We start from the raw sequence: 72,089 nt of genomic DNA, 5'->3' as shown, positions 1-72,089 counted from the left end.
AAACACTATAAAGTTTGAGATACAAATAATAATTGGCTTATGAGTTTGTTAAACTGTTCGGGATAATGGTTGAAACCAAGTGTAGAAAAAAAATAATCTTACAATATCTAATGCAGCATACAGTAGTTCAAATCTGCATAGTTTCCAGTATAGGGACAATTTTTAAATAATCTTAAGTATGATTTATCACAAGCACATATTAATTCGGTATAGTACTCAAACTTTCAAAGCCAACTGTTAGGCAGTCGTGCTGTCCTCCAAACAGAGTGATTACTGGCCCACTTTACAAACAGAAACTACGTCAGCAAGGGTGACGAACAGCAAACCCAGGGACATCGATTGTGTCAATTCTTAAATGTTACAGTTTATTGTGGGGATTCAGTATGAGGGAAACTGAAATGGGATAGATAGGAAAGAAGCCATGAAACAAGTAAAGGACAGAAGGTAAGACAGGAAAAATGTCTACAGGATAAAGATAGCGAAGAGATTTCAATTGATATATAGTAAAGGATTAGTTAAACGGTAGAAAAGTACTGGAAATATAAGAGGATAAAAAAGAAAGAATTAAGTGTTGAGCTGAAGAAAAGTAACAAAGTTAAGGTGAAATGAACTGAGATGCAAAGTAACAGAATAAATTAGCAATGTCCAAGTGTTGTGAAAATGATCCTGGAGAAACAAATCAATGTCAACAGAATGGAGTGAGCTCACCCAGCAGAAGTCCAGGGAAAACAGCAATGAAGGTTGACTGGAAAAAATTGAGAGCATTGCAATGGTCTTTGGGAATAATCCAGGAATGAGGAGTGAAGGTGAATGCAATAGTTGTGAGGGAAGTCCAAAACAAACCAACACACAAACTGTAACAACACTCAACAGGAACCCAAACACAATACAATAAACACCTACATAAACAACATGGCTACTAGAAAACAAAAGACAAAGAAGTATATAGATGTCTGAATGGACTGTTGGTAGGTTGATCAAAGTAAATAGGAAAAAGGAAATAGGAAAAAGGAAATAGGAAGATAGAATAGAAAGGTTTGAAAACAACAATAATGCAGTCACCCCACCTATGGGTGCCCTATATATACACTGAACAGGGGTTGCCTAGGCTGTGATTGGATAATGCATGATTTGAATGAGCCAATGGGGGAAGAGATAGAACCAGAGGACTGTGGGAAATTAAGTTTTTACCTGGCCAGGCTACTGTCTCTAGTTAAAGGACAGGTGTTTAGTCACCCACTTGTGTAACATTGTGAGTGTTACATTGTGCTCATCTCTGTCCTCTTTATAAATATCTGAGACCATGTTAATGTTATAGTAGTTATTATAGCAGCTCCTTAGACAATATCATTAGTAGTTATTAGGTTAATTATGGCAGTTATTAATCACTTTTTTTAACTCACATAGCATACATTTGTAATTATTTTCATAGTATAATTAGGAACAATTCCCAATATATTTTTGAATAGTTTTTTTGTAATTTTTGTCTGGTATTTTCCTTATTTGTCTGTATCAACGTCAGTGTTCTCATCATTAGTAATGCAACCATTGCTCTCTCTCTCACACAGTCATCTCGGCCTCTGTGAGGCTGCTGTGAGGCAGGCGCACACAATGTCACTGCCCCCGCCCCCTCCCTTTCCTGGGGGGTGCTCCTTTCTTCTATCTGCTGGATGCTGTCTCACTGTGTGAGACTGATATTCCCTTTCAATTACCTTCAGAAATCTTAACATCTCAAGTTATCTTAATCAATATGTATCATTACTATTCATACATATGTCACACCTTTAATTTAGTTAATTAATTAATATATTTACATATCTTGGGAAAATAAGCCTTTTCATTGATCTCAATAATGATTTCCAGGTACTTCCAGGACAGGACATTTTCACAAAATGTGCCCAGTCAATTATTTCCTCAATGAAGAGCCTGCATGAGAACTAAGACAGCTGTCCGCCTGCACGACTCATAGGTCTTTATTGGTTCAACTTCCTCCTATTGAAGTCCAATCTACACCAGTACGGGTTCAGAAGAACCCTCCCCAAATCCAGACTGAACTGATCAATAGTTTATTTCTTACCTACTCACTGTACATTGATGTTATTACTGGGGACATCAAACTCTCCATCATGTAAATGACTAGCAAAAGTTAAATTACAGCTTCTCAATGACCACATGTTAATTTCCTGAAGCACCTGGTTCTCTACTTTTCCCATGTCTAGGAAACCATCACCGAATAATTGCTGTTCCTCAGATTCCAATTTCTATATGTTTACTCTAATTCAATTTCAAACATTTCACTTTAATTTCCTTATTTGTAAGACCTATTGGAATAGCATTCATTTTTTCTGTTGCTCTTCTCCTTTACATGATCATTAACAATGTAGCCAGGTCGTAAATTTGGCTATAGGGTTATTTTCATTGCAGTGTATTTATTTTCCTTGTGTTGTATTTAGGTTTAATTAATTTCTGTATAGACATGTTATCAAGCTATATACATATACAGTTCCCAGCTGAATGGGAAGAGAGATGCGTGATTGAAAAACTTGTAAATCTTTTATTTCAGTATGACATCTTGTTGAAATATGAATGTATGCAGGTTTACATGTTGTTATATTACTAGATATGTGAACATATTACATATTGTAGGTATTTTATCGTGACGAATGCCTTGAGTTTAAAGAAGCAACCTGCTGATGTCTCCTGTGGTTAGCGAAGGTAATTAATCCAAAAGATTTGAACTTCACATCGGTGTTTTACATTTGTATTTATTTTTAAAATACTGATGTTCTTTTATTTCAAGGCTGTTTCTGTGTTAGTGCCTTTTCGTTTTGCAGCTAATCCGGGAGCAGTTGTAAAAGTGAACTGTAGTGTAAGTCACTGATTTATGTGAGAAAGTAAACGCATGCACACATGTAATACAGTGGGTTTAAGAGATGCATTTTGTCTTTGTACAGCTTTAAGCCCACTGCCATGTTATCCTGTGTTATCTATTAGTGTGTATTGTATTTTGTATTTTGTATTCTGTATCATTTATGTTCTATAGTGAATCCATTTCAAGCCATTTGAATAATGAAGTGCCTTTCATAGCAACATATACAAAAATAAAAGAACCTCAAAGAAGTTAGTGTCCTGTGCAGTGCATCATGTCCACCGCTACAATAAAAACCCTTGTCCTTCTGAGTCTTGTACATATGTACATATGCCTTGCACAACCTTCAAACTTGCATATACTGTACACACAAACATACAAAGAAACACTCATTTATATCCAAAATTAATTCAAATAAGTTTTGTTTGGCATGTTTTGTTGACCTGCAGTGTCTCAAACTACCCTTATTTCTTACTTATCTATGAATTTCCCTTTCCAGGGGACTGAATGGCTTTACTTATACTTTACTTACTTTATTCAACTTTACTTAGGAGTCCTTTAGACTGCATACCTGGGATTCTTCCTATTTTTTTTTTTAGAAGTTTCACTGACTTTGATGTGCATGTACCTTTTTTCATCTATTCTAGGGTGCCACATACTAATCTTATTTTACACGATTTATATGGTCTAATGACTTTCTTTCATTATTGATCATGGCTAGTCCATGTTTCTACGAGCACAGCATGTTTCTCATATATTTTCAACGGTATATTACTCATATTTAAACAATATTTAGCACTTTTTGATGATCTTAGATTCATTCAATCTAGCATTCTTGCATTACTTTTTTTAATTTATAATGAAACGATTAATAGAACTCTGTATTGAAGCTCATGCCTTGATAAAAAATGTACTGTTATATCTTACTGACGTTTTATTAATTCATTAATTTATTAATTAATTATTAGACACTGGTGATAAAATTTGAGTAAATCGTAAAAAACAGAATTTAGAAAAATTACAATGAAAAAAACACAACTTAAAAAAAAAAAATTGGAAAGAAATAAAACATATTTCATACGGCCCTATAAAAGGGCCAAACAATGTCTGATCAACACTGTGTGTCTTAAACGGTTTGGAGCAGTGAGGCAGGGCAGGTATTCAAATCTTCCCATATGCAAAACTGTCACAGACAGTTAAATGAAAAAGGAGGTATCATTAAGAACTGCATCAATCTTAACATATCCTATGGGAGAAATAGCTATTGCTGTTAAACAAGTTCCTTGAGTATCTCTGGGAATCACATCTACCTTGTTGAAGACCGTGATGAAGTCAAAGCTCGGTGTAATGATTCTGAGGGATCTCAACTTGTTCCAATTCAACCTTGGAGTCTAAGACAGCATGGCACTTTAATGTTTTAGCTACTCGATTAGTTCTGTCTGTTGTGTGAAAACCCTATGTGCTGAAATGTGTTAAGAAACACGAATCCTTGATTGAAGTACTTGCTCTCCAAGTGAATATCTTACACAGAGGGCATGTATTGTGTGGAGAGTATTCGTTTTTTATTTCTATGACATGGTGTGATATTGTGATTCCCAGTGAACCTGTATCACAACATTACCACCAGACCAAGACTGTGCCAGCATCACTGTGAGCCCCTTTACAGTGCCAATAGTGATGCATTCAAACAGATTGTTACCCTTTCTGTTTTTCACTAATATGTCGATGCTGGAATTTAAATACTTGAAATTATAATATTACACTAACAGAAAAAGTTTTCTTTATATCTCTAAAAAAAATAATAATGTCAAAATGAGAATCCCATTTTCTGATGTTTTCAGTCAATCTGATGGGCAGTGAGACTGGAGAAGACAAAGCTCTACAGCAGTGCTCACTCTGACTCTGTTAGGGCCCTTATGAGACTGTGGGAGAAGGGGAGAGGTATGGAGGGGTTATACTGATAGAGGTGGAGAGCAGAGAAATAGTAGGCCGAAGGGCATTTAAAATATTCACATTCCTGATGGACTGGAGTATTTGAACATCTGCAATCGGTGTAATGGTGCAGGAAGTGAGTTTAGTTTTATGTGTTTGTTCTTAACTGACACATTTGCTTTATGTCATTAAATTCAAACATATATGATAATTAAAGATCGCTCTATTTGCTGCTTGCTGCTCTGTGTTATTGAAGCTGTGTGTGTTCAGTGTTATTGAAGCTCAGTGTGTGTGCAGTGCTGCTCCTCACAGGCTGTTTCCCATTTCACTGCCTTCACCCTCAGCTGAGGGAGGTTTTTGTATGACTGTGTAGCACTGTGTGAACACCCAGCTACTACTGAGGTAGTGTTCACTCTGACAGTAGTAATCTCCTGTATCTTCAGGCTGGACTCCACTGATGGTCAGAGTGAAGTCAGTCCCAGATCCACTGCCACTGAATCGCGCTGGGATCCCAGACTGACGGGTAGAGGTATAATAGATCAGGAGTTTAGGAGCTTCTCCAGGTTTCTGTTGGTACCAGGCTAGGTGGTTGTTACCATTTACTGCACTGCTGACTTTACAGTTCACAGTGACGGTCTCTCCAGTGTGCACAGATTTCACTGATGGAGTCTGAGTCACTGTAACTTGTCCACTGGATTCTAAAATAAATAAATACATAAATAAATGAACAAATAAAATAGTTTTTAAATATTAAACAATAATGATTAAATACAATTTGAACTTGTAAAGCCATTTTTGTGTCCCCTATACTTTATACATAACTTTTAAAGTGTATCCCGATGTCAAGAAAATAACAATTAAAAACCACATTACTTATCCTACTACCTTTTATTAATAATAGTCGTAATACCTAGTGATAGAATTTAAAGTTTTACCCTGAGTGCAGATGGCGAGAGCCCAGATGAAGATGGTGATGAAAGTCATTGTTGTTGTGGATTGTGTTGCCATGAAGGGCAGCTCTCAGTCATGAAGTGTTAAACTCACAGGGCTATAAACACTCCCAGAGCACTGAAGCATGTGCTGCCCATGCAAAGTGGCTGTTCTATGCAAATTGTCTTCCTGGGTACAGTAGCTACTGGTAGTAAAGCAGTGCTTTAAACACAGACTTGGTGCTGTGTGTCTGACAGAGCAAGATGAGCAGTTTAGGATTAACACTCCCCCTAGACAAAGATCAGTTTATTAGGAGCATATGATAAATCTGTTGTGTGTTTATTGAACTCATCATAACTGCAGTGGAGAAATTATGCAGTTATTTAGGGACTATGTGTTCTAGTAGTGAAATAATTAAGGAAAGCAATGCCCTAAGCTTTGCTGAAATATAACACATAACTAAAGTTAAATGTAGAAAAAAGTTTACAGTATAGAAAATAAGGTATGTAAATAAACTACTGCCCATTGTCCGGTCCAGGGACTCCGGGGGTGCCAACTGAGGTGAGGATCCAGTTGTGGTATCTGAAGGACAGCACAGGTAGGAAGAGGTGAAAAGCGTGAGTCGGGGTTGGAAGAGAATTTGATATGCTTGGTTTTTCAGTCAATCTAAATAAATAGTTGAACTGAAAACTCATAGGTCAGTTCGTTTCTCTTTTAGGATTCTTTTAAGAGGGAAGACGTTGTCAAGTCACAGATGTGCAATAATAATTTATTCGTGACAAAAATAGAAAACTAATATAATTTAATTATATTACTGAACATAAAAAATATTAAGCTTCTGCTGGATTACAGAAAGGATAGGCTATTACCCCTAGTCTCCTCTTCTCCTGACCGGGCAGCTCAGGTCAGTCTGGTCAGGCAGGCAGCGTGTGTCTCTCTCTCTCTCTCTTCCTCTTTTAATTGTTGTTGTTTTTTCTTCTTCCATTCCAACTATATCACACCTTCTCTCTCTGTCCCCCCTTTTATAAGGTTTTCCTTTAACCAATCACATCTTTCCACTGCCATGAGTTGGGTGTGTGATACAAATATATCAATATGGCAATAGGAAACCTAACTTCTGGGCCTCTTTGGGGTATTTGGCTAGGAGCCAGTAAGAGGACAGGTATCTTTTTGGACTCTGGACACATAGTTAAGCTAGGGTCTAGCAGGGCCCCTAGGAATGTGGGGCGCTAGGTCAAAAGGGGATAACTCTGTTTCCTGTACTATACCAGCGGCAGAGATATTCCTCTAGAGAAATACATTCTAATGAAGAATATCTTACAGGGTCACAAACAGAGGGTTAATCGATCAGTTGAACAAGACAGACAAGGCAATCCAGGAAACAATAAATGAAGGTCAGGATTAGGTCAAAAAACGCAGGTAATCAGTCAGAGGATAGATCAGAATGCTCAGAATTATTGCTTGGGAGGCAAAACAAGACTTTGTTCAGATGAGAGGAACAGAGGAGTTTAAATACCAAGGCTCATGAGCAGGGCAGCAGGAGACAGGTGAAATAATGAATCAATTAGACTGGGATGATTATTCAATGATAGGAAGGAAGAGTCAGGACAGTCTGAGCACTGGATACTGAACAACAGAAACATGCAATAATGAGTCTAGCATTGCCTGAGTGGAATTGAATAATTAAGTTAAATATTTAGAAAATATGTTTATATACTACTACTACTACTACTACTACTACTACTACTACTACTACTAATAATAATAATAATAATAATAATAATAATAATAATAATAATAATAATAATAATGTAATAGCATAGACTGAGGAAGGAGCCCCAGTGACGCCATGTTCTCTGTGTGTCTCAGTGAGTGTGAGAGGGCTGAACTGTCAGCTTTAAAACCCTGAGCAATGGAGCAGCGCAGTTATTATAGCTGCTGATCAGAGCAGTGAGGCAGGACAGGGATGCACAGCAGCTTCCTTTATACAAATCCTGTCACAGACAGTTAGATGAGCTGTGAGCTGTGAACACAGGTGGACTTGATAGGGGTGGAACACTTTCATGGTTTTCTTCTATTTTTACCCGAGTCAGAGATCTCAGATTAATACTAATGTCTAATCAGATGAATCTGTGTCTCAGTCTCCCTGTTTCATATAGTATGTAAGTATAACTGATTTTACAAATATTTCTGGAAGGGGGTTAGGTGACACATTAGCTGACTAAAGTAGGTAGAAACTATTTGTTGATGTATGTATGCGTTTATTATTTATCAATAGTGAACAGTCATGCTGGATTCCAAGACACGTCTAAGGCCTCCCTCTGACAGGAATGGGAGTATTAGAGCTCATGTGCTGTGTGCAGGGTGTTGTGATTATTGTATTGCTATGACCAGCAGTACATATTGTGATATTGTGGAGCACAGTGTAGCACAGTCACTCAGAGATGGCTCACACTCTGGGCCCTCGTTCACCACATCCCAACACTATAATGGCACAGAGCTGAGAGCGAAATCCAGTGTTTAAGGGAGAGGAATAGTGATGGAAATAATTATTGACTGATCTCTGTTTAATGGCACAAGTGTAAAATTCATCCTCATCACAGTTTGAGTTTTGGGGTGAAATTCCCACTGTGGTGCCTTTCAGGAATGTGTTTTATAGATGCTGTGCCCCTGTGCTGTCCTGTCAGCTCCTCTCTCCCCCTCCATCCATTACATTTATTTTTGTTGTGTTTTATCAATAAAATATTATAAAAAATCTGTGAACAATACTACTGTCACTTTTGATAATATGGGTAAAGATACTGAGTAAAAATAAAAATCTGTATCAATACATACAACATTATAGGTTTATCCTCATAACCAGGTCAGTAGGTCTCAGCTGCAGCAGTGCAGTCTCTGTGCAGTTCAGCTGAGGGAGGTTTTTGTATGACTGTGTAGCACTGTGTGAACACCTAGCTACTACTGGGGTAGTGTGCACTCTGACAGTAGTAATCTCCTGCATCTTCAGCCTTGACTCCACTGATGGTCAGAGTGAAGTCAGTCCCAGATCCACTGCCACTGAATCGCTCTGGGATCCCAGACTGACGGGTAGAGGCAGCATAGATCAGGAGTTTAGGAGCTTCTCCAAGTTTCTGTTGGTACCAGTGTAGATAGATGCTACCATAAACCGCACTACTGACTTTACAGTTCACAGAGGCTGTCTCTCCTGGGTGAATAGATTTCACTGATGGAGTCTGAGTCACAGTATACTGTCCACTGGATTCTGGAAATGAAAAATACAAATAAATTAATGTATACACACACACACACACACACACACACACACACACACACACATATATATATATATATCACATACTATAAAACAATCTGATTTTGTCTATGAATTTGATGTGTCTGTTTAGATATTACAAATAAATACATACAAAGCTGAAATAATTAAATATAAATAATTTTCACCCTGAGTGCAGATGGCGAGAGCCCAGATGAAGATGGTGATGAAAGTCATTGTTGTTGTGGATTGTGTTACCATGAAGGGCAGCTCTCAGTCAAGAAGTGTTAAACTCACAGGGCTATAAACACTCCCAGAGCACTGAAGCATGTGCTGCCCATGCAAAGTGGCTCTTCTATGTAAATTGTCTTCCTGGGTACAGCAGCACTTGTTTTCAAGCAGTGCTGTGAACTCAGTCTTGGTGCTGTGTCTGACAGAGCAAGATTACCAGTTTAGGATTAACACTCTCCCTAGACAAAGAACAGTTTATAAGGAGCCTATGATGACAACATCTGTTGTGTGTTTATTGCACTCATCATAACTGCAGTGGAGAAATGACGTGTGGAGCTCCTGTGTGTTGAACAATTGGGACTGTGTGTTCTAGTAGTAAAATATAGAATAAAGGAACACAATGCCTTAGCTTTGCTGAAATATACCACTGCACAACTAGAGTTAGGTGTAGAGCGAACAAAAGGTTACAGTATAGGAAATAAGGTATATAAATAAACTACTGCCCATTGTCAGGTGCACTGACTCGGGGGTGCCAACTGAGGATCCAATTGTGGTATCTGAAGGACAGTACAGGTAGGAAGAGGTGAAAGGCATGGTTGGGGTCAGAGGGTTACATTATCTCTCTTTGTATGGTGGGTACTTGTGGCAAAGCAGGCTTCTTGCTGTGTGTTCTGGCAGAGCAGGGTTAGCACTTAAGGGTGAAATCTCCCAGGAAGGCAACACTTGATAATTGTCTTTTTAAGTCCTGGGTTTTATTTGTTACCTGAGAAAGATGAATGAATGTGTGTTTATAACACATGAATGCTAGTTGTGATGAGTATTGAAGAGTGAAGACTTAAGAATGTAAAAGGCTCTATGCATGGCCACTTCCGCATTTTATCTCAGCCAGTCGACAAATGTCCTGCGCAGCCCAGGAAGGGTGAAAATGACTTTCTACACCCATTGCATAGAAGATAACGGATAACGCAGGATAACAGTGAACAATGTCCATTGTATGTAAACACGGCCTCATGTTGATTCATCATGCAAAAAAGGGGTTTCAAAATGTATATATGAAGTTGTGTCACAGAGGGGGCAGTGACTCAATTTATCACTAATTATATTTTTAAACTACAAGGCCAACAATATGTGGACACCCCTTCTAATTAGTGGATTTGTATATTTCAGCCACACCCATTGCTGACAGTTATATACAGTGGTTCTCAAACATATTCACCCCCTTGGACTTTTCCACATTTCATTGTGTTACAACATGAAATCAGAATGTACAGTACTGTGCAGAAGTTTTAGGGAGGTGTGAAAAAATGCTGTGAAGTAAGAATGCTTTCAAAAATAGACATGTTAATAGATTATATTCATCAATTAACAAAATGCAAAGTGAGTGAACAGAGCCAAAATCAATATTTGGTGTGACCACCCTTTGCCTTCAAAACAGCATCAATTCTTCTAGGTACACTTGCACACAGTTTTTGAAGGATCTCGGTAGTTAGGTTGGCCCAAACATCTTGGAGAATTAACCACAGTTCTTCTGTGGATTTTGGCAGCCTCTGTTGCTTCTCTCTCTTCATGTAATCCCAGACAGACTCTGTGGGAGCCATACCATCACTTCCAGGACTCCTTGTTCTTCCTTACACTGAAGATAGTTCTTAATGACTGTCACTGTATGTCTGGGGTCGTTGTCATGCTGCAGAATAAATTTGGGGCCAATCAGATGCCTCCCTGATGGTACTGCATGATGGATAAGTATCTGCCTCTACTTCTCAGCATTGAGGAGAACATTAATTCTGACCAAATTCCCAACTCCATTTGAAGAAATGCAGCCCCAAACTTGCAAGGAACCTCCACCATGCTTCACTGTTGCCTGCAGACACTCATTCGTGTACTGCTCTCCAGCCCTTCAGCAAACAAACTGCCTTCTGCTAATACCAAATATTTCAAATTTTGACTCATCAGTCCAGAGCTCCTGCTGCCATTTTTCTGCACCCTAGTTCCTGTGTTTTCCTGCATAGTTGAGTTGCTTGGCCTCATTTCCATGTAGGAGGTATGGCTTTTTGGCCACAAGTCCTCCATGAAGGCCATTTCTGACCAGACTTCTCCAGACAGTAGATGGATGTACCAGGGTCCCACTGTTTTCTGCCAATTCTGAGCTGATGGCACTGCTGGACATCTTCCGATTGTGAAGGGAAGTAAGCATGATGTGTCTTTCATCTGCTGCAGTAAGTTTCCTTGGCCGACCGCTGCATCTATGGTCCTCAACTTTGCCTGTTTCTTTGTGCTTCTTCAAAAGAGCTTGGACAGCACATCTGGAAACCCCTTTCTGCCTTGAAATTTCTGCCTGGGAGAGACCTTGCTGATGCAGTATAACTACCTTTTTATTATTATTATTTTTATTTCTTCGCAGACGTCCTTATCCAGGGCGACTTACAACATAAGTGCAATACAAAGTTCAAGAATACAGTTAAGTATAAGGCATCAAACATTATAAATTCAAATTTATTTAGATTTAGATTAATTTAGATTAAACTGAGTAATTCAAAGTATAATACATTTTACATCTTCCAATTTACACAGGTAAGTACAGTAAGTGAGATCATACATCCTGGATAGTAAAAGCTAAGTGATGTAAAGATGTAAGGTCACAGTCAAGGGTTATGGGAGAGGGAGAAAGGAGGAAATCAATCATTAATACACGTAGTAGTAACGCAAGAAGCATGATAAAATGTTGTTAAGTGCTATCTAATGGGGATTAAAAGGACTAATATTACAAGTACTGTCTGAAAAGATGCGTCTTGAGTAAGCGCCGGAAGGAGGTCAAGGCGTATGTTGCTCAGGAAGCATCTACAGGTGATGTGCTGGGTGTAGGAGAGCACAGGATCAAGGGTGACAACTAGATTTTTAGCGGAAGAAGAAGGAGAGAGTGTGGTGGATTCCAAGGGGATCGAGATGGGAGGTCAGCAGAAGGTGAGGAAGAGTGGGGGAAAAACAGGAGATCTGATTTGGAGAGGTTGAGCTTGAGGTGGTGCGAGTGCATCCAGACATAGATAGCAGACAAGCAGAAAGAGATGCGAGAGGGGATGAGAGGGTCAGAAGAGGGAAAAGACAGGAAGATCTGGGCATCATCAGCGTAGAAGTGGTAGGAGAAACCATGGGATGCGATGAGGGGGCCCAGGGCCCCCAACACAAAGCTATACCTATGAAGTTATATATTTTTAAGCAGACCCTCCCAGAGCCCATCCACTTGCTCTGGCTTGTAACTCTCTCACTGCTCCTGGACAACAGAGCCCTTTTATATAATGTCAACGCCCCTCCCACCAGATCATACCATTCTCTGCCAGGAATACAATATGTCCTTCACAGTAAACTCCCACATGAACACTATTACTGAATCCCCCTCTAAATATACATCACTTCTCTTTCCAAGCCGCCGATGTAAATTACCATACCATGCGCGCTCCCTTAACCATGACCTTTCACTGCGTGAGTTGCAAACAGTCATAAAATCAATACTCTGAAATACTATCATTTAACAAGATTAAAATATGCCCCATCTCACACAGTGTGCAATCTGTGTGCGATGGCTTATATTTCTTCATGTAACCGGGTAAGTCTTTTCTATTGCGTTATAAACAAAACATTGTGTTTATATTTTGTGCAGAAACAAAAACCAGTTTGACTTCATAACAGTGATAGCGATATGTGGCTACAGGAAAGAAGTTTGTGTATATGTTGTGATAGTCATTTAGTGGACTAATCTGTCTGAAGTGAAGGAGGGGTGCCGTTAAATGGCAAGACAACACTGCCGTCAGGCGATTTCAGCTCCTTCACACCCTTATAGACTGCTGCAACCGGTTTGGCGGCAGTCAGCTTCAGACCACAAACAGTGCAGCATCTCATCCAGGCAGAGGGGAAGCAGAGCAGAACAGACGGGTTTTCGCATTGAGCTACAGGCCAGGCGAGAGCGAACCTGGCCTTGACGGATTAGTGACCAGTGGACTTGGCAAGGGAATACAGTAGGAGACAGAAGGGCCTCCTGGTTCAAGGCTAAGTATATCTGGATTAATGCGTTGTTTCATGATTTGAGTGTACTTTGGTCAAGGGAAAGAAACCAGACATATATTGGAATACAAAAGAACTTTATTGAACTCTGCTGCTGCACAGTTGCCTTCCCATCCTCCAAACTTTATAATCTGTTTAGTTTCCATAATCGGCACAAGCATTGACTTTTCTTTATTTGCTCCTTGCATCCTCATTACGAGTGGTTGGACGCCAGCGGCTTGATGAAATCTTCCTCTTAAAAGTGATGACTGCAGACCCCTGTATGAGGGGTTATGTTGATCTCCTCACACAGAATATTTCGTATCCACTTTTTGTGAGAGTCTTCCACAGTAGGGAAAGTATGAAATTAAATTTCACTGCTGTGACATTTAATCCATAATTTTCAATATCAAAAATGTAATTTCTTATTAAATGTCACAGAGGCATGCCATGAATTGCTGATATCTGCAATTGTATTTTTTATATCAGCAATTATGGATTAAATGTCACAACAGCTTGCATGCAGAACAGCAGGACTAGACGAGCAGCTTCAGTCCTCAATTATATGTTACCTGGGAAACAATAATGAATGTTTGTTTATATAACAGGGATGATTTTTGTAATAAGTCTATTAGTGTGGAGTCTTACAAATGTCATTTACTCCATCAGTTAGTCTTCAGAAAACTGTGTCTCGAGTCCAGATTGGTCTTTTCTTTGTCCTCACTGGCCCTGAGGACAGCACTACTGCCCCACTGGTGTGTTTGGGGTTTGAAGGGTCACAAGACCTAGACGATCACTATAGCAATGAAACTGAGCATTGTGACCTCAGTTTTAATTGTAATTACCCATCTTCTTACAGTTACTTGATTAACCACAGCAGTGTTATGTCTCCCTCTTGTGGTCAGTGTTCAGTAACTACACACTGTGCTACTCCTGAAGAGGAAATGTTTTGCAGCTCTAACATCTCCAGACTCCTGCATCACCTGACTGCCGTTCTTACAGATGAGGTATATTGTGTATTGTCCAGTCTCTCTGCTCTTTAGAAACATGTGACAGTGACCCAGGGTGGTGAGGGCCAGTGCTCTGATAATGGCTGCTGTCCCACTGGGACCTTTCAAAAGGGCTTGTTCCTGTTCAGGATATTTAGTGGGATCCCACAGAATCTAAGGTTGAAGCTCAGTGTGTCTGTGCAGTGGAGCTTCTCACAGGCTGTGTCCCATTGCAATCTTTGTAGTTCGGGGCACTTAGCCTATTTCCACAGTATATAAATAGAGGTGGATTCAGTTTAGCCCAGGCATAGGGCTGGTCGATATGACTTAAAAATAATATCTCAATATTTTTAGAAGTTTGGGCGATACACGATATATATCTCAATATTTATTGTTTTTATCCAATCAAGCTACAAAATAAGACCAAAGACATTCAAACTACAAGTATTTCGTTAATCACTAAATATGCAAAACTAACAATTACCACATGTAGGCTGTCATGGTAAATATATGCAGAATGCAACACATTACAGCGCAAGTGTTGTGTGATTACTATTACGTGTGTTATGTTATGGGTATTTTTTTTATTTTATTTTTTGTCTGGATTGCCCTCTCTACCCTGTAAGCCTACGGTTCTGACCATCTGCCTGCCCTCCTGAACCACAAGTATTGGACTCCCTACATTGCCCTGTTAGCACATTCTTGGACTTCCTGCTTTCGCCCTCGACATTGATTTCTGCCCTGCGTCCCGTGCCCCGTGCCTGGATCCTCTACCACTTACCCTCAGGTCTGTTACAGTTAGATGACATCTCAGCTGTGAACAGAGGTGGGACTTGATAGGGTTGGGTTTCTTTACTTTCTATTATACCCACAGTCAGAGATCACGCTATATTATTGCTGCCTAATTAGATTAATCTGTCTCAGTCTTTCAGATGTTAATGTATATTTATTCATTATTATTACTCTAGCATTTTAATTCCATATAGCACCTTGTCAGGGTCTCTCAGGGGAGGCTCGCAGGGTAAGGGAGTTAGGACCCAGGTGCAGTTTATGTAGAGTGGGCAGACAAGACAAAGGGGCTAGGCAAACACATTGCATGACCTGGGTGTTCTCAGCATTGAGGCTAGAAGAGCCAAGGCACTTGACAGGGACAAGTTTATCAAACTTTTTGCCAATCAGCACAAAAACAAGTGTATTCATCTGTTTTAAAGGTGCAGTTTGAAATATTGTTATTGGGCCATAGACCACATTTTTTTTGCAAAGTGCTGCTGCAGTTTGGGTTATTGTATGTATATATGTATTTTTTAATTTAAATTGTTATTTATAATTAGTTTACAGTTTCTCCATGATGTCACACATTTACTAATGTATGCTAATACGCTTATATATAATCTTAACCTTCAGTGCAAACACTGTATTAAGTTTTTTGGAATTAAATTATGATTTATTTGAAGGAGAAAATGTACCAAACCTAGCCTGAATTATTTAATGTGGATAACTGAAGAGCCGTTATGAAAGTTTTATATAAACTGTATTATGTTTTATATTAATAATAATATGTAGACCAAGCAAAGTAAATGTATTAAGCTAGCAACAACCACTTTGCAAGTTGTTCAGGGCATATCAACTAGACGTTCCTGTCAATAATAAAAGGATCAAACTGCAGAGAGAGAGAGGGCCCACAGCTGTTTGTTACAAGTCTGTTTGGGGACCTAAATTGCTTCCCCAGATTGTCAGGAACTGTCTTTGTTAATGATTGATTGATCAGAGATTTCCCAGTATATGAAAGGAAGACATCTGTTCTTTGGATCCCACACCTCTTCCGAGGAAGACTACCAGAACATTACAAGGGTCAGAAATCTGACCTCAAGATAACACTCTGGGAAACCAGTGACTGTCCCTGCCCACAGACCCACATGTCTTGCAATGTATAAAAGCTGTATACTTCTGTTGTTCAGTGAGAGAGACTCCACCGAGGTGGAGAGATCCCATGTTGGGGCCTTGCAGGCATGTTATCATCTGTGCATCAAGACTGGGTTCTTCATTAACCATCATAATTATATTGTATACATCCACCTAGCATTGCTAGGATGCCCTCCCTAAATTGGGTCTGTGGCCCCAACAGGAGTCTGGAGATGTTAGAGCTGCAAAACCAACATTTGTATAGACAATGCATTATTCGATTAAAAAGGGGTGAAATGAAAGAGATGAAGACAGGGTCCCTATACACACGTATATAGTTCTTTATAACTTATTTTTCTGAACATTGTGATTACATAAATTATAAAAATAAAACCAGATCACAGATCACCAGATTTTTTTAACTGACTACATGCACATAAGGATAATAAATAAATGACACAATGAATTAGGGATTTTATTTTGAAGAAATAGGGCAAATTCAGATGAAGAGTATATTGCAGAATCCTGACATGGCTGGAGATTTGAAATTATTGCTAACCGATAATCAAGGTACATGTATATAATTGTTTTCTTTAATATACAAGACAAGATCTCCAGCAAAGCAAGTCTCTTGATTCTATCACAATAGGGTGTGACCTTTCCAAAATGAGTCTCCGCAAAATTGTAGGTGGTGATGTCATGTTAAACCATTTATAAGCACTCTTCTGGCCCTTGGGTCCCTGACTATGGGGTGGTTAAAGCAGGCGAGGGCTTACATTAGCGACAGTGCACATGGTCTTATCATGCATAAATTATACATTAAATCTAATGGAATTGCACCTTCCCATAGACACCTTTCAGTGTTATTCTCCACTTGAAAGATAACTTGTATGTATCTGCTTTTTAAAGAAATTTTTAGAAAAAATCAGTGTATGCATTCAAATTCAAATCAGCCAAGTGACTGTAAATTAACATTATTGACAAGTCTTACCTTCTTTGAGTCATATCTGTAGGTATACTTTATTTTAAAACAATGAGAGGTGATAAGCCTCTTAATGGATGCCTCCTTATTTACCACCACATGCTATTGGTTTATAGATACAGATACAATACATTAGCAGCCTGAAGTTGTTATTGGTTAGAAATAGTAATATTTTTCCACCGTAAACACAACACTGATTTGTCATATGGATGAATGAAAATGTAATAGAAGTTTAAGGAGCTTCCACAATTCTTCACTGGACATGCACTATTAAATACACCGATCAGCCATAACGTTATGACCACCTGCCTAATATTGTGTAGGTCCCCCTTTTGCCATCAAAACAGCCCTGACCCGTCGAGGCATGGACTCCACTAGACCTCTGAAGGTGTGCTGTGGTATCTGGCACCAAGACATTAACAGCAGATCCTTTAAGTCCTGTAAGTAAATGAATCGGACTTGTTTGTCCAGCACATCCCACACCCTGACTGGTCTTCGGCTACGCAGCCCCATATGCAACAAACTGCAATGCACTGTGTGTTCTGACACCTTTCTATCAGAACCAGCATGAACTTTTTCATCAATTTGAGCTACAGTGGCTCGTCTGTTGGATTGGACCACACGGGCCAGCCTTCACTCCCCACGTGCATCAGTGAGCCTTGGATGCCCATGACCCTGTCGCTGGTTCACCACTTTTCCTTCCTTGGACCACTTTTGATAGGTACTGACCACTGCAGACCGGGAACACCCCACAAGAGCTGCAGTTTTGGAGATGCTCTGACCCAGTCGTCTAGCCATCACAATTTGGCCCTTGTCAAAGTCGCTCAGATCCTTACGCTTGCCCATTTTTCCTGCTTCTAACACATCAACATTGAGGACAAAATGTTCACTTGCTGCCTAATATATCCCACCCACTGACAAGTGCCATGATAACGAGATTATCAGTGTTATTCACTTCACCTGTCAGTGGTCATAATGTTATGGCTGATCGGTATATATAAATTGTTGTTGTGTTTTCAGTGGAAGAAAGCTGCCAACACACATCGCTTTAAAAATGGAAGCAGGAGCTGCAATTGCATCTGCTATTATAGCTGGGGCATTGTTGGCTGTCACCAGCATTGAGCAAATTCCTAAGGAACTAAATATGAATATTCACATATCCAACTTCAGTAGAAATCTTAAAAAAAACAAGGTAAGTAATTGGAAAGTTTTTTAAACCCTTATACATTAAGTCAATAAATCCCCAGGATGGTATATATCTCAACTCCCTCCTTTAACATTGCGAGCTTGTCCAGGAGTTGACATACAAATTACCTTGTGTCACTGGGGGAGGGTGGGTGGAAGCCAACTGTTGAAAATGTCTGTGCACACAAGTGACTGCTGTGGATACTCGGGCACCTGCAAGTTTAGGTTCAGTTCTTCCATCTGTTGGCTATATCAGGACATTACCATGAGGCCAAGACCTTGCCAACACCACTGCACATCGCATTATAGAATGCATTATCATCCTTAAATTACACAGTTCGATTTTGAATCATACAGTCATATGTTCTCTATTCAAAAGGACATTCACCAACTGTAAATTTCAAATTGGAGTGGGAGGATTAGATCCTCTAAATGAAATTATAATAAAAAAATAATGTTACAATTTGTATTTTTCTTCCTTTAATCAGGGTCTTTACTTCTAGTGCAGTGGTTCTCAAACCTGTCCTGGAGTACCACCTACCCTGCTGGTTTTTGTTCCAACTGAGTGCTAAATTACTTAATTTAACCCTTAACTGAAGTAATACTTTCCTATAGCAGAGCTTTATAGTTATTTTGAACAGTAGGGGTTTTAAGATAAGTATAACATTGAATAAGGAAGTGATTTGGGAGCCAACTTTTTATCAGTTACACAATTTAAAGAGTCAAATGCAATCAAATTACTTACATTAAGGGTTCAATTAAGTAACTGAGAGCTCGGTTGGAACAAAAAACAGCAGGGTAGGTGGTACTTCAGGACAGGTTTGAGTACCACTGTTCTAGTGGATATACCCATGAGCCTCCTCAGCCTACAATCAAACATGAGACCATGGAAGCAGATCCCTCTCACATGTATTATCTGTGCCTCTCTCTTTCAGACCTGCCCCACAGCATGGGAATCTCCCTCAAGACTTGCTCCCCACACTCTGACTATATAGAGCCCCAGGACCACATGCTGACACAAGAAGAACTAATATTAATAATGTCCCATTCTGTCTCCTCTGTTACAAAAAATAGTCCATACAAAGTAAACTTGTGTATTCCTTCCATTTTGAAGGAGGTTGTAAAAGTTCCCCTTTGTCAGTGTGGTGGTCAGAGAGATGCAGCTTAAACAACACTGTCACAGTCAGTCCCTGTCACTCGTCTGCTGCTGTGCTCTGTTGCAGCCGCAGTTCCTCACAGCCAGGCAACTGTTTGACATCTTCCAGTTTTGCTGTTTTGAAGGCAAATTGTGGTCACATGAAATATGAATTTGATGTAGATTTTTCTTCTGTTCACTCACTTTGCATTTAGTTAATTGATAAATATAATCAATTAACATGTCTATTTTTGAAAGGATTCTTACTTTACAGCATTTTTTCACACCTGCCTAAAACTTTTGCACAGTACTGTATATACACACACAGACGGGTGACAAATTAAAGGACAAACCAACATAAAGTGTCTCATTAAGGTGTTAATAAGGCACCACAAGCCGCCAGATCAGCTTCAATTCTCTTGGCACAGATTGTACGAGTCTCTGGACTCTACTGGAGGGATGAACACCATTCTTCCAAAAGATATTCCCTCATTTGGGGTTTTGATGATGGTGGTGGAGAGCGCTGTCTAACACATCGGTCCACAATCTCCCATAGGTGTTCAATTGGGTTGAGATCTGGTGACTGTGAAGGCCATAGCATATGATTCACATCATTTTCATACTTATCAGATCATTCAGTGAGCCCTCGTGCCCTGTGGATGGGGGCATTGTCATCCTGGAAGAGACCACTCCCATCAGGATAGAAATGTTTCACCATAAGATAACTTATTCCTATATTTAGAAATGATTACAGGAAGGTTTTAGTATGTGAAAAAACGTTTTATACAGTGATCATCATTTTCTGTGACAGTGAAAAGATATACAATTTAATTGGTTTAAGGGCTCTATAAAAAGAGAGTATGGGTAATCTTAGCTAACATTGTGGATGGTATCCCACAGCCTCAGGAAACATGTGAAAACCCTTAAGCCATCCTTGTGCTGGTTGTTTAGCTTGATATACCTAATAATCTACCTGAAAATAGATTCAGATGTCATGTTAATAATATTTTTTAAAATACTAAGTCTGGCATTTTCATGATTTTTGTCTTTTAACACCCGCCTGACTATTCATATCCCATAGCAGGTGATAAGAATCTGGGATTCCGAACTTTATTTATATAACACACTGTTTGGCTATACAATTGTTAAAGAAATGTTTATAATTTTGTTATTGGATTTATCTGATTGTATCAGACCTGGGTCAAATATGTATTTTCTGTATTTTAAATAACTTCAAATTCATTTCCAAAATCTTATTTTATGAATTAATTAAAGTAGCCCTCAGAAATTAATAAATACAAATTAATTATTGCTTTATAGAAAAAAATGAATTAAAGTAAATTTTCCCACTACAGTATTTAAAAAGAAAAAAGAGAAAAATCTCTGTCAGTAATCCCAATCTAATTTAATATTCATTGTCTTTTCAATTGTTGCAGAATACTAATTTTCATTGACAATGAACAGAATGTTTTATTATGTGTTCCAAAACTGTGATATTATATGTCATTCACTTTTCCTTCTGTTTCACAGAAGAATTATTTTGAAATGACATCCAGTTCAACATTCGGGGGAAATGTACAGTACAGCAGACAGCAGAGATAATTCCTTTGTCAGCACTATAAGGTGTGGCATTACATATTTTTCTGCAACAATGTATTCCTCATCAACCTTAAACCCTTTGTAGACTGCATGGGGCATGCAAGAAGAAACAGTTCTCCCATTTTCCCTGGACCTCGGTCACTTACAGTTCACATAAAGGAGCATGTATTTGGTGGATATTATTATAATTTAGTTATTAGCAGATATCTGGTGAAGGTCCCAGTAGCTTGCCAAGCAGTAAAGGAGGCAGATGGATGGTGAAGCCCATCTTTATGTTGAAGGATCTCTTGACCATGTCCACTTTCACTTCTTCAGAGGGAAACTCGGGATGTACAGTCACCTTGGCCTTTGGGGAAATCATCCGATAGGGCAGTTTTGTCGGCTGGTTTGTGCACAGCTACACTACTTTATTTAACTAATAATCTGCTGAAGGTACAAACAGTTTCCACATTACACACCTTAGTTTTCTGTACAAAATCAGCTAATATATTGACCTACAATCACTGAATAAGGCAAATCTGGGACCACTCCTACAGTTACTAAAAGCATCTGATCCTCAGATAAAATAGGGCTTTTCCTCAGCATGTATGGATTTAATTTTAATAATCTTCTGACGCACATGATATCTGTGAAAAACCTGACATATGGTTACCCTATTTAAGAAAAAACTAACAAAAAAACAACAACCAAGCTTCAGTTGTTTTCATAGGTAATTGGTGCAAAGCAGTGTTTTATAAGAAATGATTGCTTTATAGATACATACATACATACATTTAGCTAATATACACAGATATAGACAGACATTACAAAAATACCACTGGATACAGGGTTATTACGTTTGTATGTCTGTTGTACTTTATTATGATGACGTACTAACATCGACCTTAACAAGATGGCTGCCTCGATAGGATACACAACCCTTCCCGTCTCGTACGTACTGTCACTTAAGCAGCCAATGACAAAAGTACAGGTCGAGCGACACCATCATGGATGATGAAAACATAAACAGCAGATCACTTACAATGATGAAATAACTAGACACTTCTTTCTCAATCGAGAGTTATCCAGTCAGCTCTCTGTAAAGGTTTCCACTGAGAATTTTATAAAACTGAAGAAGAAGGAAAAAATAACTAGACAGGCTTGTTTGAGCGATTCAGGAGTTTGTTTCCGCAATTGAAAGAACCCGGAAATTACTTCAGTTTTGAATATTTGTGGTCGTGCAATCAACAAAATGAAGAGCTGGATTGCGATATTCGTGCCATTTCTTTTCATCTTGCAAGCCGAGAGTTTGAACAATGGAGGTGAGTTCAAATGTGGATGCTGTTTATACTGTTCCGCGGTAGAAACCAAAACTGAAAATAACCCCCCCCCCAAAACACAATGTTATTGATCATATTAAAATGAGCAGCATTCTTTATAATTCTGAATTAGATTATACTGCTATTCAATAAGATGCATTATGCCAAACATCCATAAAGTGTCCAAATCCAAGTATCAAAGTTTGCTAATGAACTGCTTATTAACTGCATGCTTATTTTTCTTCTTGGTGTGTACATACAGAAACTTCATGGGGGGTGTAGTGGGGCTGTGTTGTGGGCTTAGCTTTCATTTCGGGGGTGTTCTGGCAGTAATTCAGTGGTTTTGACTGTGTTATTAACTGGGCCTGCACTGGCTGTGTTTTCAGATAGTGTCTTGCTGCAGCAGATCCAAGTGATCACCCTGTACAAGGGACGCTACACCAGTTCCCGCAGAGCCAGCCCTGTCCTGCAGCTGCAGTGCCTGGGGGGGTCGGCTGGCTGTGGCGCTTTCCTCCCAGACGTGGTCCAGTGCTACAACAAAGGGTGGGATGGTGTTGATGTGCAGGTAGGTTTAGCTCTTTGATCCATTCACAGACCCGTCCTCCACAAAGTGTCGGTGAAATGAATGTGTATTTTGATGATTGACAAGAGGTCATTGGGCAGGAAACGATACACTGAGTTGTGCTGCTTCACGTGTTTAATCAGAAGAGTTCATGTGTATTGATGTGATTCAGGAGTTTGTTCTGCCGTGAATTCTATCTCTAAGAATAGTTTTGTGAAAAGAGGGACTTGCAATTGGTAACTAAACCTTGTCTTTTTTTTTGTTTGTTTGTTTGTTTGACCACAGTGGGAGTGTAAAACAGACATGGATAACTCGTACAGATTTGGGAAAATCGAAGTGAGTTGCGAGGGTTTCAACTACCCGGAGGACCCCTATGTGCTGAAGGGCTCCTGTGGGCTGGAGTACTCCCTGGAGCTCACGGAGCAGGGCAGGCAGAAGGGCAGAGCGTCCACTGGGGGCTTCGGCTCGGGGTTCTTCCAGGGCTCCTCAAGCAACACAAATTACCAGAGCTCGGGAGGGGAGGCCAGTGGTTTACTTGTCATCGCTTTTCTGCTGCTCCTTGCATACGGAGTGTATAAGATGTTCTTGTGCGGGCCTATGCAAGGACAGCAGCGCTTCCCTGACCACGGCTCTTCAAATGCCCACACCGGTGCCTATGACCAATATGGCGGAGCTCACACAATGGGGCCATCCCCGCCTGGGTTCAAGCCCGACTACACAGGTGCGACTTACACAGGTGGGAAGAATACAACTGTTTTAAAGTGAAATATAATACAAATTACACAAAAAAATGTAATTGGACAATACAACATGTTGAAAATTCCCCAGTAGGGAAATTGTAAAGTATTGTAAATTGTAAAGACCATTGTGTTTAGCCTATTACTTGAATTGGAATCTTGTTATATTTGCATTTCATTAAAAAAAAAACATTTTAAACTAATAATTGGTTCGTGGGGGCCTATGCAGATCTCATAGTTTCCTGGTTTGCACATAGGTTTAGTTGTTAGTCCTGTAATAACTTAATTGAATATTGTGTTTTCCCCAGATCCTCCACCAAGCTATAGTGATGCTACTGGTGGATATGGCTTCAAAAGCGATTTCACCAGACCTCCACATCAGGCTAATTCAGGACCTGGATTTTGGACTGGGATGGGCACAGGAGGTGTATTAGGATACTTGTTTGGAAGTCAAAGGTTAGTAATAAATAAATCTATATTGTTGATGTATTAAGATTGTTGATTTAAGTATCTTCAGATCATCAGTCTTTGATAGATAGAGCTCAGATGGTTGTAAATATAAGACCCACCTTTGCATTTGCCTGATGCAGTATTCGGAAAGCAGGAAATAGTGGACACTCGATGAAAAACAGGTTTGCCTGTGAGTTTGTCTTTAAAAAAATACATGTAATGGGTTTTCAAAACATTCTTCCTTTAGAAGCAGGATTGTATACACCTCTGTAAATATTTCTATGTAAGTATCTTATATTGGACACATTTTCTTTTTTAAATGTACATTGAAAATGAGCCAGTGTCCTTCCAATATCATCTCAATGCAAGTGTACTCCCAGTGTTCCCAGAGCTGTTAAATCCCAATTAAAAAACATACTTTTGCCAAATTATTACTTCAGTGATGCACTCTTCAATCACATGCCTTCTCTGGTTAGAGATTAAAAAAAACAAAAAACAACAACATACAATATTTATTTCTATCTTCTTTTTTTGTAGATCTCAGCCCAATGTTTACCCTAGGAATACAGGGCACTCAGACTTCAGACCAACGCCATCACCCGCAAGTACAGGGACACGCTCAGCTTCAGGTAGTGGAATTGTGCATTTTATTTTTAGCTGTTGATTTTTAGTAGGGTTTACTGCTGTCTTGTATTAAATCTAATTTACTGCAATGGATTTGCAGCACATTTCAGAATATTTATTTTAGTTATAACAAAGTTTTAAATCAGTCATAGCTAGTCAGTTATTAATATAATAATAATATTAATATACTGAAATTTGATACTCTAATTAATGATTCTCCAGTTTCATCTTGATTTCACTGATAAACACAAGTTATTTGTTTGACTTTCTAATTATAAGGTTTTATGAATATCTTGCTTCGGGATTCTGGTTTGGAGTGTGATTTCAGATTTCATTTCAATTCGCATATTAGATAAGACCATAATTATTATTTTGAAAAGGTTTCTTCACAGATTAGGACACCCAAAATATTTGTTGGTCTCAATTTGTTTGCTCTGCTGCATGTGTTGTACATGAAAGATTGACTATGTTTTGCACTGTGAATACAAACTTCTAATGTAATCATCTTTCTGTAGGTTTTGGAGGAACCAAGAGGAGATAAGAGAGCAGGAGGTTCATACACATTCAGGTGAAATGAAGGCTTTCAGAGTTCTCCAAATTAAGTTTTCTCTCTTCTGTAATTTATACGATCCCACAGTTTACATTGACTATATAATTTGTGTTGTAAGCTTTCAAGATTGTGCTTTATGATGTAGGCGAGTTTGCATTGTCATGGCACTGGACAGTGTTGCAGGTGGAAGGGCACGGGATGTAGTGAAGTGTACATCTTCACATTAAAATCTTGTAAATGTAATGTGGTCTTTAGCAACTTTTTCGAAAACTATTTTTGAATGTGAATTCCATTTTCTAGTGTGTTCCCTATGTTTATATAATTAAAGTTGTATTGAACTTTTCAGAGCAGATATGTTGCTTATATGTTGTACTCTATTGATTAAGTAAGAGAAAGCAGCTCAATGTACTGGACATTGAACCTTTGAGATGAATGTACATTTCTTTTCTGTATAGAAGCTTAATAAATAATATTTTGAAATGAAATGATTATTTGTATACATGTATTAGTTTGAGACCTTGCATGTCAATGTAAAGCTTTCCCTGGTGTTTTTTTTCACAGTACCAAGGCTCAGTTGTAATCTAATGAATCGATTAATTAGTCAATTATGGTGATTGCTATATCTGTGATTCTTTGAACTATACTATTAAAATGTTCCGATATTTTAGTAGGAGAGTTCTTGCAGAATTACAAACCATGAATGAAGTGTGATGTTACTAAATGTTTTGCCATTTATTGCAACCGAAGTCTGTTATTGTTAAATTAACTTTTCTGAGAGGGTTGCATTTACAAGTGATACAAACAATTAGGTAAACAATGAAGGTACATTTAGATAGACGTATAATAAAGTAGATTACAACTATAAGGGAGGGACATCCATTAATATAAGAGATTGTGAAAGCTCTTTTTCTGATGCTGCCTGGCTCTTAACTTTGAATTGTTGTTTTCTTCACTGTGGTTTCTAATGCTCTACTGACTTCATGACCATAACAGTTATCAATACAAACAGAATTTGTAGCTTCCTTAGAATACTTTAAAGAATACCAGTTATGCTTTGAATAGTGATTTTAGAGGTTCTGTGCATGAGAGATTTGCTCATTGAAATAAGCTAATGTTACGTGTAATATTTCTGAACAACACTTTAAAGCCTTAAGAAAATAAATAAATATAATTATTAATGTGAAAGGGTCTCTATAACATCCTTGATTCAGCCTTTACTGTTGTCTGTTTATTAGCAAGGATCATACACAAAGGAAAAACCTTGCCTTTACATTCATTTACCACAAATTGGTGTTTTATCACCCTCTAGTGGCTTTATGACTAAACACCTGATTTAAACTTAGCAGTGTATTCTTTGCACTCTTTTTTTTTTATTATAATGTTATTTATTTTTTAATTATGTTCCCCAATTACTTTTCTCCCAATTTCGAATCACCAATTATTAATCTCGGCACCATTCTTCTTTGGGAAAGATAATCTAAGACCCGTGTCCTCCTGCAAATTTTCAAAGCCGACCACTTTGACAGTCCAGAATGCTAACGGCTGTCTATTATCAATCTGAGCATTCAATGTTGACAGAATATCTACTCCCTGAATCTGCAGGCACCTGGAAAGCCCCAGGGGTCGCTCGACTACTGAGAACCCAGTTATCCCAACCCATCCCTTTCACACTTGGATAATTATGCACTGCCAAGAAGGCCTAAACTTGGCTTTCATAAGGCAAAGGCTAATACGATTATTTATATATAAATGTATACCATCACCATGATCCTATAGCAATCCCCTGCTGGATGAAGGCCTCCCCAAGATGTTTCCACTTGCTTCAATCTACAGCTTCTCTTTTGCATGTCTGCAAAGTTTATGATTTAATCTTCACATCTTTTTGTGGTCATCTTCTAGGTCTTTTTTCATTTCTTGGGATCCATTCAATGAGAGACATTGATTCACCTGGTGATGGAGGCAAAGAATCCTTCACATTTTTTATTTTAAATGGATTTATGCATTGGTCCCACTAAAATAACCCCTTTTTTAAATTCATGTACTGTTTTTCAATATTGAAATTCAATGTATGTGGATTTCTTTCCAATTTAATCATCTTAATTAAACAAACAAAGCACACTATGTTCTTCACAAACATCTTGACTGCTGCAGAAATTTATATTTTATAAAAGGCCACCTTTTGTCATTGTTTGGACAAAATGTTTCAAAATGTGCCTATTCAATACCTATTTATCAAGGTTTTTGTTGGTGGTATTAAACTGAACACAGTGACTATCTAACTATATTTGAAAAGAACACTGCATTTTAATTTCAATTTAATCAATTACAGTTTTTTAATTCACATACAGAGTTTCACCTTTAAAGAATGTGGAAATGTATTTCCAAATAAAAATAGTTTTAATTAAACATAGGAGTGAACAAATAACACATTTTATTTTTCCAAGTTGACAGCAGTCTTCACTCTACCTTCACTGTGTATAGCTTCTAGTCCACAAATGTCTTTGAAGGTGTGGTCATGGAATTTGTTTTGCAAATACGCAGATATCTCCATGTGGTGTGAGTTATCAAAATTGGTTCACTATAGGAGACAAACCCAGCTCCCCTTGGGAAAATTCTTGGAAGATCTCAGCTCAGAGCACTGATTAAAATGTTCTCCTTCCTAAAGCAACCCTGGTTTGATGGACACCAAGAAAAAAAAAAAAAAAAAATATATATATATATATATATATATATATATATATATATATATATATATATGTAGTGGAGTTGTGGTTCTCCAGTTTTCCTACTAGAACTAAATGTCCTTCAAAGTTAGCTGGAACTTGCACTAAGCAAGGAGGAGCATTTTACAGGTTGTTTTAATGAATTTGAATTCAAATTGAAATGATATCAGTATGACAGGAAAAGTTAAATTATTTCTAAAATTAATTTAAACTGATGGCAGTTTGAATCTTGCAAGAAACCATGAAGCAGGTGGTTCTGCTCTGAAGGTAAGGAGGTGGGAAAGCAGGGTGGCAATTTACCTTTGAGCTGGTAACAAAAGCATGACATTCTTTTCATTTTTACAGTAATGCAAGTACAGATTAACTTCAATGAAGGTCAACACATGTTAAAGATAAAGGAATTAGAAGGTTTTTAAATTCACAAAAAGATGAGGATTATGATCAGATTCAATTTCTTACACAAAAGTGTAACTGTCTTGCAGGAGAGAAAGGTGAGTAATTTAGTTTTTTCTGTTGGCTGCTCTCATTTTTACATTTAGCAACTTTTTCACATCATGTCTGAATGGATTAACAGACAGAACTGACAAGTCCCTCTAATACTTCCTCTTGTATGACGTAGCGTATGAATGATGTTAGCCAGTGGTACTTGGTGGTGTTTTGATACTGTTTAATACAGAAACAGCATGTGTTTATAATACTGATATGAGGTTTATATTTAATGCCTGTTTTTAGCTTTTTGTATGTTAGCAGTGTATTTATAACAAAAGCAAAACTCTTAGAATTATTGACTAGGATAGTGATTATATGCTTAAAATTACATTCAATACATGTATCACTGTGCATTAAATACAACCAGACATTGGTTCAGATGCAGTATTTGCTTTGATAAATAAAGTCACAATTAATAACAGATTTTATGTACAAACAGAAATATTCACAACATCTGTATACCTCATTTTACCTTGAACTAGGCAAACCTACATATGACTTTGGGCCATTTATCATTGTCTGGACACAATGTTTAAATACTCTATTCTATATCTACTTATCATAATTACTGTTAAAGTGGGTGGTATTAAATATAAACTGAACACAGTGCAGACGATGTGACCTTTTAACTGTATTTGGAAGGGATTCTATGTAGTTTGGTTTCAGTTTGATCAATTACACAGGAAACCACTCTCAGCCTAATCCTGTAACTCCAAAATTCAGCCAATGACGGATTGTTCCAATTTTTTCAAAGTTAATATGTAGAACCACAATAATACTAGAATAAAATGTGCTGACTAATTTGTCTTAACAATAATAATAAAAAAGCTACTAGCTACTTATTTTATTCTCCATTATGAATTATAGCTTTTGATACGCATTGCAGCTCTCTTTAACATAGCAGTAACTTGATTTGAATGGCAGAAGAAAATATTGGTGAAGTGTAGTAGAATAGCTCCCATCACAGAGGTTTACTGCTTAAGTTTGTATGTCCTGTGCTTTGTATCATTATAAAATGGTGGATTACTTTGGTTTGGTACAGCAATCCTTGGAGGGAAGCCTTTGTGGCCAGAGAGAGAGAGGGGAGTCTGAGGAAAGACCTCACTGCGCTCTCCACGCAACTCTGCCTACAGGAGCAAATGACTATAGAGCTAAAACACGATCAGCTTCTCTGTGAAATTCAACATGAAAAGGTACTTGAGTTTGATAACACTCCATGACTGTTTCTGATTTAACCAGAGATGTGAAGAAAACTGAACACCAGTGTACTATAAAGACCTCCATGCCAGTATTTACTAATTCTACCTTGTTTGTAAAGATAGGTGTTCTTTCATCTCATCTCCCAGAAAATTTAGTATAACTTAAACAAATGCATGTAAACATCCGCCCCAGCTGAAAGTATTGTTCTTTGGGATTTATAAGTCTCTTGGTTCAATCGCAATTTTGCAAACCATCCAAAATTTCAAATCTTTGGTGAGTCTGTAAACTATTTGAGTGAGAGGTCTGTTTTATGGTGAAATGTATTCACTGAATCATTCTGCAAATGGTTTAAATTCATAAAGAAATAGGCAGCAAACAACCAGATTGGAACGTTGAGCCTATTCTTGTTTGTAGCCTTTTATGATCTTCTGTTCATTTTGATAGATATTAATGATTGGTACATTCTGTAAATGTATAGAATTGTCTGTTGTTAGAGTAATTACAAAAGTAACTTGAAGCCACATACTATGTAAGTACTGCAATTTAAGTTTGGGTGCAATTAAAAACTATTATATTTGAATCATAATTACAAATTATTTTAAATCAAAGGTAGTTACAGAAAACAAATATAACAGATTGTCAATTTGTGGCTATTTGTTATTGTAAATTACAACAATTTTGGCTCCTATATAACATCAGATGAGAATTAGTCTAACAAAAAGCAGGACCTTTCTTTGGCATTCTCCAATAGCAGCATTTCCTTACTCTTTAAAAGTCTCTCTGTGGCTATCCAACTGTGATAACCCTGGGGTATTTATAATAAAAAAGCTATTGATGACAAAGAATGTAGGAAGGCTCTAAACTAATAGTGCCAAACACCTGGTGTAGTAATTCTAAGCAGTTGATTTGTGTTTTTTTAAATGAAAACCATCACTTCTCTGCATTGCTCTTTCATAAGACTTGGGCACATAACACTAAATACACAATGTCATAATTGATAATCTCCACTTGTAGTCTTTTAAGAGAGCCAAGATCAGTATATTTCCTTTACTTGCATGTCAGCATATTAATTGCATTAGGTTGGAATTTTATTAGCTTGCAGACGGGCATATTTTATAATCAGAGTTATTTTCCAACTCCATATACTGTACACCACACCCAAAACACATGTACTAGCTGCTTCGGGACAATTATTTTAGGAGAAATGGTACTAGCTTCAACATATTATATTTAACTTATATTTTTTACATATTATTATATTCAACACATGTTTCTAATAGTAAGCAAACAATATTTGAGTTACATATTTATGATATTTATATTTATATTTCTTAGTTCTGAAAATATGAGTTACAGATAAAGCCACTCACTACACACAAGGTTATTCAGTAGATTAGGGCTTATTTACCTCATTGGTTATTGGTTACTTATAATGTGACATGGAAATATTATCAAACTTGATTGGATTAGTCATGTGATAAAGGTGGTCTGGCTAACATTTTTCAGTATTCAATTCGGTTTTTATTTGGAACAGCACCCTGTGGTATTAAAGATCAATTTTCTTTACAACATAGAATGATATGCAGATTTCTGATGCAGATCCATGTTGTGTTGCACTGTGTTCCCTAGACTTCATGCTTACATCATTAAAATGTTGTGGCTACTTGGAATGCCACTTGAACAAAATTACATTTTTTCCATTGTCCTCTGCAGCCCTCCTGCAGTGGATGCAGGCTTAGTGGCAGAATTTCAAGCTGAAGTAGGCAATTGGAGGTATTTATATGAAGAAGTGTGCAGCAAAGTTACACCTTTCACATGCCACGTAGGTTGATATTCTGTGCCAATTAAAAAACAAACAAACAAAAACAACAGGTTGAACACACAACAAAATTGCTTGTGAAAAATAGACCTGCATATTGAATGCAAGGATACTAAGATGGAAAAGCACACCAGTGTGGTGGAACATTTTGGTTTCCACCTCTACCCCGATATAATGTGAATGCTTTACTCAATATGTCTGCAAAAATGGTTTCAAAAGTCGAAACAAGCCGAGCGCACATACAGCATTTTAAAATTATCACTCCTATCGTCATTGCATAAACGATAGTCTTGTCTGCAAGTCTTAAAGTTATAACGTTGTCAGTTTAAAACCTTTGATTACTTTACCCTTTTTAGCTTCATTTTAACCTTTTCTTAAAAACTCTGATCTCCAAAATGTTTTCAAACTATTTAATACTTAAAAGTTAATATTACTTAATGATGACAAAGTGACAAAGAGGCCCATGCCCCTATTTGCTAAAATACCCAGTTTCTTTTTACAACAATGTGTAAGGATGTGTAATTAAAGGAGTTTTCTGATATTTGATATGGATATGATATGCATATTCCTAAGCTTTACATGCAGACCAAACAATTCATGCATTATGAAACCTAGTGCACATGGTCGCATTTAACAGTGTTTTTAGTAGCTGTGTTTTTAATATGCTATCTTTTAAGTAAACTTATAAAATAATGGTTGTAATTAAAGAAATTATATACAATTTAACCATTGTAAAAAAATAAGTGGAAACAGGATTTTGATTTTGTTTTCTAAATGGTATTGTTTGAATTTTGTTTGTATTTAAAAGCATTTACCAAATTTAATTGCAACAAACATATTTAGAACACTTTCACACCCATGTGTTTTAGAATGGCTCTATATTACAAAACACTAAAACAGAACCTTCAAAGCAACACTTGATTTTCGTTGTTACGTGTTTGGTGGGATAGGACTCTTTTTTTACCTTGAAATGCTCATTTATGTTGGAAAATGTAAAAATAACTCTATAAAACTAGCCAAAAAATATATTTTCTTACATTGTAAAAGATGAATGGCTTCTCTGGTTGATAGTCACACCTTATGACCTTCTATTTCTCTTGTTGATTTGTGTTCCCAGGAGGCGAATACTATCAATGTATACGCAAAACCTCCCTGAAGACATTTTGGCTGGAGTTTCTTCTTTTTACACAGAAATGTACACATACCTCTGAGTTATTTGTCTGGGACTGGTTGCCAGTGAAACATGAAACTATAGTTTCTTAGCTTGTTTTTGGTATTTTTGTTTACCTGCTTTGAAATGCATCTGTATCCAATCACCCTTCTTGTTAGCACAGTTTTATATATTAAACCAACAAACTCACTTATTTCTCAGTCTTTTGTGCGTGCTTTTTATTTTCATATGTGGAAACTATTTCATAAGAAAGAAAAACACAAGCCCAGACCCTTAGACCACAAGGACTATTTTCTCCAGTGCCCTTTGGTTTAAAAAATTAATAATGTCTTCCAAAAATATACAAAATCATTATTTTGAGTCTATGGATACAGTAAAAATGTTCTAATTGTTACATAGAGGTTTCACTATTTGTTAACATTCCCAGTGAAACAGCAGTAAAATACAACTTAGCTTTAAAATGCAGTGTCCCTCCTAATAGAGTTATGGCTGAGGTACAGTGAAGGAAAAAAGTATTTGACCCCCTGCTGATTTTGTACGTTTGCCCACTGACAAAGAAATGATCAGTCTATAATTTTAATGGTAGGTGTATTTTAACAGTGAGAAAAAAAATCCAGAAAAACGCATTTCAAAAAAGTTATAAATTGATTTGCATGTTAATGAGGGAAATAAGTATTTGATCTCCTATCAATCAGCAAGATTTCTGGCTCCCAGGTGTCTTTTATACAGGTAACGAGCTGAGATTAGGAGCACTCTCTTAAAGGGAGTGCTCCTAATCTCAGCTCGTTACCTGTATAAAAGACACGTGTCCACAGACGCAATCAATCAATCAGATTCCAAACTCTCCACCATGGCCAAGACCAAAGAGCTGTCCAAGGATGTCAGGGACAAGATTGTAGACCTACACAAGGCTGGAATGGGCTACAAGACCAAGCACCTTGGTGAGAAGGTGACAACAGTTGGTGCAATTATTCGCAAATGGAAGAAACACAAAATAACTGTCAGTCTCCCTCGGTCTGAGGCTCCATGCAAGATCTCACCTCGTGGAGTTTCAATGATCATGAGAACAGTAAGGAATCAGCCCAGAACTACACGGGAGGATCTTGTTAATGATCTCAAGGCAGCTGGGACCATAATCACCAAGAAAACAATTGGTAACACACTACGCCATGAAGGACTGAAATCCTGCAGTGCCCGCAAGGTCCCCCTGCTCAAGAAAGCACATGTACAGGCCCGTCTGAAGTTTGCCAGTGAACATCTGAATGATTCAGAGGAGAACTAGGTGAAAGTGTTGTGGTCAGGTGAGACCAAAATCGAGCTCTTTGGCATCAACTCAACTCGCCGTGTTTGGAGGAGGAGGAATGACCCCAAGAACACCATCCCCACAGTCAAACATGGAGGTGGAAACATTATGCTTTGGGGGTGTTTTTCTGCTAAGGGGACAGGACAACTGCACCGCATCAAAGGGACGATGGACGGGGCCATGTACCGTCAAACCTTGGGTGAGAACCTCCTTCCCTCAGACAGGGCATTGAAAATGGGTCGTGGATGGGTATTCCAGCATGACAATGACCCAAAACACACAGCCAAGGCAACAAAGGAGTGGCTCAAGAAGAAGCACATTAAGGTCCTGGAGTGGCCTAGCCAGTCTCCAGACCTTAATCCCATAGAAAATCTGTGGAGGGAGCTGAAGGTTCGAGTTGCCAAACGTCAGCCTCGAAACCTTAATGACTTGGAGAGGATCTGCAAAGAGGAGTGGGACAAAATCCCTCCTGAGATGTGTGCAAACCTGGTGGCCAACTACAAGAAACATCTGACCTCTGTGATTCCCAACAAGGGTTTTGCCACCAAGTACTAAGTCGAAGGGGTCAAATACTTATTTCCCTCATTAACATGCAAATCAATTCATAACTTTTTTGAAATGCGTTTTTCTGGATTTTGTTGTTGTTATTCTGTCTCTCACTGTTAAAATACACCTACCATTAAAATTATAGACTGATCATTTCTTTGTCAGTGGGCAAACTTACAAAATCAGCAGGGGATCAAATACTTTTTTCCCCCACTGTATGTATATATGTATATATATATATATATATTTTTTTTTAATATATATATATTCTTTGTCTCAGTCTAATCTTGGTTGGTAGATTATTTTCCTTATTTGCAATACTAATGATTTCATATTATCAACCCTCTTTGTCTCTCCCTTTCCATCCTGACATCTCTTTATAGTTATTGATGAGGAAAGGCTTAGATAATAATAATAAGAATACAATAAAAGCGAGCCATAATACATATAAACGATGTAGGCTTATGTTATGGTCAGTGTGAATTTGGCGAGTTTTTCTGTGTCTTATAAAGGAAGTCAATGGTTCAATTACAATTAATGGAGAATGCTATTATGCAATATGATTATGTGATTTCTCCACTTGGAAACTCTTTGCAGTAAGAGGAAAATAGTATTTGAATAATGAACGTATTCCCAACTAAACTAGCACAGAATCCATTACATCTGAAGCAGGGGAGGAATCACTTGTATCAGAAGTTCAAGAACAGTGGTGTCTTTGTTGTTTCATGTAGGAAAACTATTCCAAATTGAAGGTTGTGTATGGCAAAGGCAGTTAAACAGGTTCATTAAGAGAGCATTCCTGTATTTATTTAAATTAATTCTTATGCATTTGTGTGGCAAAGAAATGCAGTACGTAGGGCTGCTGGTATGAGTCCCGATAACAGCGCCTACTTGCACACAATTAAGCATCTGCTACCAATCATGCCAAACACAAGCTGTTAAAGGGAACTTTAGGGATTATTAATGAGTCAATATTTTTGAGACCACACTGTATTTGCTATTACAGAAATAGCATGTTAATTTAACCTTTGCAGCAGCCAGTCACTTTCTTTAAAAACAAATTAAGGCCTAATATTCATTTGGGGAAATGCCTTGAAGAATCAGTTTGATTAATCTGTTTCTAGATGTTAGCATCACCATTTTTAGCTTTGATTATTTCCAAGTCAGTCAACATAGATTTTGACTAATTGGGAACATCATGTTTTAGGGAGTAAAAAAATTGACAATTTACAAATTCTGTGCTGTTGTGAAGCATTGAAATCCAGCTTTGTGGCTGAAGGAAATGTGTTTATGACAGAATTAAGATCTATCTATCTATCTATCTATCTATCTATCTATCTATCTATCTATCTATGAAAACATCTGAACTGTTGGTGGCATTTTACAATATGTGTTGGCAGCCTATTCCACCACATAGAGAGCAATTCTAATATTAGTCTGAATTTCAGCTCAAGCAGGTACTTTTCTGCCATATTACTTTATGATATTTTAATTCTTTTTCCTCTGTGGTGTCAGCAATTGAAGGTCAGTTTTGTGTCTCTGCTGTGTGACAGTCTGAAATATAAACTACAAACGGGCCATTTGCAAAATGTAGATTTAGTACTAATTTAAAAATAAATAAATCCAACCAAAGACAGTTATTTGAATAACTGACTTACTGGGTGATCTGCCAGTGACGATTTACACTGTTTACTTCTCTGGCTTATCAAACCCCTTATTATACAGGTGTGTTATTATTAATAATGTATAAGTTGTTTGTAAAACATCTCAAAGGAAATACTAAACTAGAGACTAATTCGAGGCCTGTCACTTGTCAAGTGGACAGGGGCTATTAAAAAACAACAACTCCACTACACATTGTTAAGGTATTGACCTTGTTCTGACCCTGTATTGAGAGAGTTTGCAAAGTCCCCAGCAGCATGTTTTATAGCACATGTGGTGTTCAGTGAAGGTCAGGCAGCCACTGACTACTAGATCTGTGAAGCCTGGAGCTCAGAGGTGGCGTGGCTGGAGGTCATAACGGCTTGTGCTGGCAGCCAACGAAATGGGTCTATTTATTTATTTATGAATGCTAGTAAAACCATACACTATGTAAACATGCTTTCTGGAGCTAACAGGAGTTGGGTTTAGCACACTTTGGTTGTGGATTCTCCTAGCAGTAGAGACTGTTTATAAACATGTGCCATACTGAGATCAAAATCTGAGCGTGAGAAATATAATAAAATAAAATCTAACAGGGGGACATCTCCTGCATATATCTCAATGATGTAGCTTGGTTTACCCCTTTGAGCTTCAAATGCTTTATTTGCCCTTTACGTCAATAAGAAGTAAAGAAGACATGACTTGAAAACATGAAACTGAATCCAATTCAAACAGGCCAGACACAAATGGAAAATCAACATGATTACTCATGGAGTACTTTGTTACAGGCATTTAAGGCTATGAATAGACAGTTTTTGGTTTTGCCGCAATACTTACTGAAACATGTGACATAAACATTGTAATGAAAGTAGACCGAGAAGTATGTTTTACTTTTTTCCATCATCGGTTTTAATCTACTGACAACAAAACAATAATATACCTTCATCCTGAAGAAAAAGAATACATCTAAGGAACAGTTGTCAGCTGTCAAATAAAAAGAATGAAGAAAAAATATTATGTCAGTGGCGCTCTTAAAAATGGCCAGATCTGTAAACTGATAGTTTTTGCATTTGGAGTATATCTCATGAGCTCTTGTTTCAGGAATGTTTTTATGTTTCTAATTTTGTATGTGCCAGCCTGTGTAATGTGTCATAAAAAATAACAAGTAATGTAATTAAAGCAGGCATTTGTTTCCCTGCACATCCAAATAAATTCAAATACTGAAATGTATTTATGTATTTGCCTGTATTTTTTATTTAGTTATTGAACGTTGAAACTATGGGGCTATTTAATTTTTATTTTTTGAGCTTCAGTCAACTGTAAAATTCCTTAACAATATGTTTCAAATATGTTTTTGGCATCCGCTGTTGAGGAAAGAATATTGTTTGGACGTTTGTATTTCTATGCTTGAGGGCTAGTAAATATAAAAAGCATTATGACTACAGTTTTCCACCAGAGGGCGCACTTACACTAAGTAACATGTACTCCAAATTGTCTTTGGCACTGAGGCACATTTTTTTCAAATGTGTATCCAATTAGAAAAATGCACCCCATAGTTTTCCAGTAAATGGAAATGTATGTAGAGGTATTATTAATGGTTCTTTATACTATATTTTTTAAATGGTAAATTCAAATAAATTCTTGTAATTTCAGTTTTTCACCAGGATGTTAAGACAGGAAAGACATCAGGCATTATCGGTGTTTGTGAATCAAGTGTTTTTCATGCATAATGCATAGCTCCTGTGTTTGCATTGATATATACTTGGCATTCATAACTTACTATTGTTGTACATTTTTTATAAAGCCTAATAAGATGCATATTCTAGCAAAGGGTGGTAAAAATAAATAAATAAATGTATATATTTCAAAGTCACAGAAGGGAGGTATTTAGCCAGCTTGGAGAGCTATTGAAATATACTGGAATTTATCAATGAAAGCAAAGCTTACATGTTTACAACTCTGCATCCTGCTCAAAAATTGGTTGCATCTGGCTTAAGAGCGAGAATACTACTGACTAATCTCTTGGAGAGGAGATCCCTTTTGTTTTTCTCAGCAATGTAGCCATGTATAATGTTTCACTAGGCTATAGCAATAAACCATATTTCAACAAAAACATAAAAGTTTGAGTTTTTGAATAGTAATTGTAACATTAAGGTTTAGTAAGTGCTCTTACCTGGGCCAGGTTGACTGGTTATGATATTATATGTCTTTCAACCCAGAGCCCAGGACATGCCTGTCCACCCCCCACACAGCATCACAACATGCATAATCACCTCTTCCAACATTATGGGGAAATAAAGATACATACACATTAGCTTTCCATTTTTGGCAAATGCTCCCACAGTATGCCCAAAGAACACATTACATATGGAAATCAAGCGGTTGGATTATTATGTAGTACATAGCAACTGTTAACAGGTGTTTAATGATTATAACAATCAATATTGTTAGGAGGGGGGTCCTCAGCTCTGTGACGCAGTTACTAAAAAATGAATCATCTGGTTCTCATTTTCATCACAGACACATGAACTGAAGTGCAACACAAATATGCACACACTTGCACATGTCAGTGTGCTAAGGTTACACACAAAAAAAATGTCATTCACATAATTCCGTGCAAGTTATTTATGAGGAAATATACACATTCTCCCCTCTCCTAGTAAACGGTGAATGCATAGGGCTGCCATTACACCACTGATGCTACGTCCACAATAACTTGTGTAGAGGGTCTTTTGTAGAAGATCCATTCAGGGATCTAAAATAATATACGGATAAGAGTAAGGAACAATCATAATTGGTATCTTTTGGTACAGAATATTGTTTTCCAAAGTAATATGTTGTATTGTGTTTACTGTGCTATGACCTTAATTCTAATTGGAACACTAAAATGCATGACCCTTAGCAATTATTTTGTCCCAGACATGAATCTGGTACATATTGTTTATAATGTTAAACTGTCTCAGATGAGATATGTTTGTTAAGGTGCAGCATAGAAGAGAAGACACAACACAAGGTATACATTGTCAACAACCTCAGGTTACACTCAATAAGTTCCAGGTTTACATAAATAAATGCAAAACAGCATGAAATAAGAGCTTTGGGGCTCTACCAGATTATACCGTCTACAGGTAGTCATGAACTTCTGACCCAGTAAACAAGTGGTGTGCCAAAATGCAGAATAGCATTTGACATACAAAAGTTATTTAAAGCAGGATTTCCACATGCAAGGTAAATAATTGTATGCTGTATAATAGGACCTACTTAGTCATAGCCAAACTTCAACTAGGCAAATCCACTAGTTCCCCTAAGAAAAAAAGTATTCCAGAAGAAAAAATATATAATTATAGAATTGGACAACTAACACATGTCCAGAACTTAGGGCTATCTGAGGATTGGCCAATTTTCCTTCTGACATAACTAGATTTTTTTTTCATAACGCACACAACAGTGTGCTTGTTGTCAGGTTTGTTAAGGCATTTTATCGACATCTGGCTTGATTAAAGTTTATGGGCGAAAGTCAAAGGGTCATGGTTGACACTTGTGCACATATAATTTAAAGACGTGCTTTGGAATGTTCTTTAATAATGAAAGTAACCTAAAAAGTAGAGATTTAACAGAGATGTGAAAATTAGGTTCTGGGGGCCAAATTCCATATATTATTCATAAGTGTTTCCTCAACCATTCATACTTTTATATAGTGAGGAACTGTGACTGTGCTGCTGTTTGGGGTCAACTAAAGGTAGCCCTCATAATGGCCTTATTCCTGTGAGGTAGTGGAGGATTTCAAGTTATTTGTGCCTTGTGAATAATTAGGTCTACATCATTAAAATAATAGAAGTTATTCATTGTAAGTCTGGTAAAATCAATACACATTAGTTTGTCATTATTTTTCACTACATTCTTCGGGCGGCTGTGCTGTAATATCCTAGATAGAATTCCAGAAGATGTTTGCTTTGTACCTGAAATATTCTGAATAAAACCATTCAGAAATGCCATATTCACGATTCACTAGGGGATTCCAGATACAGCTAAGACAGGGAGTTATAAAAACAGGAAGGTAACTTCAGAAGATGCATTCCAGATATTTTGTTATTATTATTTATTTTTGGTTGATGCCTTTGAGAAACTTACAAGGCTCACAATTATCAACATACAGCTGTAGGTATACAAGGAAAACATTGTAAGTCATAATAAAGTTACATGATGAAAGGGTTTGCGAAAGGAGTGAATTATATATATATATATATATATATATATATACACTCACCTAAAGGATTATTAGGAACACCATACTAATACTGTGTTTGACCCGCTTTCGCCTTCAGAACTGCCTTAATTCTACGTGGCATTGATTCAACAAGGTGCTGAAAGCATTCTTTAGAAATGTTGGCCCATATTGATAGGATAGCATCTTGCAGTTGATGGAGATTTGTGGGATGCACATCCAGGGCACGAAGCTCCCGTTCCACCACATCCCAAAGATGCTCTATTGGGTTGAGATCTGGTGACTGTGGGGGCCAGTTTAGTACAGTGAACTCATTGTCATGTTCAAGAAACCAATTTGAAATGATTCGACCTTTGTGACATGGTGCATTATCCTGCTGGGAGTAGCCATCAGAGGATGGGTACATGGTGGTCATAAAGGGATGGACATGGTCAGAAACAATACTCAGGAAGGCCGTGGCATTTAAACGATGCCCAGTTGGCACTAAGGGGCCTAAAGTGTGCCAAGAAAACATCCCCCACACCATTACACCACCACCACCAGCCTGCACAGTGGTAACAAGGCATGATGGATCCATGTTCTCATTCTGTTTACGCCAAATTCTGACTCTACCATCTGAATGTCTCAACAGAAATCGAGACTCATCAGACCAGGCAACATTTTTCCAGTCTTCAACTGTCCAATTTTGGTGAGCTTGTGCAAATTGTAGCCTCTTTTTCCTATTTGTAGTGGAGATGAGTGGTACCCGGTGGGGTCTTCTGCTGTTGTAGCCCATCCGCCTCAAGGTTGTGCGTGTTGTGGCTTCACAAATGCTTTGCTGCATACCTCGGTTGTAACGAGTGGTTATTTCAGTCAAAGTTGCTCTTCTATCAGCTTGAATCAGTCGGCCCATTCTCCTCTGACCTCTAGCATCAACCAGGCATTTTCGCCCACAGGACTGCCGCATACTGGATGTTTTTCCCTTTTCACACCATTCTTTGTAAACCCTAGAAATGGTTGTGCGTGAAAATCCCAGTAACTGAGCAGATTGTGAAATACTCAGACTGGCCCATCTGGCACCAACAACCATGCCACGCTCAAAATTGCTTAAATCACCTTTCTTTCCCATTCAGACATTCAGTTTGGAGTTCAGGAGATTGTCTTGACCAGGACCACACCCCTAAATGCATTGAAGCAACTGCCATGTGATTGGTTGGTTAGATAATTGCATTAATGAGAAATTGAACAGGTGTTCCTAATAATCCTTTAGGTGAGTGTATATATATATATATATATATATATATATATATATATATATATATATATATATATATACCAAGGACCAAGGAACCAAGGAACCAAGGACCATGGATATGATGCAAAATGTAATGCTTTAATAAGTGGAGAGGTGACGGAAAACAAACAAACCAATATAAAAGTATTTGAGGTTACTGGACTTTGCCAGGTCCCTCCATAAAGACATCAACATTTCACTGCTCTTGATAGAAAAGACCTTTGTGGCCTTGTAGTGCGGCTCATAACTGAAGTTAGTTGCCTTGGTCTTCTCAGATTGTGGTGGTCCTGAGTTTGGGTAAGATATTCCTGCAGGGGGCTGGTTGGGTCAATACATCTGGACTCCCGCTCGTTTAGCCACACATAAATAGTAGCTCCTCTGCTGGCCTCTTTTTAGGATGTAGTCGATATGATCATCCCATGATCATCAAGTCATTAGACAATCAGGCCAATCAGCCAATCCACTGATTAATCTCCCAGGGTTTCTGGGGCATGTAGTGCCTTTCAAGGCATTGTGTGTCCCTCCTAGCACTGCACCACAATATTATTGTTTGTTTTTATTTCTTGGCAGACGGCCTTATCCAATATATATTGCACCAGACACATTGCAAGAAGAACATATCAAAGATGGACAAAGGAAGCTATTGAATGGAGCCCAAGAGATGAAAAAAGACGTAGAAGATGACCACATAGCAGATAAACTTTGCAGGTGTGATATGGTAAAGGTCAATTAAAGATTATAGCAAGAGGAAACATCTTGGAATGGCCTTCATTCAGCCGTGGATCAATATAGGCTTATGATGATGATGATGATGATGATGATGATGATATATGGAGAGAGAGAGAGAGAGAGAGAGAGAGAGAAAGAGAGAGAGAGAGATAAACAGTTTAGAGGAAGGTGAGGGTTTGAAGACAGCTGTAAGGCCAGGAAAGGTTCTTTATACTCCAAATTTTAGAGTAAGTGAGCTTTTCATTGTTGAAATCACTAATTTGTGTATTGACCAAACTGTGCTGCATACATTGGCTAAGGACCCAGTGGAAGTGGCTAATCGGTTCATTAACCGGGATTGATTTGCTCCTACATAACAGGCTGTGCTGCCCTTAGAGCTCAGTAGTTAGTTCAGTTTCTCCCTTGGATGAAATTCACTAGATTTCAGTATAATTCAAATTACAGTGTACTGGCAACCAATGAGACTGGAAGTGCCTTTTTACTTCCTTTCACTTGTGGGTTGTTAAGGGTGGTATGCCGTCAGGATAAAGCAGTGAAATATAAGGCAAACAGACAGCATTTAGTCCTATTTCAGCAGTTTTATTTTACAGTGAAATCGAGAAAAAAATCATTAGGAAATACAATATTATGTAGGAAGAGCCTGATGGCAAAAATAATGAAAAGTGATTCTGAATCAAAATGTTTGTTTACGGTTCTTGCATGATGTCTATTATGAATGATCAGTGGCTCGTCTGTCCATTATTGTAAGTCTGGAATGTTTATTTTGGTCAAACTATGACTTAAGCTGTTAAGATTAAGAGAGTTTCAGTGGTGAATGCTAACAAAGAAGACAGAGTTTACAAAACTAAAAAGCTACAGAAATGTTAGAAGAACAAACTGTCTCAAAATAAATACTTTTGGCCTCCCTACAAATACAACATTTAAAAATGTTCTTTCTTTAAAAAAACAGCCAACTGGCAATAAAATGATTATAATCATAATAACATAATAAAATAAAATGTTCTAGAATGTAGGAAAAAAATGAAAATTAAAAACTGAAATCAAGAGTATTTGTATGATGTAAATGTGATGCAAAATGAAACACAGGACTCCCAGGTGTGGTTCGGGCCTCAGCTTTTCCACAGTGGAAAAAGATGGAAACTAAAATGAATGTTTCATGTTACCAAAAAGAGAAACATAAGTTATATATGTAAAGCAGTTTCAGATCATACTGTATTTCGAACATCCTTACTTTTAATTTAAATCCATTCATCATGCTGTTACATTCTGGATATGATTCTGCATCTTGACTGCATTATGATGCAGTTGGGATGAATAAAAATAATGAAATAGTTTAAAATATAATAACAAGAGAAAATATTTGCTCTTTTTCATTTTACTAAACTTTGTCTGGAAAAATTATTATTTGATGTATTCTAATTTAAAGGAACTCCAATGTCCCTTTATATGAAGTTGCTGCTGCTGACACTACAGAGGAGACTACACTGGAGAACTTTAGAGCTATTCACAGTCTTCATACTTTTAAACTAACCATTTTCTAAAACCAATTCAGTCAGACAAATCCTTGCATGCAGACTGTGTGGGCCAACTGGCAGGTTTCTTAATTGGTCCAAGACCGAACTAGAAACAGTGATGATGCAAAGACAATTGTGATTGGCTATATTGCTGGGATAGCCATGGAAGTTTTAGAAGGAAAGAAAGGGGAAAAACTCCACAATAATTAAAATACATTGTCCCCAGACAACCTGGGGTTTCCTGATATAAACCCGAGCAATATCTAATAGCCCTAAGCTGTTCATGGCACAAAAACCTGAATTCAGACCAACTGCTGCTGTTTTTATACTAGGAAAGATTCTTTCTCGTTTCAAAAGCAATAAACAATACTGCTCAATACCATCCAGAATGGCCAAGAATATGGAAGCAATTATTAAAAAGAAAAATAATACAATGTATGACTATACTTGCAGTGAAATGTTTAGTTTAGTTTGCCATAAATTGTGATATATATATATATATATATATATATATATATATATATATATATATATATATATATATATATATAATATATAAGTTCTTATAACTAGTCATAGCTTTTCCAAACAGGAAAAACCTTGATTCTTATAAATAATAATACAAAAAACATGAGCTACCATTTAGGGAGTACACAGAGTGCCTCCTTGCTGCATCTTGAACATAAGTCTGATGATTTAACAATCTCTAACTTATTTAGCACTTTTCATAACATGTAATCCAAGGCATTTGTATTGACATTTCTTGCTTGAAAACCAACAGTGTGCTTGTGCAAAGTCTTAATATTGCATACATTGTATGTATATTCTCATCAGTTAAATTCATCCTTTATGTCAAATATTCAATCCAAAGGCTGAGATAACAACAATATATATATATATATATATATATATATATATATATATATATATATATATATATATATATATATATATATATATCCCAACAATATATATCTGTAAATCAATATGCTGGAATGTACACACCTACTGTTAGTTAAATACAATAGAATAATTATCGGAAAACAAAATACCCCTCAATGAAAGTAATGGATCATTTGACCTTCTGTATATGATTTCAACAAAAGAAAGCACAATCTTATTAGAAGCTGCTATTTCTTTTCCAAAAACGTAATGATCCTTTTTAGCAAATTGTAACTGGCTTATCCAGCATACAAGTGCTATTTTTTAGGATACAAACATATCTTTCTTCCCAAATGTAATTGTATATGATGCAGAAACAACCTCTTGGACTGAAAGCTCTTATCCTCTCAGGTGTGGTGGAATTATTCTGAATTTGCCAGATATTCTCCAACTGTAACTGTGCTAGGGAACCTTGTTGAAAACTATTCCTTAATGAGACATCTGTCATGGTGTCTAGCATCTAATATGTTCTTCAGCAGCAGTTTTACACATTTTGAGTAGTTGATATAGGTGAGGGAACATACCTCTTGTTTACTTAAAAGGGTTAAAATACAGGCAAATGAGAGATTGTCCATCTTTAATTTTGTTGATATTGATATGGCTGTCAATTATTCTGAAGCTAATGTCTGACACTATTAGCATCACAACTGCCACATTCATAAATCTATCCTGTATTTTATCCTGTATATATATATATATAGATTAAAGATTCTTACAAATAATGCTACATAATGCTACATATATTTCAAAAGTCCTTTCTTCAATAATCACTAAAGGCCAAAAGGAACATCAATTAGTTAAATATTTTAGACTGTGAATTATATAGATTCTTTTTGTGGTTTTATGGTATGGATTTTAATCTCTGTGGGGCCTATAACATCAGTCACAGGACAGGTTGCATTGTATGTTATTGCTTGGTATTTTCCACAAACGTCATATTTCATTGTACAATACCATTCACAGTAGTGGCATATAGTATGTGATACTATCAGCTCTGTCAGATACCTACTTTTGGACTTTCAAAATCATTGTCCATGGTGATGATGGGTAAAGTACCTGACTTGGGATAAAACAATGTTGTGATTATTAAGTGTATGGCATAAGCATGCTTCTAATCCTAGGAATATATCCATTGAAAACTATAGCAGCAATAATTAAATGTAAGCGCTGAGGTGCAGCTTCTCTTCAAATACTGATGCAAATCATATTGTATGACGAACTGTTGTAAGTGTCAAGACTGGGAAGGGGAAACTTTTATGTTCAATTGATAGATAGAAACTCCTGTCTAGAACTGGTCGAGTAGTAAAATCAGCAGCGTTAAACATCCTATTCTTAGCTTTTAGTCACTAGTATAGATGAGAGACCTGTCAGATAATGTTAGCTTTATGAATCATTAAGCAACTCGAATCTGCAGCAGATAGGGGACTGGATTGACTAGGTAGTTCAGTTAGTCAAGGCCATAGGATAGAGATAGATGCAGGAGGCAGAATACTGTTTACTGATCAACTATCCTCTCATTGTTCCAGGGCCCTTGTGCTTCAACTGTCAGACTCAAGAGTGCTGCTAACTAGCAAGCAACCTCATCTGCACCTTCATTTCCAGCTGGGATTTCAACTGGAATTGTTTACACCACATATGCCCAGCTCTGGTACTGGAGGTTTTATAGTTCTCTTAAAATCACCAGCTCCCAAATACAAGTTGATACATGTGTTCAACTAAGCCAGTCATTCAACAGGTGGAATGAAAACTTGAAGACATATACCAGATTCCTGGTTTCCATAGCTTTATTATTATTCGGTAGCTGAGGGACTGTGAACTGTGAAACATTGCAACTTGTAAATACAAAGTAGTAAACTCGGTGTTGTCCAGATTTACATGATCCCTTGTTTATGATATTGTTGTATTTCTTATATTTGATATAATTGATTTTGACCTGCATTACACTCATGGTCTTTAATTACAAATCACTATTCAGTACCAGCAATGTTTAGTATTCAATATAAATGTCACAAAAACAAGAAACTACTTATTTATATTTATCCAGTTTGGTACTTTGTATTTTTATTCTTGTCTATTTACATGTTACAGTAGCACAGATGATTTATTTCTGTATTGTTCATGAATGCATTTGGTAAAAGCTGTCTTCAGCCTCATGACTTGGTGATGTAGTAGGGCGTTTCTATTGTAATAAATAGTGTTGCTTACAGATTAATTGTTAGTCCTTCCAATATATTTTCAAAAAAAAGTATATGTGTTGTGATGCCCTGTAAGGCGAGAGACCAAGAGACTGCCCAGAGAAGCGGTACCCCTCCTTGGAATCTGAGGGAGGTGATTTTATGGCAGGAAGAGACCCACGTCCTGGTGTGGAGAGACAGGTGCCTGAGAGTGCAAGTGAGATAGATGGTGAGAGAGACAGAAAAGAACGAAGATGGGAACGTGCTCTGCATTTAGTTTAGGCTATTTATGTTTTTTTCGGGTTTATTTTGATCACCCGTGTACTGTATAATAAAGCATATCTTTGCACTGTAACCCTTGCCTACTGATTCCTGAGCCCCACCTTTAGACCCCCAGATTCCATGTCCAACCCATATATATATATATATATATAGGGCGTGCGTCTGGGGAGCTGGAAGAAACAAAAGGCTTAATAAGCAAAACAACTCCTAGCCTGGTTCAGGGCACAAGCTAACATAGATGCCCTGTTTGCCCCAGAGGCTGTAGAAATGCATCCCCCCATGTCGCTTTTAGTGGTTAACTCGAGGAGGAGGATCCGTCATGTCCGTATACACCTCCCTCCCTTCAACACCTAATGTTGTGTCACAATATAGATACTGTGACACAGTGCTGGACAGGGCAGGTGAAGGCTGGATGGCCATGGGTTCTGGGGGATGACTCACTCTGCACATGAAGTGCAGGACTCCTCCCATTGGCTCCTCTATAAAAGCAAGAACCTGGCACCCTTTGTTGTTCTGAAGGTAGGAGACAGGAAACAAACTTTATAAATGTAATTGACAGATGCTTTAAATACCATTAAAACCTAAAACCTGGATAGAGCCATGGACAGAAATGCCTTTAAGCATTAGAACAGAAGATGCAGTAACCTCAACTGAGCAGAACATTAAAATTAAAATATCTGACTGATGTCTCAAATATCTTTGGGCCACAGAGAAAATTATTTTCAAATCTTCCTCACAAAACAGATTCGATTATTTTTAACATCCTGCAGGGAAGGACATAAAGTTAGTGCTTTTACGTTGAGGAAATTAGTATGGAAACACTTCTCGGCACTACGCTGACAGATATTTTGATTGACTAGACTTTGTGGTTATAAAAGGAGAGCTTATAATCCCCCGTTCATAAAAGTACTTCCTTCAAAAATATACAGCATGGAAACCCTTCCTGTTTTTTCAGAAGCAAGGCCTCAGATGAATAAAAGAGCAATGAGGAATTTATAGAAATTGCTGCTGAATTTTGCAACTAGAGAATCCTTGAATCATATGATTACAGGTGGACTGCTTGTGTTCCCTTACAGTAATGACTGCTTTTGTACCTGCTGAGACTGGAATGATCCCAGGGCATGTGTTAGAAACCAACATGTATTAAACAAACAATCTAAAATGAGCTAATCTTTTAAAAAGTAAATACCCTAAAAACAGCATTTGGAGTATATATAAGGAAGCACTGAAAATAAGCAAGCCATGGTAGACATTCACAGGTTAGAACAAGGAGCAGTATCAAGTTCACCAATGATCCTGGTGAGACGGTGAGGAAATTGATTTGGCTGAAGGTTTTTGGGATGGGAATATTAAAGAGTGTGCCAATAGTTCATAGAATCCACCACATGTTAAAGTAAATTTGGTAGGATGCCCTTATGACCTGAAATGTTAATAAGATCAATATGTTTCTAATAATTATCTTGAAATGTACACCTCGCATTATCAGTTCAACCCTAAAGTAACTGACAGCAGTCAGAGCCCCCTTTCCTTTAACAAACAAGATCTTTCTGGAAGGGTCACAGCCCCAGACTTAAAGGCTTTGATATAAACTGATGAGGTGGCAGGTATCTGAACATCAAAGTTCTCTGTGCCGGCATAGTCCATACAGCCCTAAAACTACAAGGTCAGGTCTTTAGTAAATAAATATATTTTTTACCCTTGTTAACATTTACAATATTTTTCCAGATATATTTCAAAGGATGCTCAATTGAAAAATAAAATAAAACAAAACTTCAGTATTATTTGGCTGTTAGATATAACTTGACATTATATGTGAATACATTTAATCATTACTGTGTCTTTCTTTTATGGAGTACTTGAGAATGCCTTCAGTGGCAGCCACCGGCACAAATTCGGAGCTGTCTGCACACTGTAATGAATGTAAGGCCTACGCAGCCCAGGCTCATACAGCATGTCAGAAGAGCATTCAGTGACCTTAACTGCAACCCAGTTTCCTCATGTCACACAGACTGAACCTGAGATGCAGAAAAAATCTCCAAGGAGGCAGAAGCTTTTCACCAGCTTTTCAGAACAGCCCTCAAATGACACGCTCTTTTCAGCACCAACATTAAACAACTGTTTGCCATTTACATAATGAAAAACCATCAAAGTGCAAAGTGAGGTTTGGATGTCTTAACAGGAAACTAAAACGTGGTCATGTTTAAAATAAGTAGAAAATAAGTGAGAATTAGGAAAAAAAACAAAAACGCGAATGACTTTCTTATTGCTGAACCCCAATGTATTTGTATGCTTTGCTTCTTGAATAAAACAGAAGTATTCACCTCCCTTGGACTTTTGACATGAAATCATAATGGATTTAATCAGGAATTTTTACCACTGATCAACAGAAAATGTTCATAATATCAAAGTGAAAAATGTAATCTGCAAAGTGTTCTAAATGAATTACAAATAAAAAACTGAAAATTGAATGTATAAATCCATTCTGATTTCTTGTTGTAAAACAATGAAATGTGGAAAAGTCAAATTGGGGTGAATACTTTTGAGAGCCACTGTATATATATATATATATATATAGAATACCCAGTTCTCAAGGTTTTAGTTAATCACAAGATCACATATTGAATTATTTTATTTCATAATATACTCAAGTTCATGGAGATTAAAAGGTCATGTATTATCTTGAAGGTATTGTTACTTGGATGCTCTGGGCTCAATAGATATTTTGAGTGAGTCAATATACACTCACCTAAAGGATTATTAGGAACACCTGTTCAATTTCTCATTAATGCAATTATCTAACTAACCAATCACATGGCAGTTGCTTCAATGCATTTAGGGGTGTGGTCCTGGTCAAGACAATCTCCTGAACTCCAAACTGAATGTCTGAATGGGAAAGAAAGGTGATTTAAGCAATTTTGAGCGTGGCATAGTTGTTGGTGCCAGACGGGCCGGTCTGAGTATTTCACAATCTGCTCAGTTACTGGGATTTTCACGCACAACCATTTCTAGGGTTTACAAAGAATGGTGTGAAAAGGGAAAAACATCCAGTATGCGGCAGTCCTGTGGGCGAAAATGCCCTGTTGATGCTAGAGGTCAGAGGAGAATGGGCCGACTGATTCAAGCTGACAGAAGAAGAACAACTTTGACTGAAATAACCAGCTCACCAAAATTGGACAGTTGAAGACTGGAAAAATGTTGCCTGGTCTGATGAGTCTCGATTTCTGTTGAGACATTCAGATGGTAGAGTCAGAATTTGGCGTAAACAGAATGAGAACATGGATCCATCATGCCTTGTTACCACTGTGCAGGCTGGTGGTGGTGGTGTAATGGTGTGGGGGATGTTTTCTTGGCACACTTTAGGCCCCTTAGTGCCAATTGGGCATCGTTTAAATGCCACGGCCTACCTGAGCATTGTTTCTGACCATGTCCATCCCTTTATGACCACCATGTACCCATCCTCTGATGGCTACTTCCAGCAGGATAATGCACCATGTCACAAAGGTCGAATCATTTCAAATTGGTTTCTTGAACATGACAATGAGTTCACTGTACTAAACTGGCCCCCACAGTCACCAGATCTCAACCCAATAAATCTTTGGGATGTGGTGGAACGGGAGCTTCGTGCCCTGGATGTGCATCCCACAAATCTCCATCAACTGCAAGATGCTATCCTATCAATATGGGCCAACATTTCTAAAGAATGCTTTCAGCACCTTGTTGAATCAATGCCACATAGAATTAAGGCAGTTCTGAAGGCGAAAGGGGGTCAAACACAGTATTAGTATGGTCTTCCTAATAATCCTTTAGGTGAGTGTATGTCAGTAATTCTGTAAAATTAAACAAGAGGAACTGGTTAGCCTAAAACGAAAACATTAAACTTCTACACTAGCCAAGGCATCAACTGCTGTATTTGAAGTTCCTTATTTCTTTTATACAGTGCAGTTAAAATCCATTCACTTTAAATCAACAACAACTCTCTACAGAGGACTGCATATCTACTTTTTGAGCTAGTCAGAGGAACCGAAGTCCCGCTCATTTTTCATATCAGGGGTATTCTACCTGTTCCAAATACAAGTCAATGGTGCTAAACAATTAACACTTTTGTATGAACTGAGTTTGTAGCAAAACATCACATAAATATGTAGTTTTATGTAGCTCAATCTGGTTTACATGGAACCTGCATTGTAATGTACAATGTGGCATTGGAGTGCCTAACTGAGAAAAATGATTTACAGAACAACATGTTTTCTAGGAAATACATGGATAATGATGTTTATGTCAGAGTTCTAGTAGTCTGAATGAAATAAATGGGGTATTTTTTCAAAACCTTACATGAAATGTTGAGAGAAAAAATGCATAACATAACACAATAAATAAGTGTTTTGAGGCTTTATTTGGATTTGGGGAGAAAAAATCATAAAACAAACAATTAAAAAACAAAATTAAATTAAAACAAACAAAAAAGGATACACATTTAACATATCTATACAAATAAAAAAGGTTTAGTCTCTAAATTAATTACCCTGTGTTGAAAGGTTTAATCCAAATCTAGTTTTTTACCAAAACAGAATCACAGTATTCTGCATTGCTCAATTTTATTGAAATAAAGAATGGCAATGGTAATCAATATAAATAGTGCAGCTGTGATCTGGACTGTGTGGCACCTTTGGGCACTACCAGTACTTTCACAAGTTCAGAAAACCCCAATAGACGTATGTAGTAGAAAGTACATAGAGTTTATTTTGGCCTAAACTCGCTTAACTTAAGGTAACAATGACTTGGCCATGAGGTGAGGCCATCAGAACTCCCCCGCTAGATGGTATGAGGCAAGGAGCTGCTGCAAAGCTGGTGTGTGGGGTGGAGGAGGGATGCAAAGAGATGAATTATGGGAAAGTGTGTGTGTTGCCGGATACTTATGCTTGGGAGGGCAGAAGTCAGGCCTGAGATTGGGGATTGTCTTCCTCCTGAACCTCAGTTTATGAACTCCATTAAGTAAACATTATTAATGAATATGTTTGTTTTTTCTGCAATACACTAATATTATTATGATTACATATCCTGCACCTTTCCCCTTCTCAAAGTGATTAACATGCTTTGGTAAAATACTTTCTGATGTTTCTGTAATTGTGTCTGCTACTGTTTAATTTTTCACATATAAATTGTAGGATTATAAACTCTGTTCATACATTTTGTTGTTTGGTTTGGTTGACAGAGGAATTAGTATGTTAAAAAATAGCTGCAATACAAACAAATATCATCCCATGCCTAATTCTCCAGAATGCAAAAAAAAAAAACACATTTTTTTTATAATAAACCCAATTACTGTTGCATAAACCATCTGTGCATAATTAGTTCCATCTTGTCATTAACAATCTTCTGGGACTGTAGAATAATGAAAAAAGTTACATTCTTTTATATTTTTTCCTTCATAAATGACAGATTATGTCGTAAACTATAAATTATGCATGGAGCCTTAACAACATAAAACTGATATACTGTCCATTCATTGCACTAGCTGCAGTTTTCCTTGCCTGAATTTTCCTTTTCAGTACTTATAATGTAGAGGGGGATTTGCAAAAATTATTGGAAAAATATGAATCATTAATTTATGTGTGTTGTTAAAAGGCCGTATTGAACCACAACATGGTACACTACTGTGAGAAAGAATAAAATACTCATAAGAAACTTCCACACTGATATGTGATGTGTTTTTAACTGTAATGGAAATATTAGTCAAACTAGGATGAGAAAGAGAGGGCCAGGAAAAACTTGTTGGCTTGTTTTTCTTTATTTAAATATTGTAGTGTGATATAGAGAAAAAAAGTGGTATGGACATTATAACTAAGTAAAAGTAAAGATTTTGCTTCACCGCAGCTCTACCTCAGACACACAGATCATATTGGAAAGGCTTGTGTGTTTTAGAAAGATATCAGACTTGGTTCCTATATTTCCTTGGAATATCTATGATTAAATTATTCTATTTATCTTAATTTGTTTATATTAGTTGTAAAGATGTCTGGGATCTTAAACAATAATGGTAATAACATTGTTTAATGTCACCAAAACACTCACCTTGTGGCCAAGTGCCTCCAGGTGTGAAGCCATTCTAGAAGAACTAAATACTTTTTTAATGCTCTTATGTTTTGTAAATCACCCTGGACAGGGGTGTCTGCTAATAAATTAATAATAATAATAAAATAACAGAACAAAACTCCTTCTTTATTGGACTCTTTTTTTCTAACTACAATGACACACCTATTAGTTTTACTCACCCCTCACTTGCCTCCACAAAACAGTTTTGTGCGTAGAAGTCGATGAATCCATAGGAGGCTGTCCTGATGTCCTACTGGAGCAGATTACAATTGCCATACTTGATGGTGGTTTTCAATTTCACAGAGGATTCTTCCTGCTGCCTAAATGCAAACCCACAATCAAGTCATTTGCAACTGGCGGGCAGTTTTATTTGGTCTAGGCCAAACTCCCATCAGATCCCTTTGTATGTCAGAAGGGTACATGCATGTGCAGCTCTGTTTTGAAAGGTGTGTAAACCTCGGCTCATTTTTACATACACAACACAGGCGGAATACATATTTGAAGCTGAACTGGATAAAGTCGTTTTAATTTGAGACATGCCCCGTAAAAAAGATTTACATGCAAATTCCATACCTTCCAGACTGACTCACTGGAAAGATAACCCTGCGGGCTTGACTATGGTTTACAGATCGGAAAAGTACCCTGTTTGTATATACCCTGCCAGACTGCTATCTGTGAATCCTATAGGTTTCATTGTTTATGCTGTGACATTCTTGAATCCTTGCATGCATGTGACTTATCCTCTAATCTGTATATGTAAGACCAGAAAAAAGGCACAATATTCCAGCCAGAATGTGAGCCCTTTGAAACCTTTCATTGACCCGCAACCGGGGTGAAACTCTACCTCTGTAACCTCAGTCTAGCGCACACCATGATTGGAGCGCTTCCCCCATTGTGTTGGTTTGCGGCATTGCTTAAAGTGATTCATTTCTCCTGGTCCTCAGATTGAGAGCTCGATTGTGGTTTCTGAATCAGTCCCACATGGCTGAAAAATGGAGCCTGCAGGACGGCTGAGGGTACATGCAAATTGCATCCAGTCCTGTTCCCTGTTGTTATTTGTAGTTTAGGGGGTTCTGTAAAATAGATTTTAGTGATAATGGTTTAGTTTAGTATTACCCACTAGTCATTTTAAAATGATCTGCAACTTAAAAATAAAAGGATACCGGTTTTCCAATGAAAGAAAACTAATAAACCTTTAAATTAAAACACTTTCAATAATTATAAAGTACAGTTCCTACCATAATATTATTTCTTTATGGATTATTTTGAATGCAATCTGTCAGACAGCATGGTCAATCCCAATGGGGGACTTCAAGCATTTTAAATATATACAATTATTTTCCATAATCCAAAACATTGTCCATATGGAGGTTTGTTTTAATTATGATGGCCCATTATTTAAATTATTTTACAGTAGAAAAAAAATTAAAAACACTAAATTAAAAATACAATCTCAACAGATTCCAGCACAGTAAGATGTTTGTTTGTAAGCTATATCTTATATCACCCACGCTAACAGATATGGGATGTAACTGAACCAATTGTTAAAGCCGAGCTGTAACCTGGGGGAGATCACAGATGCACGCCAGTCGTGAGACCAAAGAAGCCTGCAGACTGTGGTAGCCAAGACAGGCAGACACCGGCTACAAGTCTGTCTCAGACTTGGATAGGGTCTGTGCCACAATTACCTATTTGAGTAGACCAGCAAGGTTGCGTTTGGAAGACAGATACATTTAATCATATCACTGTCTGCCAATACTCGAAAACAGATGAGGCGGTGCAGCTGGGGGCAGAACCGTGGTGAGTCATTGTGGGGGAGGGGGAGGGGAAAAACCACAGGTAAATGACAGTGCAGCTGCAGAGAGCAACAGCACAACTACGGAGAAAATAGCTTGAACTGCAGGCGTCCCCATTGCTCCATAGATACCAGAGGTCCTTAGCAAACAAACTCCAGAACAGCATCAGTTGCCAAGCTGCAGGGGAACAAGAGAACTATTGCATTACTTAAGATGGCTAAGGGGACACTGAGTCATGATTCGAGAAGAAAATCTAAGCAATGGTCCTTGTAACAACAGACTGTCTGCTACAAGTGTAAAGGGAAAGCAGCAAACGAGTTTATGATGATACATTTTGTTTTGTTGCTATTTCATTTTTTCATTTGTTTGTTTATTTTCTTAAAGCCGGTTCTGTGTATAGTAAAGACACGCACACTGGGTGTGGAAATATGAAATCCTAGAGCTTTATTGGAACCAGCCTATCAAACTATATTCCTGGCCTTTCTTGTCTTTAAAACCTGTGGGGCAGCATATAAAAATACATGCCTGTATTCCGTGATTCCGTTGGTCATTTATATTTTACATCTGTCTGAATCCCATATTTCTCATATTCTTAAAATATTTGTATATATGTGGGAAAAAACATGACAAAAGTACAACCTTAATAAACATCGTTTTAAACAATATGAGGTAGCATAGAAAAACAAGGATTATTTTCTGATATAAATTGTATCAGAAAAATGTATTTCAATTTGTATTCTACGAATACAAAAATACCCCTCCATGAACACCTTTCCCCACCTTACCATCTAGTCCACACAGCAACAAATCACAATCGCCACAACAGGAGACAATGCCGTTTAATGTTCAAAAAACTACTTTATAAAGAATTGCCAGTGAGTTGCTAACATAAAAGTGGATACATTATTATGTGTTGGGAGATTAACTTGTAACTGCCTCTCAGCTTTAGTTAAGTTTGTGACTATTTTTTTGGTTCCTACCTAAAATTAATAGGATATCGTAGAGGCGGAACTAATTAGCGCCATCCTTGTGTTCCGCACGTAATTAAAGGGGGCACAACATCTAAAGTGTAGAGCTAAAACATAGCATCGCAAGAGCTCTCCGAGCTAAGTAAATATTAAGAATATAAAGATATCTAAATGTATATTATCCGAGTAAAGAAGACAAGGAAGAAGGCTTTTGAGATTTAGCCCCTCCTAAGTAGGAAGCAGCCTACGAGGTATGTTTCTTTTGTATCCAGTTGTCTGTGATATATTTCATGTGCATAGCTTGTGTTAACTAGTGTGTAACTATAACGGCACAAACTGTATTCAAGACATACATACATGCATTGTATTTATAATTTCCTTTTATTTTTTTTCTCTCTTTCAACCCAGTTCTCACGGGTTGACATGATATGTTGTTGAAATAAAACCCCGTTTTTTAACCAAGACCTCGTGCTTCGTGTTGACTACTGGAGGGAGCTACAGTGAGAGCTCGTCTGCTCCGCATGAGGAGGCGAGGAAGACGGCATCGGAGAGCGCGAGTCGTGGTCGGGCCGAGACATCCGCACATGACAGCGCGAGAAGAGGCAGCGCCCACGGAAGAATCAGGTTTCATAACGCAAATTAAGCTGTAATTCAGAGACATTAAGCGTTCTGGGCAAGAGAATGAGACATTTCTTTGCATTTCCCATTAGTTAATGTTTTGTTTACTTACCTTTTCTCAAATTGAAGTGGATTGATATTGCTACTGTGTTGATATTGTGTCTACTGATGAGTAGGATGTAAATATTAAGAACTATTAGTACCGAGAGTAAGGCAGAATTGGTCATATTTAGACTTAAAAGTGAATGGTTATTACTTAATGTGGTATATGTACAAGTTTAACTAAGAGTTAATATTTTTGGTTTGTTTAATTTCATTTGTGGTAATTTAAGATTTAAATAAGGCCATATATAACTATAACAAGTTATCAGGCAAGAAGACCATAGCTCCATAGATCACAAAGTGAGTGTTACTAGTCTTTGAGTACAGTTAGTACAGTTTCTATTTTGGAAAAAGCAAGTTAATTTAGCTGCAGAGAGTAATTTTTCTCCAAAGTAGTGTCAGTAGCTGCAAGTAATTAAAGGCTGACTATTCACATATCAGAGATTAAAAACAACTACTCAATTGAGCTTAAGCTAAGTTAAACATAACTTAGATTATTGTGAACAAGGTAATTTACTCAACTAAAAAACAAGTTTAGATTTAAACCAAACTAAAGCAAAATGTCAGAGTTTGAGCTTTTCTTTGAGAGTGACAAAGAGGGTGCAGGTGAAGACGCGCAGCAGCACTGCGCAGACATGCAACCACAAGCTGCTGAAGGCACAGGAGATAACCACACTTCCTCACAAGAGCCACATAGAAGCCAAAGGGTCCGCAGGTTTACGGAAAAGGGCCAAGAACTGCACGATCAGCAAGTAAGAAGATTTGCACACCGTTTCAGTGTGAGCTACGAGAAGTGGAAAGCTATCGCTAAGGATGCCAAACAAGCGCTGAGTGGACAATGCTCAAACAACCTGCTGCGTGACCACATCACTAAGATAAGCAATGCCTCAGATAATCTGAACGTTGTTTATGAAGATTTAAGGCACATTGACATTCCCGACCAAGACACACGTCGCAGAGCAGACACCTGCGAAGCAGTAACAAGAACAATCATCCAGACTGCAAAGGCTCTTCTAGACACAAGAGGGGGTGAAGAACAAAGAGTGAAATCAATAGAGTCTGTAATTGAAGCTGCAGCCTCAGACAAAGTAAGCGTCAACTCTCACCGCACCAAGTCGTCTGCTCATTCTCAAACTAACTCAAGAATAACATCCCGTTCAAGCCAGTCTTCTGCAAGACGAGATGCTGCTGCTGAAGTTGCTGCCAATGAAGCCACTTTAAAAGTACTGCTAGAGCAAGAACGTCATATCAAAGAACTTGAAAGACTCGAAACTGAAGCAGCCAATTTACGAGCTAATCAAGAGGCAGAAAATGCAGAAAGACAAAGGGTGCTGGAAGCCAAGCGCAGAGAACTAGAAAGATTGGAGACAATCAAGAAGCTAGAGGCTGCTAAGGCGAGACAGCAAGTATATGAACAAAGTGAATGCTCAGATGAAGAAATATTTGGGCTGCTCCATCAATGTGTCCCTCCGAAGGAGAATGAGGAAGTCAAGCATGAAAGTAGCCTATTGCAGCATCGCTCCCCACCTCACTCTCTGACACAACCAAAACAAGAAGACAATACTGCAGCTCTTGTTAGAGCATTCGCAGAGTCCATCAGTGCGAGTCGTCTTCCCGTACCTGAACCAACAACGTTCAACGGCGACCCACTCAGATTTAATGACTGGAAAGTCTCCTTTCAGACACTTATTGACAGGAAAAACATACCAGCTGAAGAGAAAATATACTATCTGCGAAAGTATGTGGGTGGACCAGCCAAAAAGGCCATTGAAAGCTACTTCTTGCTAGGCACAGAGTCAGCTTATTGTGCAGCGTGGACCATCCTAGAAGAGAGATACGGCAATCCATTCCTTATCGCCAAGGCCTTCAGAGATAAGCTTGATACGTGGCCCAAAATAAACTCTAAGGGGAGTGTGGAACTTCAAGAACTCGCTGACTTCCTTCGCAGCTGTGAGGCGGCCATGTCTCAGATCAGAGGTCTTGAAGTACTCAACGACTGCAACGAAAATCAGAAAATACTCTCTAAACTTCCAGACTGGCTGACCTCAAGATGGAATAGGAAGGTGATAGAAGTGGAAGAACAAAGTCACACGTTCCCAAGCTTTAGCCAGTTCGTCAAGTTTCTCACACGTGAAGCCAAAATCGCCTGTAACCCAATAACGTCCCTCCACGCTCTAAAACCAAGTGAAAATGAGAAGATCAAGGTTTCAAAGACAAGAGGTCATGGAGCAAAGGTATTGGCAACCAACTCAGACGAGAAAGCTGTTACCACAAGCTGTGTCTTCTGTGAGAAGGCAGGTCACAGTCTACACAAGTGTCGCAAATTTATGGATGAGACTATTTCAGAGCGAGTCAAGTTTGTTCAAGAGAAGAAATTGTGTTTCGGCTGTCTGAAGTTTGGCCATCGCTCGAAGGACTGTGAAAACAGAGAGATCTGCGATATGTGTGAAAAAAGACATCCAGCTTGCCTCCATGATAATCGCACCAAAGAAGAAAGGATGTCAACACGGCTTAGTGGAGCAGGGAACAGTGGCAAGTCAAGGGAAAGGAAAATAGAGCGGCCACAAGATAGGGCAGCAAGATCATCACGTGAGTCAACATCCAACAGAGTTTTACAGAATGTTAAAGACACTCATACATCCACAGTCATTCCATTGTGGTTGTCAGTCACAAGTGAGCCAGATCGTGAAGTTCTTGTGTATGCACTCCTCGATACACAGAGCGACACGACATTCATCCTGGAAGAAACGGCAAAGACTCTTCACACAAAGAAGGAACCAGTTCAGCTAAAGCTCTCCACAATGGCTTCAAGAAACACAGTTGTGTCCTGTCGGAAACTGACTGGACTACAAGTGAGAGGATTCTACTCAGACAAGATAATTCCTCTGCCAGTGACCTACTCAAGAGAATTCATCCCTGCAAACAGAGATCATATTCCCACACCAGAGACTGCAAAGGCATGGCCTCATCTGGAACACGTCGCAGACGAGATTGCTCCTCAACAAAGCTGCGACGTGGGCCTGCTAATCGGCTACAACTGTCCTCAAGCTCTTGTCCCAAGGCAAGTGGTGCCTGGTAAAGAAAATCAGCCCTTTGCTCAGAGAACAGACCTGGGCTGGAGCGTAGTTGGCTATGGCAACCCATGTCTTGACTATGGAGATGAAATTGGAATAAGTCACCAGGTCATCGTGAGGCAAGTGATGCCTGGTCTTCAGTCCTCTTCAAACCTCACAAGCGAAGTTCACTATGTCTGTAGAACTCAAGTCAAAGAGGTAGTCTCACCTGCAGATGTCATCAAGGTGCTGGAATCGGACTTTGTCGAAAGGTCTTTGGAGGACAGTCACATCTCTCAAGAGGATCTCCGATTCCTGTCAAAGATGGAAAGAGGCATCAGGCTCAAGGACAATGGTCATTATGAGATGCCACTGCCATTCAAGAATGAAAGACCCAACTTACCAGATAACATGGTGTGCGCCATCCACCGTCTCAGATGCCTAGAACGGAAGCTGAAAAGAAACAAACAGTACTACAAAGACTACAAGACCTTCATGGATGAGATCATAACACGTGGAGATGCAGAAAGGGTCCCAGAAGAAGACCTCAATAAAGCTCCAGCATGGTACATCCCACACCATGGGGTGTATCATCCCCAAAAGCCTGGGAAGATACGTGTTGTCTTCGATTGTTCGGCGAGATTTCAAGAGACATCCTTAAACGACCATCTCCTGACCGGTCCAGAGCTGACAAACACCTTGGTGAGAGTTCTGTGTCGTTTCCGGAAAGGTCCAGTGGCAATCATGTGTGACATTGAACGCATGTTCCACCAGTTCCACGTTAAAGCAGAAGACCAAGATTACCTAAGATTCCTGTGGTGGGAGAATGGAAATCTTGAAGCCAAACCATCCATCTACCGGATGAAGGTCCACTTGTTTGGCGCTGCTTCATCACCTGGCTGCGCTAACTATGGACTCAAGCACCTCGCAGCCGAAGGACACGGACACTTCAGTGAAGCCACCATCAAGTTCATTCAGAAGAACTTTTACGTTGATGACGGCTTGTCAAGCTTAGCGTCTGAAAGCCAAGCTATTCAGTTAGTGAAGGAGGCAAGAGAGCTCTGCAACAAAGGCAAACTCAGGCTGCACAAGTTCATTTCCAACAGCAAGAAAGTCCTAGCCTCAATCCCCAAAGAAGAATGTGCAAAAGCCGCCCAAGACCTGGACATGGCCCTGGGAGAGCTACACGTGGAAAGAGCACTTGGCATACAGTGGTGCGTGGCTTCTGACGAGTTCCAGTTCAGAGTGATTGTGAAAGAAAATCCACTTACCCGAAGAGGAGTTTTATCCACTGTCGCTTCAGTATACGATCCACTCGGATTTGTGGCACCGTTCATCCTGGTGGGAAAACAGATTCTGCAGCAGATGTGTCATAACAAGCTCAGTTGGGATGACATCTTACCTGATGATCTTCGACCCCTGTGGGAGTTTTGGCTCCAAGACCTGCAAAACCTGGCTGGTGTAAAGATTCAGAGATGCTACATTCCATTAAACTTTAAGGTTCAGAGCTACGAGCTCCATCATTTCTCTGATGCCAGCGTGTCAGGTTATGGCGAGTGTTCGTACCTCAGAGCAGTCAGTGCATCAGGTGAAGTCCACTGCTCTTTGGTAATGGGGAAGTCAAGAGTAGCCCCTGCTAAGGTTACCACCATACCAAGACTTGAGCTGTCAGCAGCAGTCGTAGCCGTCCGCACCAGTGACATGCTCAAAAGGGAACTGGAGATAGATTGCCTACAAGAATTCTTCTGGACCGATTCAAAGGTTGTCCTCGGATACATCAGTAACGAGGCCAGGAGATTTCATGTGTTCGTGGCAAACCGTGTGGAACGCATCAAGCAAAGTACGGAGTCTGCGCAATGGAGGTATGTGGCTTCCGAAGAGAATCCAGCAGATCATGCCTCAAGAGGTCTTGCAGCAAAACAACTTGTAGCTTCCAACTGGTTCACGGGTCCAAGCTTTCTTTGGCAGAAAGAGCTGACCAGCGAAGTAGTCAAGGTGGGAGAGATTGCAAGTAGTGATCCAGAGATCAAGAAGGCCCAGGCTCATGACACCCTGGCAAAGGAAATAAGGTCACTGTTAGATTGTCTACGAAAGTTCTCTGACTGGTCAAGAATGGTGAAAGCTATAGCCAGACTAAAGCGGCGTGCAAGGGAAGCGAAAGGCCTCAGGCCAAGGTCCTGGGAAAGCACCAGTTTAGAGGAAAGGAGAGATGCAGAGCTCAGCATAATCAAGATGGTCCAACAAGCAACCCTCTCTCAAGAAATACAGGGCATCCAGTGTCATAAGAACTCACAAATCAAAGACAAGGCCAACAAGTTACACAAGTTGGGTCCATTCCTGGATGACCAAGGTATCCTCAGAGTCGGAGGCCGCTTAACTCATGCTGCTCTTCATCCACATGTGAAGCATCCAGCTGTTCTCCCTAGAGACAGTCACGTGTCGGCATTACTCGTCAAGCACTATCACGAGAGAGTGCACCATCAGGGACGGGGAATGACCATAAATGAGATCCGATCCAATGGTATATGGATCCTGGGATGCAGCAGGGCAGTGTCATCCCATATTTACAAATGCACAACGTGCAGGAAGTTCAGAAGATGCACAGAACAACAAAGGATGGCAAATCTCCCGGAAGATCGAATGGAAACAACCCCTCCATTTACTTACTGCGGGATGGACTGCTTCGGGCCATTCCACATCAAGGAAGGAAGAAAAGAGTTAAAGCGTTATGGACTCTTACTTACCTGCATGTGTTCCAGAGCAGTGCATATTGAAATGCTCGACGACTTGACCACAGATGCCTTCATTAACGCTCTGCGTTCATGCATCGCTATTCGTGGAACAGTACGGCAAATAAGGTGTGATCAAGGGACAAACTTTGTTGGTGCCAGGCGTGAGTTCATTCAAGCATTAAAGGAGATGGATCAAGAGGAACTCAAAGAACTGAGATGTGAGTTCATCATGAACACCCCAGCTTCAAGTCATATGGGTGGCGTCTGGGAAAGACAAATTCGCACTATCAGAAGTGTCTTGACGTCCATTCTAGAACAGTCAGCCAGACAACTTGACTGCTCCTCACTACGAACGTTCCTATATGAAGTTATGGCGGTTGTAAATAGCAGACCTCTGACCACTGATCATCTGAACGATCCATCCTGTCCAGAGCCCTTGACACCAAATCACATCCTGACCATGAAATCCACGATCATCTCTCCACCTCCTGGAAAGTTCGTCAGGGAAGATCTGTACCTCCGTAAAAGATGGCGCAGAGTTCAACTCTTAGCCAACAACTTTTGGACACGGTGGAAAAAGGAATACCTCCTCAATCTCCAACAGAGACAGAAGTGGACCAAAGACCGCAGAAACGCTAAGGTCAATGATATTGTCATTTTGCAAGATGATGCTACACCACGAAACCAGTGGAAGTTAGCAAAGGTTATTGAAGTGTACCCAGGAAAGGACGGAAGAGTGAGAAGGCTCAAGTTGCTTATCGGCGATTCAACTCTGGATGGAAGAGGAAAGCGCATCTCTAAACCTGTTCATTTGGAGAGGCCCATCCATAAGACAGTTACATTGTTGGAAGCAGACTGAAGACTCCAGCATCCTCCAGTCACTCTTTCAACTAGTTCTTAAGTTAAGATAATAAGTAAATAGTTAGTACTTTGAAATTAATATTATGTGCAGTTTATATGCAGTATGTGTGTCTCCAAGATGTTCTGAGAAATCACTTGTGATTTGGTGGGAGTGTAACTGCCTCTCAGCTTTAGTTAAGTTTGTGACTATTTTTTTGGTTCCTACCTAAAATTAATAGGATATCGTAGAGGTGGAACTAATTAGCGCCATCCTTGTGTTCCGCACGTAATTAAAGGGGGCACAACATCTAAAGTGTAGAGCTAAAACATAGCATCGCAAGAGCTCTCCGAGCTAAGTAAATATTAAGAATATAAAGATATCTAAATGTATATTATCCGAGTAAAGAAGACAAGGAAGAAGGCTTTTGAGATTTAGCCCCTCCTAAGTAGGAAGCAGCCTACGAGGTATGTTTCTTTTGTATCCAGTTGTCTGTGATATATTTCATGTGCATAGCTTGTGTTAACTAGTGTGTAACTATAACGGCACAAACTGTATTCAAGACATACATACATGCATTGTATTTATAATTTCCTTTTATTTTTTTTTCTCTCTTTCAACCCAGTTCTCACGGGTTGACATGATATGTTGTTGAAATAAAACCCCGTTTTTTAACCAAGACCTCGTGCTTCGTGTTGACTACTGGAGGGAGCTACAAACTAAATATATTGAAAGCACAGTTTGCATTGTTTATTAGACAATCCTATTGCTTAAAATGAATGGAAACTGCTATACTGCTAGAAAGCATGTGTGTACAAGATATTTAATACATTGTAGCCTTAAAAAAGTGCAGTGAATTATCCAAACATACTCTCTGAACATTTAGCATAATTATAAAACAGATTAATCCGTTCGGTGTATTTTACTTCCAAAAACCATTGCCATTATTACAGCATATGCACATATACAACAATTGATTAAAAAGAATGTACCTTGGACAGCCTAAATATGGTATTAATGTCAGAGGCACAAGCATGCCAAGCAAGTAAAAACGATCCTATTAGAAGTCAGAAATCAGCTTTGGGTTTGGAAAACTGTTCAGTCCTTTGGTCAAAAGTTCAAACCTCAATTTGAGAATATCTGGGCACTTGAAAGTAACATGTGGCATATGTCACGGGGGGTGGCCGATAACTCATTGACTAATTGTTTGAGTTTTTGGTATTAACCTTATTATTTGTATTATTATTTATTCCATTTTACTTGATATATTATGGGATTATTGGTTTGATTGAGTGCATGTGTATTTTGTTATTTACTTAATTGTTTGATTAATAGCATGTTTTGCTTTTACTGAGCTTCGGCCACTGAATGGGCCCCCCTGCAGCTGGGAAATAGTGTTGCTCTCACAGACTCCTATGCACACCTGAACCCTCTCCTGGTCAAAGAGCTGGCTAGATTTAAATAGGGAGGGGCTGAGAGCGTGAGAGAGTAGTGCAGTAGACAGCCAGCAATTGAGTGCTGGCTCTCGTTCCTTTCTTTGGACTGCACCAAGGGATAAAACAAGGGGCAGGATATGCAAAGACTATCTTTCTCAGTGGTGTGATTATATGGGGGATAATTACATTCTGTCACTAGTTTTAGGGATCTGTTTAGTTTTTCCTAGTTGTGAGTTTATAGTATAGTTTTATGTGCCCCTTTAAGCCATGTCAATTTTAACATAAGGAATTTTATAGTTTTTTTCCAGTAGGGATTTGTTACGGTGTGTTTGTAGTGTTGGTCTGCATAGACTTCATGCCCTGTACAGCTGATCATTCCTTTTCTCTCCTTTTTTTCCCTTTGGCATAGAAGTATAGAAGGGGATATGTGTCATTTTGACCCGTGACAGATATCAAACATAAATAAATAAATAAATAAATATATAAATAAATAAATACATGTTTTAGCCTAAGTCACGCAATTATTTATTTTGTGCACATTCCCTTGGCACTGCCGTGAAAGGCTATCAAATGTACTTCCAAAATCAAATTATTCCTAGAGGCAGTTGAAAACAAAAGGCAATTTCCCATAATTAGACTGCTCTGAGTAAAGAAAAGGGTCTTCTGGTTTAAAACATTTTATTTTTTTTGTGTGTGTGTGTGTGTGTGTACCAGAGTTGGACTATTTTGATTAAGTATGGAATCGTTTCACTGCTAACAGCAGCGCAGCTCAGCCAGAGCAGATTCCAGCCCCTCGACACACAGACCTAGTTTAATATTCTCTAACACTCCACAGTGCTGCAGACTGTAATTACAGCCAAGTACTAACCTTGCACCTATAAAATAAAACGTTGTCAAAAACATGTTAATATTAAAATCCCAGAAGAATGATGAATTACACGTCAAAGAGCCAGTATTGGCAAAGTGTCTGTTTGCTTTGGAACCCCTTTGTAAGCATCTCTTCAGATTTCAGTTTCCAGTCAGCACCAATTCCGCCTTTCTCTTAACATGACATTTGTTCATTATGTACTTTTTTTTTGATAAGCAGCAGAGAAGAAAAATGAAATAAACAAGGGGATACTAGATTATACACATTCCTACATTTTTTAATTTCCCAGGATTACATCACAAATGCTGTTGAAATGAGAAACTTTGATTGTTCAATTGATTTAAAGGACTTGAATCCTACGTGGGTGTTGGTTTTTGATTTTACTAATATTATTTCCCATGATGCCTATGTGCTACAGCAGGAATAGCTTCCACACGGACTTCTCTAAGATGATACAAGTGTGGTAGGGTATACAACTTGTGATATTGAAAGTTCTGGAGCACATTAGCAGAGCCCAGACTGAGGTCTAAAGTACATTTTTGCATTTGTAAGGAAGTGAGCATCAGTAATTCAGCCGCAACAGTCAGTTACCTTGGGTTTTGTATTTACTTGACAAAAGTAAAATCCATTGTTTATTTATTTTTGTGTAAAGCACTTATGCAGAATCCCTGCCACCATGTATTTTTTAAACTTTGGTACTTGTCACAAACAGATAAGCCGCATCAACAGAGATATGTTTATGCTGTCACTGTTGACAGAGTGGTGACACGAGTGCTCTGGCGACTTGAAGCAACAAACTAATTTACTTTAAACACCTACTATGCTGTGGCACTGATACTGGGTTACTCAGGACTAATAAACGACTCAAATAGAACAGATACCAAAAACACAGGCCTGTTACCAATACTTCTCATGTTAGCTTTTACATTTAAAGCAACCTTTTAAATTTAACCCATAGGCTTCACCACTGCAGCATCAGTAATGTCTTTTCTTATTATTTAATTATCTGTCTAATCAAATTTGTCATTGATTCAATTGAAGAATAATCCTTAGAGTAATACTAGCCACTCCATTTCCTGCAAGATCTATAGGGGCTCAAAAATAATATTTATTTTGACCAGTATCGTTTCTGATTTAGATGGCTACAGGTGATATTAATACCTAGAGGAGTATGTATGTCACACTGCAATTCTTAGCTTTTCTCTTTCAATTCCTCAATAAAAAGCAGCTTATGGTATTAGACTACATTTATTTAAAGCTGTACATTTAAATTTAAATGTATTAAAAGCTTTTGTTTGACACCACAAAATCAAACAATATTTATCTTTCACCCTTGTAACACCCTTGTGTTATCCTAAAGCCTATTCTTGCTCCTCTGGTTTAATTCCTGACATTCTTTGTACAATTTCACAAATATGTAAAATTGAAATATAAAATGAATCCTTTCACATAAAAAAAATAGTTTGAAAGCTTGAACATGAACACACTTTTCAGATTCTGCATTTTATTGTATTAAGCAAAGAGGAGAATAAATAAATAAATAAATACAAATCTGGCATGTCACATTCTTCCTGGACAAATGTCAATGTTACTCCTATGCTCCTACACTGTAGCGTACATCTTTCATATAAAGTTATGAATAAATCATACCCAGATGAAAGGCTGTTATTTGAAACGCTTTCCTGGGATTCACAGAAAAATATAAAGGTAAACATTATGAACAACGGCCTGACTGTGCTGTCAAGTTACAGAGAATAGGATAAAATCAGTAATTAAATAATTGAATTTGGAAGGGCACATTTGTTTCATGAAACATACATGTCTGAGATCTTAGAGAACAAAAAAAGTCCGTTGAACGAAACTTCCTCTACTGAGTTTATTGAACAATTATTAGAATAACTGCACATTTTATTATTTCTTATATACTGAATGATTATGACATTATAATGCCTCAAAAGGTCCAATCAATCACTATGTTTACATGCAACATACATTTGAAATTAAAGACTTAATATGGGAAATCTAAACAAGTATTAGATGTTCACATATAAGTTAATCATATATACTTATATTATTCACATTTTACATCCAAACAGGCTTATGAGGAATTCTGACAGCATTTGAAATAGTTTACTACAGGCAAACCCCAATTTATGCCCCCCCCTCCCCCTATTTACGACCATTTGTTTTGTGTAAGGCTGTATATGAAACCGCATACTACCCTACTACATACTGCATGCTACATACTGATTTTCTGACTAGTAAGTAGTACATTACGCAGTATGAAGATGAATGATTCAGTGTTCTATACGTGTCATGTGACCTCATGTGACAGACATGTGAAGCATGATGGGATGTAGTATTCATTGTAGTGAGCTCTGGTTGTATACTGCATATTTTGGCAAATGTAGCAAGCCATCTGGGTACTTTTACCATACTACAAATTCATATACTACATCCAATATGCATACTGCATTCTACTGAAATGTTGGTATGTAGTACGTGTAGTATGGTAGTATGCGGTTTCAAATACAGCCCCGGAGAGCCTCCAGACCTCCCCAAGTTTACGCCTTCATCTCACCAGCGACGGTGTATGACGCAGACTCCAAGCGTCATCCAAAAACAGGAAACGCATGTCAGTCAGACTCGCAAATACAATTATTGCTTAATAATAACAATACTAATAATAACCAATAACACATTTAAACCAGGTAAAACACAGATACAGATTTATAAATTATCAAAACATTCTCTTTTAATAAAGAAGTCTGCAAAGTATGTAAATACATTTCAAATATGTTGACTTGCTCTGGGCGCAAAACAAACTAGTTACGGCTCTGCAATTCCCTTTTGAAAGAGTCTTGCAAATTGTCTCCAATAGACATTACGTTATGATTTTAAATTTCCAAGCCACACAACATATTTGTTTTTGTAAGCATAGCCAATACAATTATAATGCAAAAGGATAGCTCAAAATAAGTATTGGATTTCATCCACAATGTTGTTGAAAAAACAGAATTGTACATAACAAAGAATGATATTTTCTAAGCAGGGAATGAGGTTAAATTGCATTTTGACTGCACACTGAAAACGTGACCATGCACCCATTGATGAGCAGCATAATTTAAAATCCGATACCTACATCCCATTGCAATTATTAGGCCCATTATATTGTGTTTTTTAATATTTACAAAGTAGCTCTACTATGAAAGTGAGCCACAACCCTAAACATGAACAGGTGAATATTATAGCCTATAGGCAAGAAAAAAGAGCGATTTGGCTCTACATTTTGAAAACCTTTAAAAAAATACAAAACCGCAACTATATCAGAAAGCTTGAGGACATGTGTACAATTGAGGGTGAATACTAGACATGTTTACATTGTATTCGATTTGCTGTGGGCATTCCAGAGACATCTGCTCTTTATACTAGAGAGGAAGCTAGGCAGCCTTTATTTGGTTTAATGGGCTAAAAAGGTAAAGTTGCCACTTGTTCTGTTGAAGGAGATTCCTGCAACTACTTCACTTTAGAATTACATACACCTAATCGCATCAGCTATTATGTTTCCACTAAGAGAATGGTAATGCAGCAATCATCCAATGCACTGTAGTTTAGAATGAACAGGGGATTATATTGTCATTCAATTGATGCATACAGTTGGCTTGGGCTTTCCCCTAGACAGTCTTACCTTGCAAAACAAAAAACGAAATATTCCTCAGAATGAATCAGTTACATTAACACCATTACTGTGCATACAACTCAAAGCGGCACTTGAGGGATGCAATGACAGAAACTACACATCATATCCTCTACGCGAATGAATATTCAAATTTGAACGGATGTCTCTGTTTTTGTATTTTTTTTGGCCAGAATCTATTAATTTCAACACGTTTTAAGAAAGGTGTAACTACATTTCTGAGAATGGTGATTTTTACAGTTTGATATGGCAGCAGCAATCCCTTATAGAACAAGGTGGAAAAGTAATTAATTTTCAATCTGCAGGCTTACACAGGCTGCCAGATCATTTAATATTCACAAACCTAAAATACACATTCAGCACATTTGAACTGACACGAAGGCCATGTAAACTAAGTTTCTTTCTCATTGGCTAGTGCATGAGCGGAGACCCTGGAGACATATTCAAGCGAAGCACTAGGATTTATTAATACAGGAATAACACCCATTTGATCTATTTGCTGACTTTCAAACACAGATTAACCTTTGGGGTTCCAGTTATCATTAATAATTCACATAGGTGTAGATTTAAACTAGGATTTATTTATTTTCACTTTAACGTTAACAGGCCTCAAAATGTTCAACTAAATTAATGTATGGGCTGAGTTTCCTTACCAACTATCTGGAGGTTTCAGAGATTTTGAAAAAACAATCCAAAGCTGACATACTCCAAATTGGAGCTCTGACAGAAGGTTTACCCAAATATGAATTTAGGGGAGCTAAGAGGCACTATCATGTCACATAACTGTCATTTAACATTATTAATTAATTTAGGTTGGAGTAAGTTTTTAAAATTTGTAATGCTTCAAAAAACTCACTTGACTGACAGTGTCCATAACAAACAAATGTGGGACGTTGAATTAAAAAACAAACTGATGAGCTGAAAAGATAACATACAAAGCATTAATGATCAAACAGACAAAGACATTCACAGAAGCCTTTTTTTCTGTGGGACAGTGGGCATCAGAATGCCTTGCTTTACAAAACATCACACTTCCTGATCATTAAAATGGTAAGAATGGATTCCTATTCAATAATCTATTATAATATGTTGTTTAGTAAAAAATGAATAAAGTGTTATTTTCTCTGAGAGAAAGCATAATTGTTCATGTAATGCTATAGGCTAGGCAGCAATTTACTAATATGGGCAGCTATATTTCAATCTATGTGCATTGATACCCAGTCTGAAAAGCAACAAATGTGACAATAACAACTTTACTGAGCAATGGAGGATATGAAATGTACCCACAAATCAGTTAAAATGGCAAAGACCCCTCAGACCTGAGCAGACAATTAGATTTCTGTATTATTTTAGTTTAGTTTATTTGGTTAGTTTGAACAATTATGCCCAATTACTGAGCAATTCATTTTTAAGGGCTTGGGTAAAAACAAAAATCAGACTCTGCAGTTATACAGGACAAGGACTGGCCACTCATGCTGTACACCTTCTCCCCCCACTCATTAGTACATTATACAAGGCAATTTTGACATTTCCATTCCATTGCAGGATTTGAATCCAACCAGCAATGTATTAGTCTTGATGTTTAAGATAATTATAATAATGAAGAAAAGGCTAGAAGGAAAAGGACAAAGTTGTCTGTTGTGGGTTTTGCCCATTTAAGCACATAAAGCTTTGGTCTTTTACAATATACTTGATTCTATCATTACTTTTCTTTGATTTTCATAACAAATCAATCCCTCAGGTGGTTTCAAAATCCAAATAAACCCTTTAATGAGGTCAGTTTGTTTTTTGCATAGAAAGGACTAGATTAAATATGATCCCCATTTTGTTGGTCTCAGTTCACTAAACAGTTCACTAATTCTGTATTTACAAATTACACAATTTGTTGCAAATGTGTAAAATAATACAGGAACGTTTGACCCAAAATGATAAAAAGAAAATTGTTGCCTGGTCTTCGTTCTCTGCTTTGTTTCCTTATTCCTTTTGGTTAATTGGGGTGATGTAACCATTTCCATTGTGGTTAACAATATCTGTCTAACCTTTAATGCATCTCACAGTACCCTCAAGCCTGTGTGCTTTCTGCAACTCATTAGTACCAATTTCCTAAACTATCTCTTTTGACTCTAATGAACACCATCTTATTTGGCTCAGCATTATGATTCCCTGTAACTATCCTGGAAAAGATAAGAGCTCTCCATTCCAAAATAGAATTACAGAGCAGCAATATTCTGACTGATATATATAAATATATAAATGTAAAGATGATGGACAAACACAATACAAAAAAAAAAGATTTTTAAGGATAATCAAGTGCTGCATAAAAGGTCATTTTCATGTATTCTTCCTCAAATTGAAAATGTACTTTTTATTTATTTTTAGCAGAATAATAAAGGAGACCCTTATAAATAATACACTAATTTGCATTTTTGCATCTTTTGCATAATTTGTATCTTCTAAGCATTTTTTTGTGTGTAAATTATGTTTTTTTAAATATATTGTTCTTTACTCTAAATTTGAATAACCATATGTGTTTGTCCAGGGTTCATTTCTAACCACCAGAGATTAACATATATTTT

The 72,089-nt window shown here is 37.9% G+C and overlaps 2 protein-coding genes and 1 gene segment (V, D, J or C); 2 read left to right on the top strand and 1 right to left on the bottom strand.

Annotated features, from left to right (window-relative positions):
- Positions 1–5,107: 5,107 nt before the first annotated feature.
- Positions 5,108–5,785, bottom strand: LOC136766983 (Ig kappa chain V region K29-213-like). The segment is given in 2 exon segments: positions 5,108–5,499; positions 5,737–5,785. Coding segments are annotated over 2 exon segments (441 nt in total).
- A 16,228-nt stretch (positions 5,786–22,013) lies between these two features.
- On the top strand, positions 22,014–25,766 carry saraf (store-operated calcium entry-associated regulatory factor). 2 transcript variants are annotated; one of them, XM_066719852.1, is made up of 6 exons: positions 22,014–22,361; positions 22,745–22,923; positions 23,206–23,641; positions 23,966–24,113; positions 24,645–24,736; positions 25,247–25,766. In XM_066719852.1, exons 1-6 carry the CDS (start codon positions 22,292–22,294, stop codon positions 25,270–25,272), a joined length of 951 nt encoding a protein of 316 aa, XP_066575949.1. In that variant the 5' UTR covers positions 22,014–22,291; the 3' UTR covers positions 25,273–25,766. The 2 variants fall into 2 exon arrangements, with proteins under 2 accessions (XP_066575949.1, XP_066575948.1); XM_066719851.1 differs by having other exon boundaries at positions 23,206–23,656.
- A 30,398-nt stretch (positions 25,767–56,164) lies between these two features.
- Positions 56,165–64,191, top strand: LOC136766409 (uncharacterized). 2 transcript variants are annotated; one of them, XM_066719849.1, is made up of 2 exons: positions 56,165–56,420; positions 56,633–64,191. In XM_066719849.1, exon 2 carries the CDS (start codon positions 57,450–57,452, stop codon positions 63,531–63,533), a length of 6,084 nt encoding a protein of 2,027 aa, XP_066575946.1. In that variant the 5' UTR covers positions 56,165–56,420; positions 56,633–57,449; the 3' UTR covers positions 63,534–64,191. The 2 variants fall into 2 exon arrangements, with proteins under 2 accessions (XP_066575946.1, XP_066575945.1); XM_066719848.1 differs by having other exon boundaries at positions 56,578–64,191.
- The last annotated feature ends 7,898 nt before the right edge of the window (positions 64,192–72,089 follow it).

This window comes from Amia ocellicauda, chromosome 13 (assembly GCF_036373705.1).
Source record: "Amia ocellicauda isolate fAmiCal2 chromosome 13, fAmiCal2.hap1, whole genome shotgun sequence".
Taxonomy (NCBI): domain Eukaryota; kingdom Metazoa; phylum Chordata; class Actinopteri; order Amiiformes; family Amiidae; genus Amia; species Amia ocellicauda.
The sequence above is the reverse complement of the archived record's forward strand: the minus strand, read 5'-3'. Positions and strand labels throughout refer to the sequence as shown.

Coding starts and splice junctions, on each gene's coding strand:
- LOC136766409 (XM_066719849.1), top strand. CDS start 57,450: ATGTCAGAGTTTGAGCTTTTCTTTGAGAGTGACAAAGAGGGTGCAGGT.
- saraf (XM_066719851.1), top strand. CDS start 22,292: ATGAAGAGCTGGATTGCGATATTCGTGCCATTTCTTTTCATCTTGCAA. Junction 24,114..24,644: donor TACTTGTTTGGAAGTCAAAG/GTTAGTAATAAA, acceptor CTTTTTTTGTAG/ATCTCAGCCCAATGTTTACC. Junction 24,737..25,246: donor AGGGACACGCTCAGCTTCAG/GTAGTGGAATTG, acceptor ATCTTTCTGTAG/GTTTTGGAGGAACCAAGAGG.